This window comes from Triturus cristatus, chromosome 2_1 (assembly GCF_964204655.1).
Source record: "Triturus cristatus chromosome 2_1, aTriCri1.1, whole genome shotgun sequence".
NCBI classification, from domain to species: domain Eukaryota; kingdom Metazoa; phylum Chordata; class Amphibia; order Caudata; family Salamandridae; genus Triturus; species Triturus cristatus.
The window spans coordinates 109,818,791-109,890,879 of NC_140581.1; positions in this window are offsets into that span (position 1 = coordinate 109,818,791).

Here is a 72,089-nt window from a genome sequence, read left to right on the forward strand (position 1 = left end):
ATGTGTGCCTCCGCCACGTCCAAGTGCCTATCGTGTACCTGGATCTTGGCCCCAAGGCTCTCCAGATTTTTGTCTAGTGCATCAAACTGTCCATCCAGTGCCCTAAAGTTAGCTCTCATTTCCTGCAGTAGGTAAGAAGAGGGAGCAAAGGAGTCATTGACACGATCCGTACCCTGCATGCCATCCGCCATGTTGGCGTTTTCTTCAGGAAGCTTTTCCACCAGCTTTTCGAAGGGGAGGGTCTTTTGCTTAGGTTCTTTGCGGCCCATGCCGCAATGACATGTAGCTGAGGCAGTGGCCGTGGGACGTGTTTGGGAGGGGGCCCGCAAGAAGAGAACAGGTCAGGAACCTGAACCAGCCACGGAAGGGGAAGGATAGTCAGCGTGTAGTATCCTGAGGTTCAACGGAGCAGTGAGTGAGGCCCCCAGTCAGCTCGGCGACAGGCTTCCTCGGCTATTCAGCGAACCGGGGGATAGGCACTGACGACCAGCTGGACAAAAATGTCACAGTTCAAGGCTCCACAAGAGTGAGGGGTGCAGCCCAGGTGAGTGCAGTGAGGAGTCCAAGCCAGACGGGCCAGGGGGAGCAGACCAAGATGTCTAGGAAGTCGGGGAGGGTGTCCAAGTGAAAGGCAGGGATCGTAGATTCTGGAGAGCGTGCAGGGGGGAGAGGGCCCCAGAAGGAATCAGCGAGTTGCAGGCAGCAGGCAGCGCTGGGTAGTGCTTAAACAGGGACAGAGGTTGATGAGGGTGACAAGAAGGTCTACTTTGTGAAGCGCATTAACAGCCCTGAGAACTCGAGCAAGGACATTTTTAGGTTAGTCAGCTCCTTCACCAAACCTGCGGCAATTGAGAGGAAGATACAGCCATCCCCCTCATTGTGTATGAAGTTATCTGACTTTTTTAAAAATAAAATCCTGAAGGTCTATGACACCTTCATGACAGAGATGGAGACAGCTGAAACAGGTGCATTGCGAATCCGAAATATCGAGGATACTTTTCTGGAATTCCTTCCTATCTCCCAACAGGAATCCCTGGCGGATATCCTGAAATTTAAGTCGGGGTCCCCAGAGGATCCTTGCCCCCCCCCAAATTCTGGAAGACACTGGCTCACCTGATTAATCCCGCTCTGAATCATATATGGAACAACTCACGCTCCATGGGCATCTTCCCTGATGTATGGAAACATGCTTTGTTATTGCCCCTGATGAAAAAGCCTATTGTAGACCCAGGAGAGCTCAACAACTACCTCCTGATCTCATTATTGCCAGCACCAGCGAAGATGTTGGAAAAGATCGTACAACGCCAACTGGCTTATTTCATTAATGGGCATGACATTCTGCATGACACGCAGTCCGGCTTTCGGTCCGGTTTTAGTACCGAAACGGCGCTGTTGGAAGTAGCGGAGTCAGGAAGAATGACTGTAGACACAGGAGCATCTGCGATGCTAGTACTTTTGGACCTGTACGCAGCATTCAACAGCGTGGATCACCAAATCTTATTAGATAGACTTAAATCGATGAGATTGGGAGGGATGGTTCTCTCCTGGCTACAGTCCTATCTTAACGACCGCACACCTAAGCCACTGTGGTGTTGGGTACCGCAGGGTTCAGCCTTGAGCCCGCTACTGTTTAATATTTATTTAGCAACCCTGTTTTCGCTCATTGCCAACTGGGAAGTTGATGCAATATCATACGCGGATGACACCCAGTTGGTGGTCTCCTTCAAGGATCATTTTAGGGACTCTTTCATTAGATTTAAGGGATGCTTGAAGGACATCTCCTGTTGGATGAATAACAATAAACTGAAGCTCAATGCAGAAAAGACAGAGGTCTTGTTTTTTGGTAAGGCATCTCCTCCGTCAGCTGGACTTTGGTAGCCGGCGGAAATGGGCCTGCCACCTATCCCAGCAACGATGGCAAGAATGGGAAATGGATCTTTTGTTTGCAGCTCAAGTACGTCATAGAGCAGCCTCATGCTTTGGTAAGTTAAGAAGCCTGAGGAAATGTCTGGATCTATTGCCGTAGGACTGTCGTAAAGTCATAGTCCATGCCACAGTGACATCTCGGCTGGACTATGCAAACTGTCTATACCTGGGATTACCTGCCTATATGATTAAGAGATTGCAGATAGTACAAAATGTGGCTGAAAGATTAATTAGACGAGTACCGTATCGACACCACATCTCTCCACATATGAGACAGCTCCACTGGCTTCCGGTAGCAAAAAGGATAGAGTTCAAGGCTCTGACCATGGCCTTCTGGGCAGTGTGAGGCAGATGTCTTAGTTACCTGAAGCATCGGTTATGCCTCTATCAACAAAAACGGTAATTGAGGTCAAACTCTCAGCACCTGCTCTGCGAACCTCGCTATGCAAAGTCACGCATAGGAGGAAGATCCTTCATGGTGGTAACGGCCAGATTATGGAATTCCCTGCCTTCCAACATGCGCCAGACCCAATCTGAATGTTAATTCAGAAAGACTTTTAAGACTTGGCTTTTTAGCCAAAGCTAGAATCTTAGTAATCCCTCTCTACTGCTTGTCCAGTAAAGCTCCGGGACACCGCTGTTTGAGGCAGCTGTTGCGCTCTATAAATGCCAATATTATTATTATTATTATTATTATAACAGTTTGTGGCATTTTCATCCATCAAGCCTAGCTTCAGCCTCTCATTCAACGGGCCAGCATGATCTTGAGCAAGAACTCTAAGGCCGACCCTTACGGAAGATCCAGTAGTTAGCTGTGCTGTAGTGGCAGATACATCATCATTATGCAACGAAGCACAGTGGGTTGCAGGAGTAATTGAGATGCAGCAAGGCCTTTGGTTGTTAGAGAAAGCTGAAGTTCTTCTAATTTTATCTCATTAGCTACCAAATACACGATATCGGTAAAAAGTGTCAATAGTAGTGTGTGGGTGCAGTGAAGACAAATGAGAGGTCTCTACGCACCTGGGCAAAGCCTTCCTCTTGCCCATTTTGGCCAAACAGAAGACTCACAAAGCAAAAATGGTCAGAAAGATAAAATCCAATAATTAAAGTTCACAATGCCCTTTACAAATTGAAAAAGTGTTGAGCTTCCAACAATGAGGGTTGAGGGAAAAATGAACCAAGACTTTGGGCCCAGCCCAGTCTCCTCCGGGCTATGACTGGCCAAGATGCCCGGGTGCGACCCGTGCATGTCCCGCGCTGCAGGAATCCGACAGCCCCTTTCAGCTGGTCATGGAAGGAGGCCCCACCCCCTCAGGAAATGCCGTCAGCAACTGCACCTCCTGGAGGTTTGTAAAGTAGGGGAGGAAGTCCCCAGAGATCCTCAAAGGCAACAGCGGTCAATCCACCCTACACTTCTTCACTTTAGTGTCTTACGCCGATAGCCCTTTTCAGTTGGTCATGGGAGGAACTCTGCCCACTCAGGAGATGCAATCAGATACTGTGCCTCCTGTTGCATGGTTAAGTTGATTATGAAGTCCCTAGAGATCCTCGGTGGCAACAGGGGTCAGTCCACCCAACACATCTCCACTTTAGTATAGTAATAAACCTTGATGCATTTTGTGTAGAACCACATCACAATATTCATCCAGGTTTATAAGTACATGTTCCGACACATATTAAAATTGTAGGGTTGGATGACCCTAGAAGACAACCATATCCTTCTCCACAAAATGTTCACGCTATGATTAATAAGGCAGTGGCTACTGCCCTGAAGGGCCAAGAGCTTCCATGTAAGTCGCCAAGGTTACCAGATCCTGCTGAAGAGGATTCAGAACAGCAGAGACTCAATGCTCAGAGTCTAGATTTTGTGGAGATGCTCACCAATATTAGATACACTTTTGGTTTCCCGAGCCCACTGTAACAGCTGAGGAGGATTTCTTTGCACGATATATGCAAAAAAGATCCTGATTCATGGCATTAAAAGGTAATAAATAAGGAATGGAAGGACATTTAGAAACCTCTCTTTTCTCGTTTTCTGTTTAAAGGATATCCTTTGGACAATTTTCAGGAAGAACATCCTTCATCTGTTGAAGTTGATTCCCTCTCTGCAAAATTATCTTGTCATGAGTCCAATATTTCAGAGGACACATCACCTGCTGATATGGTTGAGAAAAAGGTATATGCAGCAATAAGGGGAGTCGATGCAATACCACATTTTGCCTTATGAGCTTCAGCCTATGCATCCTACACTGTTTAATCCCTATTGAGGGATTTCCAAGAATTAGTGGATAAAATCCATAGTGAGTAAATGCAGCCGAGAAAGTCACACTAAGCCCCCTTCCTTTTACTGGACTCAAGCTGTTTGCAGCCCTTCTGGAGGATTTAATCAAGAAATCGGCTGAAGACAGAAAGTTAATGGCCCCTCCAAGTCTTCCAGGCAGAGGTATTGGTTCCCCAGCAAACAAGGATTTGTTCCTCAAAGAGTTTTTTTTAATGCTTTTTGGAGGAAGGGGGCATGGCCAGAATGCCCCTTTCTCTGTAAAATCCTGGTCTCAGCCAGAGCATCACAGTCCTTCAACCATCAAAAAGCATGACTATGCCAGTCATGATGTTGGTCGGTTCCAAAGAAGGCAATATCAGATGCAGGGGTATTGGAAATTGTAAGACAGCGATACAAGGGAGTATCAAGAACATTAAAATAGCCCCCACTTTGAGCCAAAGCTCTTACGCACCAAGCAAGTCATCTAAACCTTCCCAAGAACAGCTTGCTTGTTCCTTCCATCCCTTCATCCTTCCATCCATCCACCGATATCTACTGTTTCACCTTCGTATTCTGTGATCCATTCAATCTTTCATCCATCATTCAGTCTGTCACTATTCTGTCCATCCATCAGTCCGCCCATCTATATCCAAACCTATCTATCCATCTTCAAACCTATCCTCATGCCTATCCATCCATCAATCCATCCATCCATCCATCCTTTCAATCATCCATCCTTTTGCTCATCCATCCACCCTTTCTCTCCAGCCACCCATCGTCACTTTCACTCATTCATCCATCCGTACACCCTTTTAATCAGCCATCCATCCTTTCACTCATCCATCCATCCTTCAACCCATCCATCTATCTACTCCTCTAACCATCCATTTACCCTTTCACTCATCCATCCTTACTTCAACTCACTCATCATCCATCCACCCTTTCCTCCAGCCATCTATCTACCCCTATCACTCATCCATCCATTCTTTCACTTATTCATTCGAACATCCATCCTTTCTCTCATCTATCAATCTCTTTGCCCCATCCATCCACACATCTATCCACTCCCTTTCACTCATCCATTGTTTCACTCACCATCTATCCTTTCACTCCTCCATCCATCCATTCACCCTTTCACTCAATCATCAGTCCACCCTTGCATCCAGCCATCCATCCTTGCTCTTTCACTCATCCATCCGTTTTTTCAATCATCCATCCATCCTCCCATCCATTCACTCATCTATCCATCCAGCCATAAATCCATTGGCTCACTCATCCACCGTTTCACTCTGTTCAGCCTTTCAGACCATGAAAACACCCATCCTTCCATGTTCCCTTTTACTCATCCATCCACCCTTTGACTCACTAACCATCAGTCCACGATTTCTGTCATCTTCTATCCATTCATCCTTTCACTCATCTATTGATCCATCCATCCAACCATCCTTCCATCCTTTCATTCCCCCACCCATCCACCCTTTCATTTATCCATCCATCCACCCTTTTACTCACTCACCCATCCATCCATCCTTCCTCCCTTTCACACATCCATCCATGCACTTATTCATCCATGTGTCCATCCAACCTTTCACTCATTCACCCATCACCCACAAATCTATCCTTTCACTCACTCTCCCACTCTTTCACATCAATTATGAGCATTTGTCTGCTAGTTTCAGACAGGAGAGGACCATCAAGAACCCCATCCCCACTGTAGCTGCTGAAGCAGGGGGTTGACGACGCCACTGGAGGTATACAGTGTTTCGGGAAAGTTTCGGAATACTTTTTTTGTAGAGACTGTGATCCCTCGTAATGCTCAGAAAATATCAGCAATTTTCCTTGGGATTCAAGAATTGCTGGAGAAAAGAGTCATATTGCCGTTCCCAAGAAAGGGTTGTTAGGCAATATTTGTTGTGGTGAAGGTGATGGTGAAGGAGCCCAGTGGCTGGGGTGTTCCTCTTCAGGACATACGCAATAAACGTGGTTGACATCAACAACACCATTTATTTTGCACTGGAATATTTGTTTTGCACTGTATAATTTGTTCAGGGAATCCCTGTAATATCCAATGCTCACCCATGCGCTCAACCATGTGCTTACCGCCAAAGCTAATCACAGAAAGTGTTGCGTGCTGCACGCACGCGGAGACCTGCCGGGAAGCCACGTGCTGAGTACCTGTGGAGGCCTCGTGCGGTTTCCAGCCCGCAGTAACGGAGACGGTCCTGTCCATGCCCGCTTCATTGGGACATCACTCTTGACAGCAACAGCGCCCGCAGGCATCATGGCGCACAGTATCCTGCACAGCGACCTAAAACGCGCAAGAAAAGCTCACCAGAAAGGAGATCTGTTCCTGTTTCACGTAATCTGTTTCCCACCCACAGCACAGGTACCTGCAATGAATCTGGGACCTTCAAAGAGATAAGAGGTGCATAACTTAATTTTTTTAACACAAAACCAAAGAGAAAAACTGGGGGCATATCAGCAACGAGGCGATATAAATTTATCGCCGCTTTTGCGTCCGTTTGCGGGCGAAAAGAGGAGATAATTTTATCACCAAATTGGCAAGGCCACGCTATCGCGTGAAACCTTTAGCGCCCGGATTCTTAACGCCCAGCTTTGCATCTCTAATGAGATGCAAAGTGGGCGTTCCTGACCTGACATGACTGGAGAAATGTCGCCAAGCGACATTTCTCCTATCAAGCCCCACGCTATGAAGCATAGCGGCAAGAAAAGTAGCGATAACCCCTGTTATCGCTACTTTCCTTACGCCTGTTTCAGGACTGACTTAGCCGTGATATCCTATGGAAGGTGGATATCATGGCTAAGTATGTGAGGCCCTATCCTCAAGCTAACGCCAAACTTCGGGTTTCCAGCGATAATCTCATGTTTGGCAGTTAGCACTAGGATTTTTATGAGATAAGCGTTGCTAATAGCAGTCTATCTCAGAGATAAAAATCCACGTTAGCCGGCGATAATTATCCTAGCGCTAAGTGTGCTTAGCGATGATTATCGCCGGTTGTTGCTGATATGCCCCTTGATTTGCATTTGTAAGAGCGCGCAGTCAAAAACTCTTACATTGTTTAAAACAATTGAACAAGGCAACCAAGTTCTGGTACTGGAGAACGATACAAAGGCTGAAAGATGCTTAGCGTGAAGAAGCATGAAGATTTTATTGTGCAACAATGTTTCAAGAATTTACAGGTTATACAACAGGAATCGCATTATTTACCTTGCACATTAAACAGTGGGTATTGAGGCAGCAATTGCTTGTATATGTCATATGTGTGACATCTTATTATTTTACATTGAAATAGAATCTTTTGTGCTATTAACCAACACTGATGCAGGGTCCCGCGTCATCCACTCATCTCCAGAACGCAGCTCAGTAGACATCTTCCTTTATCACAACAACCCTTCATGGTGCACAATTCTTCAAGTTGCCTCACAGGAATTTAGAGTTAGGCAACACTGGGTTTGAGTTGAAGGGTGGTAGGGAATAAGAGCTACTGTCAGAGTAAAACAGTAGTACTTAAGGTGTTCTCATATTTTGTCACTTCAGTTCAACAACTTGGCAGAATACCAATGCGCCAAACCCAAGGGCCCATCTCCTGTCTTTTGATCAGGCCTCTAGTTGTGCAATTACATAAAAACTGGTAAGTACGATCAGGAGGGGGGATTTGTTTCCATATCATCTCTTGCCCCCTTTTAGGAAAGAGACTGCAACAATACCTTAACACACACACACTTTGGCATAATGTGGGAAAACTTTTTTCCATTTGTCCTACTTTAGAGTTGGTTATCCTGTTGACATAAAAAAAATGGAGGAGGTACTATGTTTCGGATCGCCGCGGTGAATAAACACGCCAGACACCTGCTGCCTTGAATCACGTCTTTATTCTTGCAGGTACAGGCGTGAACTACCGCAGCTGCCCCAAGCTCCTCCCCTTCCTTTTCCTGCCATGCCTGAACCTGGGTTACAGACAGGACAGGCAGGGCGATACGACATCTCCCCTTTTGTATTTTGAATGTTCAAAGGTTTCTTTTTCAGAGTTCTTCGATGAGTCGAATGGGTTTTCGAACAGTTCTCTGTGGTCGGCTAATTCGTGGTTGGCTGGAGAGGCGCCCCTCTCTACTGTCACTTGCTTCCGACACTTGTCGGGGTTCTTCATAATCATTCTCCTCTTGACTTGACACGTCGGTGTCCCAGTCAGGTTCTCGAGCCCGAGTGTATGCTGCCGGGTCACACTTCTTGAAGTGTGATACATTTCTGGTTGTTCTCTTGGTTCCGGACTCAGCTGTAATCATGGTCCCTTTTCTTCTGGTTACCTGTAACGGCTGGGCGCAATAGCGACTGTCCGCTTTGGTTTTCCTTTCCTGCCTCACCAGCACGCTGTCTCCTTCTTGGATGTCAGACGTTCTTGCATGTCTACGGTGGTCAGCATATTCTTTCATCTTTGCTTTCTTGGTCCGATCAAGCTCTACCAGGGTCTCATGGTCCGAAGTCATGATCCTGGACTGGCATCAGAGTGGCAGGGCATTGGTTGGGAGTACTGTGCGGCGTGGTCCTGTACGCCCTTAACACTTCATTCAATGCTGGCTGAATGTCACGAAGAGCTAGTTCGGCTTGTTGCATTGTCTTTTTTCATGGTGGCCATAAATCGTTCGACCATCCCGTTGGCCTGAGGCCACAAGGTAGTGATCTTTCGGTGCTTGAAATTCAGGTGTCTTGCGAATTCTGCGAAGTCCTGTCTGTTAAAAGGTGGTCCATTATCTGTCTTTACCACCGTAGGGATTCCCCACACAGCAAATGCTTCGTCAATGACTTGTATGACGGTGGACGTTTTGGTGGGGGAGATTTGATGAGCAATGGGGAATCGGGAGTACTCATCCATGATAACAATGATGTAGTTCCCTGATTTCAGCGTGCCGAAGAAATCGACAGCCACTTGTTGCCATATGCTGTCTGGGAGGTCCAACATCTGTAGGGGGGATGGTACTTCTCGCCCTACCAATTGACAATGTGGGCAGTCTTGTAGTGTGGACTCTACCATCTGGTCGAGGGAAGGGAACCAAACGCGTTCTTGCAGCCCTTTCTTCATGGCTACTGCTCCTCTATGTCCTTCCTGTGTAAGGTTGACGGTGCCTTGTCTCAGCTGGTGGGGAATTACGATCCTCCTGTCTCTTAGTAGCAGGCCATTGGCGCTGATGGAGAGGTCGTCCTTGACATTTTTGAATGCCATGAGTTCTTGTGTGTTGATGGCGTCATTTGTCTTTGGCTCTTCCAGGTGACACCATGAATTAGTGCGGACAAGGTGCATGATGTTATATAACGTGGCATCTTTTGCAGAAGCTTCTATAATGGCCTCCAGTGAAACGGCAGGTGGGCATGCCTGGTCAATGACGAAGTGAAGATATTTTTCTGCTACAGAGGGTCACACTTGCATCAAGGTTTGGGGATGCTGTGATATGTAATCTGCCGAGTTCTCCCCCTTCCCGGGTTTGTGGATGATGGTATCTGTGTAGTCTTGCAGACGGATTCCCCACAGGTCGATTTGCAGATGCATCTTCACCCGGGGGTTTCCAAAGATGGTTGTCAGAGCCTGGTGATCGGTGATGAGTGTGAAGTGCTTGCACTAGACGAAGAGGTGAAAATGCTCACACGCCAACACGACTGCAAGGCTTTCTTTTTCCCGTTGAGAATATGCTTGTTCCGTGTCGGTGAGGCTGCGACTGGAGTATGCAACACTGTGGCGTTGGTCTTCTTCATCATCGTATTGTGCCAGAATCGCACCTACCGTGATTTCTGTCTTCCATTTGGGATTGAAATATGCCAAGTTGATGGCTGAGCTTACAGCAGTCTTGATTTTGTTGAACGCTTGTTCACATTTAGCTGACCAGAGTAAACTCTGCCATTGTTGTGTCAGTTCTCGTAGCGGGTAGCTGATGGTTGCATAGTCCTTGATGTAACGGGCGCAGTAGCTGGCCATGCCCAGGAACGAGCGGATGTTGCTGATATCTTGTGATTGTGGGGTGTCGTGGTTGGCTGGAGAGGCGCCCCTCTCTACTGTCACTTGCTTCCGACACTTGTCGGGGTTCTTCATAATCATTCTCCTCTTGACTTGACACGTCGGTGTCCCAGTCAGGTTCTCGAGCCCGAGTGTATGCTGCCGGGTCACACTTCTTGAAGTGTGATACATTTCTGGTTGTTCTCTTGGTTCCGGACTCAGCTGTAATCATGGTCCCTTTTCTTCTGGTTACCTGTAACGGCTGGGCGCAATAGCGACTGTCCGCTTTGGTTTTCCTTTCCTGCCTCACCAGCACGCTGTCTCCTTCTTGGATGTCAGACGTTCTTGCATGTCTACGGTGGTCAGCATATTCTTTCATCTTTGCTTTCTTGGTCCGATCAAGCTCTACCAGGGTCTCATGGTCCGAAGTCATGATCCTGGACTGGCATCAGAGTGGCAGGGCATTGGTTGGGAGTACTGTGCGGCGTGGTCCTGTACGCCCTTAACACTTCATTCAATGCTGGCTGAATGTCACGAAGAGCTAGTTCGGCTTGTTGCATTGTCTTTTTTCATGGTGGCCATAAATCGTTCGACCATCCCGTTGGCCTGAGGCCACAAGGTAGTGATCTTTCGGTGCTTGAAATTCAGGTGTCTTGCGAATTCTGCGAAGTCCTGTCTGTTAAAAGGTGGTCCATTATCTGTCTTTACCACCGTAGGGATTCCCCACGCAGCAAATGCTTCGTCAATGACTTGTATGACGGTGGACGTTTTGGCGGGGGAGATTTGATGAGCAATGGGGAATCGGGAGTACTCATCCATGATAACAATGATGTAGTTCCCTGATTTCAGCGTGCCGAAGAAATCGACAGCCACTTGTTGCCATATGCTGTCTGGGAGGTCCAACATCTGTAGGGGGGATGGTACTTCTCGCCCTACCAATTGACAATGTGGGCAGTCTTGTAGTGTGGACTCTACCATCTGGTCGAGGGAAGGGAACCAAACGCGTTCTTGCAGCCCTTTCTTCAAGGCTACTGCTCCTCTATGTCCTTCCTGTGCAAGGTTGACGGTGCCTTGTCTCAACTGGTGGGGAATTACGATCCTCCTGTCTCTTAGTAGCAGGCCATTGGCGCTGATGGAGAGGTCGTCCTTGACATTTTTGAATGCCATGAGTTCTTGTGTGTTGATGGCGTCATTTGTCTTTGGCTCTTCCAGGTGACACCATGAATTAGTGCGGACAAGGTGCATGATGTTATATAACGTGGCATCTTTTGCAGAAGCTTCTATAATGGCCTCCAGTGAAACGGCAGGTGGGCATGCCTGGTCAATGACGAAGTGAAGATATTTTTCTGCTACAGAGGGTCACACTTGCATCAAGGTTTGGGGATGCTGTGATATGTAATCTGCCGAGTTCTCCCCCTTCCCGGGTATGTGGATGATGGTATATGTGTAGTCTTGCAGACGGATTCCCCACAGGTCGATTTGCAGATGCATCTTCACCCGGGGGTTTCCAAAGATGGTTGTCAGAGCCTGGTGATCGGTGATGAGTGTGAAGTGCTTGCACTAGACGAAGAGGTGAAAATGCTCACACGCCAACACGACTGCAAGGCTTTCTTTTTCCCGTTGAGAATATGCTTGTTCCGTGTCGGTGAGGCTGCGACTGGAGTATGCAACACTGTGGCGTTGGTCTTCTTCATCATCGTATTGTGCCAGAATCGCACCTACCGTGATTTCTGTCTTCCGTTTGGGATTGAAATATGCCAAGTTGATGGCTGAGCTTACAGCAGTCTTGATTTTGTTGAACGCTTGTTCACATTTAGCTGACCAGAGTAAACTCTGCCATTGTTGTGTCAGTTCTCGTAGCGGGTAGCTGATGGTTGCATAGTCCTTGATGTAACGGGCGCAGTAGCTGGCCATGCCCAGGAACGAGCGGATGTTGCTGATATCTTGTGATTGTGGGGTGTCAGATAGTGCTGATACTTTCTCGGGGTCCGGTCTCATGCCCTCTTTTGAGAAAATGTGGTCGTAGAATTTGAGAGCCGACTTATGAAATTCACACTTGTCTTGGTTGAGTGTGAGATTGGCGTTAAGGAGAGCGTGGCACACCCAGTCCAGCGCCGTGTCATCATCTTTCCGTGTCTCTCCGAACACCAAGATATCGTCACTGTAGTTGAATGCGTTTGGGATGTGTTGGATTACTTGCCGGACGGCCTCCTGAAAGATCTCGGCCACTGACGAAATCCCGAAGTTGAGGCGCTTGTATCTGAAGAGCCCTTGATGTGTGGTAAATGTGGTAATGTATCTCAATTTGTCGTGTAACTCCAGTTGGTGGTACCCCTTGTTGAGATCTAGTTTTGAGAAGACAGTCGCTCCGTTCAAGCAGCTGTTCATGTCGCTGATGTGGGGTCCTGGATGCCGCTCCATTTCGATGGCTGTGTTCGGGGCTTGCATATCAACACACAGGCGTACCTTGTTGTCTTGTCCTCTCTTGGGCACAACTACTACTGGCGACACCCATGGGGTGGGTCCAGTTGACCGTTCTATAATGTCTGCCCTTAGTAAGTCTTGGAGTTCATCATCCGCTGCTTGCTGTAAATGGAATGGCACTTTCGTGTGATACTGTGCCACTGGTGTCACTTGCTCATTGATATGCAGCTTGACCTTGAAATGGGCTAATTTTCCTAAACCACTGAACAGCTTTGAGAACTTGCTGACGATGTCTGGCGAGTCATCCACTTTGTACAGTCCACTTCAAGCGTTCCGCTGTTGGTAAACTGAGGAGGCAGTCAGCTGCTTTGGGGTCTTTAATCATGTGGATTTGCGCATGAACTGTCCTGTCTTTGTATGTCACCGTTGTGCGAAACTGTCCCAGACACGGCAATGGTTCTCTGAACATCCATGTGTAGACTCGTACTGTGGCTGGCTCCAGTTTCGGTTTTGGGTTAATTCTCTGGTACTCGGTGGCACAAATGTAATTAAGTGATGCACCTGTGTCTAGAACGAACTTGGCAGGGTGACTTCCCATTTGAATGTGTTTAGCCGCGGGTACTTCTTCAGCCTATCTGGATCCGCCACCATGTACACATACTCCTCACTGTCTTATGACATCGGGGTAAGTGCGGACGACTCTCTGGATGTCGACTACTGAGATCAGTATGAGCTGTGTGACTGGGTACTGGACCTCGACGAGCTCGTTGATCGGTCTCTTCTCCCTTGTAGGGCCCTGACGTGGTGACATGACCCTGTGCTTTGCTTGGCCGGTCCTGTTTCCTTGTGACGGGTTTGGCAGGCGGCCTCAAAGTGGTTATCTTTCCCACATCGGTGGCATTGTTGGCCGTTGGCTGGACACGGACCCGTGTGAGGGTAGTCTTGGCCACACTGATAGCACTGTGGCGGTTGTCTTCGGGAGTGACTGCTCTTGTTTCCACTGCGAGGTAGCCTTGTGCGAGGTGGTCTTGTGATCTTCCAAATTTCTGATGGTCCGGACGATGTCTCGGTTCGGTGTGAGATTGTACGCGGAGAGCTTGGTCTCTTTTTTCTGTTTTACTGGCTTCCATCTTTTTCGCATGCTCTTCCGCTTGGTCATTTATTCGGGTGAGTTCTTCTATGTCGTCGAGAGAGTAGTGCTTTTTCAGTAGTCGACGGCGTACTGATTCCGATTGAGACCCTTCGATATTACAAAGGCGAAGTGCTTCTTCCGTGTTGAAGTTGTCAAATTCGCAATAGCGAGCCAGACGCTTGAGGCGGGAGATAAAATCACCCATGGGCTCATCTGGCTCCTGTGACGCGAGGTTGAACGTGTAGCGCTCGTAGTCTAGGTTCCTTATATGAAGGAACGTCCTGTTCAGTGCATCTCTCACATCCCCATAAGACGCAGCATTGACTGGGGTAGCTCTTTAATGATTTGTCCAACATCTTTGCCCACTAAATTCCGTAGGGTGATGAGTTGTTGTTCAGGGTCCCGGACTTGTGATCTCTTCAAGAAATCTTCAAAGTCCTCAAGCCAGCTCTTCCACTTGGGGCCCATACTGTTTCCAGACATCAATATTAAGGGCTCGGGAGGATGCAGGAAGGACACTCCCATGAGCCTCAGTTCAGGCTGTGGGGCGACGTGTGCAGGGTCGGGTGCTACCTGTTGTGAAGAGTCAGGTGGTGTCGCCATGGCTTCACTCTATGCTTCGGTGGGCCGCAGTAGCGTCTATGGGCCTCAGCTGCGCATTCGGCGGCTCTGGAGAGCTTTTTTTTATAGTGCCTGACTTAGAAATGGCCACCGTCCTGGGGGCCAGGCTTGGTCAACGGGATGTGCCTGACTTCAAGATGGCCGCCGTAATGACTCCTGCCTGCCTGCTCACCCCAGGCTTCAGTCCGATCCCTGACTTCTCTGAGCTCTTGGGGGGGTGTCTCTCGGTCGAAGGCCATGTCAGCGCTCTGGCCGCCACTCGCGCTCTCACCGGCAGTGTGAACACTCCACTGTTCACTCGCAGTAGCGTGTGCTTCGTTCTCACTGCACGAGGTAGAGGGGGGTAACTCTGATCCCACCCTGGTCGCCAGTTTCAGATCGCCGTGGTGAATAAACACACCAGACACCTGCTGCCTTGTATCACGTCTTTATTCTTGCGTGTACAGGTGCAAACTGCTGCTGCTGCCCCCAAGCTCCTCCCCTTCCTTTTCCTGCCATGCCTGACCTTGGATTACAGACAGGACAGACATGGCGATACGACACTATGTTTTGCATTCTGTCCCTCCAGGCACCTACTGTGTAGAATTTATATATGTCTATTGGTTCACCGGCATTCAGCCAGACACCCAAAGAGATCACCAGTGCCCAATTAGTTACCCGAAGAACCCTCTGCTGCCTAGTCCCACTAGTATCTGATATTAAAACCCTCAACCGACTAGTCTCTTCAGTATCCGAAATGATACTCAAGATTTAATTTGTAAACCTGTACTCAAGTTAAGGTATCCTCTAGTAGCTGTAGTGTCATGCTGGACACGTTCTAGTGTCTCAGCAGACACTGAGTTTGTCAGCCACTCCCTTGTGGGAGTGGACACACACGCACCCCACAGCCATCCATCACAGGCGTCACAAGTGACGTGACCCTGCTAATAAAAGGACACGGTGCACATACTCGTGGCCAGTTAACTATCATCCTGTGTCAGTGTCACTTATTATAGTAATGCCCACCACATCACTACAATGACGATGGGAGGGTCTGCTCCGTGCATAGGTGTGCAGCAGCTCTTAAACTTGGCATGGGGAAAAGTGTAGCCTGTGTCTAAGGCCCCCCTGTTTGCAAGTCAGGCTGCCGGGTAAGCAAGTACCAACATGGAAAGGTGACAGCAGACACAGCTGCTCCGGGAGGTAGAGAGCAGGACAGCGCCGGCAAGGGATTGAGCCCCAAGACCCTCAAAATAAGGATTGCCGGAGCATGTCCCTGTAATAATGTGCTGAAGAGTCAGCAAACTGTCTGTCCCAGTGAGTGGGTGAAGAGGAACTTCTACCCGCCATGGCTTGACACGCCTGAGCCCCAAGCTGGTACCTGCAGCCCTGCACACCGAGCCCCCCAAGGGAGAGAGGCAAAGGGGTGTGCAGAGGGAGGCAAGGGCACCCTAGGAGGCATCCCTGGTTCGAATATTAATGCTGCATGGAGGTTGGTCTGCTTCATCGTTACTGTTGCAGTGCCTCGAGGAGCGACTCACCAATGTGCAGTAGCAGTTCACCACAGCACCGCCTTATGAGATGCTTGTAGGCGACGGCCCGACCGGGAGAACCTACTGGTAAAGACAGGCTGCCCTGATGCAACTGGTGAGTGGTACACTCTGCCTCTGCCTGTACAGAAGAAAATGCAACACCACCAGTGGGAGAAGCCCACACCAGTAGTAGCAGCCCAGTGACTGCCTACATGTCGCCCCAAGTAGAGGATAGATTTTGGCCCCACCGGGAAGGAATAGAGAACAGAGCCTGCTCATCTCCCATGCCTCGTCGCTACTACTGCCTGACACTTGCTGCAAGGCTGAGCGAGAGGTGTGAGGAAGTCCATGTGGCGCTGCCCACTGCCAGTGAAACTGGTGAGGCTCTTTGGAATGAGGGTCAGAGAACTGCCGCCTGTGCTTATAATACAGAACTGCAGCGCCACTGTGAATGTCTCCCCACCCCCATCCTCACTCACCTGGTCCGCACTGGAAAGATGTGCATGACCAAGAACCTGAGGCTGCACCAAAACTGAATGTTTCCCCGCACTGATAGCGCCCCCGTAGGTGAGAGGACTGTGCCTGCCCTCTGGCAGCCCGTGTCAATGAGACAGGAGAAAATCTGCGCCCGCCATGGCCCAGCAATTCCTGTCTGCCCAGCGGCAAGAGTGTCAAATGGGCCTGCAGCGAGAGGAAAGCTACTGAGGCCTTACTGAATGCTCCCACAGTGCCACCTGGAGGCCACAGTGCCAAACTGCACCCTGAACTGCCAAACAAGGAAAAAGGGCAGAAGGAGGCTGAGAGACAGGCAGCCACGACTGGTGCTGAGGTCACCACACCCCCACGAATGGCAGTAGGCCACCATTAAGAACAATAGCATGCTAGCCTAAGCATATATACAACAAACCAAGGAGCACCACAGGCCCATGTTGGCTACACTTCAGTGGCTTAACGAAAAGAGGGAGAGACTGAACTGCTGAAAGAGTGCCATGAAGCCCAGCAATGCACTAGCTCAGCCAAAAACCAATAAGCCTCATGGAAAACATGCGCTGTGCACGCCCCCAGTCACTGTCTTAGGCCACCTCAAGAGGGAAAACTGCAACCCACGTCCCGAGGTGGGTTGCGCAGTGCTCTGAAGGGGAAAGACTGTGAACCGCAGCAGAGGGACACAAACCTGAAGCTACCCCGTCGAGTAAGCTGCCAGGAGAACAGTTAAGGCAATGGAGTGAAATTAAAGGCAGCGCCCAAGAAGAAGTTCATGAAAAGAGAGGAAGGTGCCAAGAGAGAACGCCAATGAAGAAGGACCAAGATCATGAAGTCAGAAGTGCGCTGCAGCCTGCTCCCTGAAACCTGACAGCACGTGCAGGAGCCAGGAAGAGAGAGAAACCTCTCCTTGAAAGGAAGAGCAATACTGAATGGAAGAGGCTGCGTTAGCCGGCCAGCCGCTGCACCAAATGGTGACTGTAGGTCCAGCATTGAGTGTATCACACAAAGTGACCGACCCTACCAAGCATGCCTGAACAGAGGCAGGAGCAAGCTCCACAACGGCGCAGGCACTACGCCCTCAAGCGAAGAAGATGGAAGAAGGTGACCCTCCATCCAGGTAGCGGAGCACCGAGAAGATCCATGAGGAGGGGACGGGGTCCATGAGAGGTCCACAAGGAGGAGAAGCATGTCCTACCGGAAGCAAGTGACCGCTCTCCGAAAAGAAGAATCAAGCAATAAGGGAGCCAGCCAAGAGCACCCTCCTAGGACTACATCATGTACAGAGAGCCTGGTTGCCTGGTTGCCTGCTAGGCACCCAGCATTCATCCAGAAAGGAGAGGGGAGTAAAGGCCTAGCATGGCCTGAATGCAGAAGGGAGAGCCTCTACTTCTCCATTGCACCAGCACTGCCCTGCAGTGGGCCAAAGCCAATCAAGGGAGTGCTCCAACACTGCGTCGTACATGGGCTCATTACAGGCAGAAGGAGAACTGAACTTCCCCAAGTGGCAAGCAGCCACCACCGCAACACGGAGCAGAGAATGCGGCACGGCGCCACATCATGAAAGAAGAGAAAAGTGTCCTCCCCCACACTGCCTCAAGATGGAGTTGCCAGTGGCCCACTACAGGCAAGAGGAGAGTTGCACACAACAAGTGGCAAGCCGGCACCACCTCTGCTCCCTACTGGCCGAGGAAGCCATTCCCAGAAGAGGGAACGCCTGGAGTGGGAGCTTCAAGAAGCTCCCTGAAGAGGGAGCACACGAGACAAGTGGCTGAACGCCACCCAGCACCTATGAGGAAGAAGAGAGACTGGAAGTCTCACCCGCATGGTCCAGATACCGTTGAAATTGATAGGTCCTTAGCATGTTTTAAAGATGGTGCATGACACTGCACCCTGAGGAAGAACTGAAAAGTGACAATTCCATCACCATAAATAACTGGACGAACACAGGTGTGCTAAAAAGACAGAGGGGAGAAGAATGAGGACTTACGCCACCACAAGACAAGAGTACACCCAGAGACACCAGACAGCCACCAAGGCGGACCGACGATCCTGGAGACAGCTCAATGGGAGAACCAGATATAAGCCGCAGCTAGCGCGAACCGCGTCTTTCTCCAACACTTCCCAGTGCGGCAGACTAGTCCTGAGCGTCGGCAGTCTAAGTCGGACGGCATCCCTGCTCCTGACCGCAGATGCCACAGGTGAAGAAAAGCCTCAGCAGGATGAAGATACATGGCTGCAAAGTTCCTCCAGACATCCTCTCTCCCAGCAAGTTGCCACCACCTATCGTCCAGGTTCAATGGCAACCACAACATCACTGCCATGTGCATCACTCCATTCAACCAAGGAACGACATCGTCGCCGGGGTGGAGCCTTGCACCAGCAGAAGAACCAAGTCACCCCCATTGGAATGGGACCAGGTGTCGCAGGGCTATGTGACAGTCCATGTGCCCCGTGTCCTGTTGGCCAGCCTCCAGACCATCATGTCACACACCCGGGCGCTGCCTGAACAATGTTGTACGATCCTGTCAGTGTTGCTTCAGCGACCCCCAGGCGGCCCATAAGCATCCCTGCACAATTCACACAGTATTGTGGCAGCCACGCAGAAGAGCCTCAAGGACATTTCGTACACCCAGGGATCCTCGCATGAGAGATGGTCGAGAAGCGGCTCCACCGACAAGGTATCAGGAGGCACTGCTGACTCAGAGGATAACATCCCGAACTTCATCATTGCCATTCCAGCCCTGGCAGATTGGTCATCGTAGTGCCCAGACACCTCAAGCAAAGACTCTGCAGCAGGACTCCACCGACGCTCCTGATACACCATCGTTTAGTTGACAGACACCAACAGCATCACCGCCAGGGCACACAAGTTCATCCAGAAGTGTGTAAAAGGACATTGATCTGACGGACAGGCTGCCAAGGAGTCCGGACTCAGTCAATGCATCGTTCGTGCCTAGTAGACTCTGGTTAAATTAAGGTTGTGTGCTGAGAAGCTCGGGTGCTCCCAGCTGCACCTGTCCACTATTGTCCCGCTGTCTGCCTCTCTTTACCAACAGACTGTTTGTTGTCCTATGTGAATAGTTTGGTTCGAGAGGTTGGACTTTGTTTTATTTTGATTAAAGTTTGGGAGGAATGTAGTGTTGAGCTGGACACGTTCTATTGTCTCAGCAGACACTGAGTTAGTCAACCACTCCCTTGTGGGAGTGGACACACATGCACCCCACACCCATCCATTACAGGCGTCACAAGTGATGTGACCCTGCTAATAAAAGGGCCCAGGTGCACGTGCTCGTGGCCAGTTAACTAACTATCATCCTGTGTCTCTGTCACTTATTATACTAACATGTGGGCCTAGGCCCACATCACTACAGTAGTTACAGCCAACAGAATGAGTAAATGATTGGAGCTTCAAAGTACCCTAAGCTTGTTGGAAGTGTATCCCACTCCAAAATCGTTTCTTTCATTCCCCACCAATTACAGTCGGAAAATATCCTTCTAATCAGATTCAATTTATAGGGAAGTTATTCCAATCCAAAATGGCCACCGTCCTTCTCAACCAATTACAATAAGAGAAGGTCCTTTCTCCAATCTGATACACTGTTCCTAATTTAAACGCTCATGTGCAGTACTCCTTGTAGGAGAAATGGGCAGAGACACTGGGAGAGATGAACAGAGACATGGGAGTATGCACTGCAAATTTGCAGAGAGCACTAGTGAATTGTGACAGCAATGGCCCTCTTGAGGATGGAGATTTACACAGGTGGGCTGGTGTGCGAGTGCTGTAACGATTTAGTGCTTGACATCAGCGTTCTCAAGTTCAGGCCCTGACGGTGCTGGCTTGATGTGCTTGGTAGAATCAGGGCTTGGCTCGTGATGGGCAGGTTGTTGCACATTAAATATTGAGCTAGAAGGCACAACTAACTTTAAGTGCCACCAGTAACACAAATCACCTCGTGGCTCAAATTCACTTAAGCAATACGGTTATCTGACTCTGTGCAGGGAATGCAACCTCTCACCGACACTTGACACCAGTGCTTAATTTGAGCCGGAGCTTTCTGGTTCTAAGCACTGGCAATTCATTCATTTCCGGTGCTCGGCATGGGCACCTAATTGTCAACACCATACTTAGAACAGTCCACCACATGGTGGCACTGCTCATCTCATTTAGAGTTGAGCCAAACACGGTAGTTTAGAAATACAATATATATTAAAACTGCTAATACCTACCTCCCCAGCCATTCCTTTAACTTTGAGGACCTGGAATAATCTGAACTGTCCCATTTACATGTGAGAGAGATGGTTAGTAGCTGTTTTAGCAGTGATGATGGGGGTGATGGGTGGTGCAAGCTGTAGTGGCCTCCTGGTCAGAGCCCTGGTACTTAATATTTTACAAAGTAAGCACTGCTCGACACTGCCTCCTCAATTTTCAGCACTGCGTGGCCATAGGATCAGCTCTCTGCTCTGTTTTCTTCACTAGCATACCACACCACACCACACCACACCGGCATTGGCACACATCTCCACGCTGTTTTCTTTACCAGCACACCGTGCTGCCCATCCTCCAGTCCACAGCACTCACCCAGGCTGTTGAGGTATTACGCTGTCTTCTGTAATCCCAGATCGTTGCCAATGTAACAACGTCTCTTGACTAAATTTGATAGAAACAGGGTTTATTTAAGTAGGAGATAACAACCCCTCATACACCAACCAGCCCTCCATCTCCGTCCACCATCCCGCATCCTCTGAACTTTTCCATTCCACAGCCTCCCGATCTATATAACCGTGGGCCATATTTATTAATATTTCAGGTAATGCAGTGCAACAAGACACCAAGCTGCACTGCATGTAAGGGAGAGGGCTGGAATGCACCGTATTTAACATCATATGCCGCATCTCTGCTTTCTACCTTCACTGGCGCACAAATTGCTGCCTCGCACCATTGCAGGCACCCTTGACGATGATGCAAGGGTATTTGCGTTGTAGGCCAGGGCACATTCCTGCACAAAATCAATCCTCAGAGGCATTTTCCTCTTTCTAAGTGTGCTGCAGAACACTTAGAAAGAGGAAACAACTAGCAATATTTCTCCTCTTTGCGCCTCTGGTGGGGAGGCATACAGTTCTGCCGCATTCCCAGGTCTAACAATGTTGGTAAATCTTTTAATGTGTTAGAATCCCTGGGTGGACGCATAGGAACACCTACGCCTCACCCATGGCACGCCTCCCTGCCGTATGAGAGCGACTTGCGCAGTCTCATGTTACTTTAGATTTATCAAGCCACTCAGGCATATGCAAGGTGGCCTTGCATAGCTCGATAATTCTCACTTAGGTTTTGTGTCGCCATTGTGGCTACTTGTGTAGAGCAAGGGTGACAAAAAAACCTTGATAAACATAAGGCCATGTATGTTGTTAGTAGTAGCATCTACTACCACCAGGGTCAGGCTTGGACTGACAATTGGTCTGGGCATCAAAAAAAAAAAGAGGCCCCCCATTAGTGAATTACATAGCTAAAAAAGTGCAAACTGGGCAGTGTCAAACTCGTAAAAACACACTGGGTCCGATTCACAAAGGGCTTCCGCACTTGTGGTGGAGGCCCCGCAATTGTGGCGGGGACCCTCACTCACAGCAGGACCTCCGCATTGAGAAGCTGCAATAAGGAGGTCCCGCCACTAGTGCAGGGCCCCTGCTGCGACTGCAGGCCTCTGCTATGAGTGCGGATGCCCTTTGTGAATAAGGCCCACAAGTGTTTTCCAAATAGACTGCATGCATTTGAGCTTGCTGCAGCCAATGTTTGTTTAAGTGTTATGGAAATCAACAGTAAAAACTGCCTCAACAGACCATAAAACATGGCCATAAACAGACAAAAAAAACGGCTCACATGCTGACCTGTTGGAACAGCCCTTCGGGCACTGCCCCATGCTTCTTCTGGGCTCAAAGGGCTACTACCCTAGACTTTTGGCAAATCGATCCCCATATCCTGTCAGATTCATGACAGCAGCGCATCATAAAAAAATGTTCACCTCATTCAGGCCTCAGTTGACAGATTCCAGTCAGTGTTTACTAAAATACAGGCGCACAACTTCAGAGGCAGGTAGTGCAACTCAGCAAGGAATCTGATACATCTGAGAACAGAAAGGTTATCTAGAAGTCTGACAGGCGGATGGAATAACAAAGTGTCTGTCGCCACGGAGAGTCTCTACTATACGTCAATGCCAGGAGCAACAAGCAGGGAGCGAGCGTGGCTAAATGCACTCGGCAGGCAGGTCTGCTCATGCAGCCTGCTGTGGGCAAATGCTGTTGACAGCATTCAGAAAGGAAAGACAGAAATCGAAGAAGAAGAAAACTTACAATCGAACCTTCTCTGGTATTGCCAGGAGAATCTGGAATTCCCTTCCTTCAGAAATCTGAATTAACCCTTCACTTGCTTCCTTTAAAAAAACAATGGAATGTGCTATTGATGAACAAAAGACTTCTGTAGCTCGCAGAATCTCTACTGTCTATATAAAACTCTAAATAAATCAATAAAATAAATGTTGGTATGCCATGGAGATTTAAAGGGTGGCATGTTGACATTTGCTCTCATGTGATTGGTGAATTAAAAGGTAGTTCTTTCTTTGTTTATTATTCTGCCGGTATTACATTTTGGCCTTGTTTCCTGGATGTAAAAAGGTTGCAAAGGCCCACAATGCAGGCAAAGACAGTAACCTCCTTTTGGTCAGTGAAATACAGCTATAATTGTAGTCCAAAGATTTCTGAGCCTGGTGCAGCTACACCGGCTGCAGAAATTATATCCTTCCACGGTCATTGCGCAGTTATAGAACCTTTTTTCCTCAGTGACCCACTTTTGGGACCACAACCAATGCATGATGAAAGGGGTAACAGTGTTGTACCAAGCGTACCATGGACCATAATGCCAAAAAGTGCCTGAAAGGCCTAAATGATAGCAATGTAGCACAGGGAGGCAATAAAAGAAAAATCATATACTTCAAGCTAATTTATTCATGGTAATCCAACTTGTGGTTCAGTACTTCTTCAGAAGAGTAAATTACAGCCAACAAATTTTGCTCTTCAAAAGAAAGCCTCTCCAGGGCTAATGTCAATAGCTACTGGTACACTGATAATCAAGAGTCCAATATCAGAGTGTGTGGTGCACGTGCCTGCATGCCTACTCATAAACCTAGACGTGTATTGCGATGATCCTTATCCTAATTTTCATCCAATTCCGATACATGAGCAGAACCAGCGCGTCCTCCATATTTATATTGTAGGGCAGCATGACCCTATAAGACAACCATATCCTTCTCCACAAAATGTTCACAATATGATTGATAAGGCAGTGACTACTGCCCTGAAGGGCCAAGAGCCTCCATATTGAAGAGAAGTCAGAACAGCAGAGACTGAATATCCAGACTCTGGATTTTATGGAGTTACTCACCAATATAAGACAAAATATGGGTTCCCAAAGCCATCTGTAATAGCTGAGGGGGACCTCTTTGCACAAAACCTGCAAAAAGGAGCCCGATCACTGCTGTAAAAGATATCCTTTGGACAATTTTCCGGAAAAATATCCTTTGTCTGTGTTGAAAGATTGATTATTAGTAGGTATGCACTTACCACTAGAAATAAGGGCACCAATGCAACTTAAGGTCTAGACAAGGTCTCAATACATTAGCCCCTGGCTCAACCCTTGGTAGATTAGATGACTGCAAGGAGGCAAGCTTAACTCAGGAGACAGGTATGTAAAGCATTTAAAAACAGCAATACATTAAATAACTAAGACACAACCCACAATCACGATCCCACACCAATTTATAAAAATAGCAAATGGCAAATATTTGTATCTTTAAAATGACACCAAAACAACAAAAATCCAATTTTGGGAACATGAAATATGAATTTTTAAAGATCAAACACTTCATAGCTCATAGAGACATGTAGAACTAACTTGGGACATCTGGTCATGCTTGACTGGGACAAAGTCAAAGTTTGGGGCCTACCATGATGAAGCCCTGGTCAGATACACTAAGCGGGAAGCACCAGTCAAAATTTTACCATCAAACTTAGAAGCTTTTCTGGAGGATTTTCTCTCAAAGTTGTGCAGTGGCCTCCAGCAGGCCATTTACGAAGCGACGCCGTTGGTTTGATTTTCTGTTAGGCCGCAGTTAAATTCTGGAAGTCTGACAGTCGGCAGCTTTTAGCGAGAAGAACCTGAAATCTAGGCCGGTCCACCTATGGAGCTTTTTCCAAAAGTTGTCTCAAACGTCAAGAACTTCTTCCTGAAGTTCCTCTTGAGGGTACATAGTGTCCAAAACACAAATCCAAGGGTCTAGAGGCTCTAAGATGGTCCTTGGAAGTTTGGAACCACAATTTCTACAATGCACCTGGACAAATCCTTAAAAGTCCACTGGACGCACTCCAGGCTGGGGGCTTATTGATGGATATGGTGCAGGGGATCGCTGTTAAGCTGCTGCTTTCAGGAAGTCCACTCATTAATCTTTTTTGAAGCAAGGCAGGGCTGTGGTTCTAGGTGTGCAGCAGGCTCAGTCCTTCAGAGAGCAAGCCTTAGGGGTGCAGACCAGTGGCGTAGCAAGGGTGGGCAGTTTACCCCGAGTGACATGAGTATTGGGGATGGCAGCCACCCCCACGCTCTTCCCTGTGGCCATGGAAAATGCAGGATCGCAAGACCCCCCTGCTCTTACATGTGGCCGCCACTTGGGGGCAAACGTATGTCTAGCTATGCCACTGGGGCAGACTAGAATTTCAGCAGGGCAGTCCTTCTTCTTGGAGTGTCAGGCAGGAAATCCAAGTTGCTATGCGGCTCTCACATATTTGTTCAGTGATTTGGGGCAACACGCAGGGGGGCACCCCTGTCCAATTAGGTGCACGGTGCCACCCAAAAGCATGACAGCTTTCTCCAAAGTGTGGCATATTCTTGTCCCACAAAGGACTGCACTTTAAAATTCAAGATGAAGGATTCTTCTCAAGGAGAGTAAGATCTGGCAAAACCAACCTACTGGTGTGGTTCATTTCCATTAACACTCCCCCTGACCCTCTGCAAATTTGACTCCTGCGCCTCCCATCTGGCTGGGGTACAGGAAGAGAGGGTGTAGGCCTAGCATTCCTTACTGTCATGTTCTCTTAGAAGCCCAGTTCAATTTACCCAGCCCCCGACTCGGCCTGTTCTTCTGTAGCTGCAGAGATCCCCCCACATCAGATATCCTCTGTTCTATGCAGGCCACTTATCAACTCATCAAAGCATCTTGGCTAAGCCTGTTAAGGTTAACCAATCAGGAGAGCCCATGAGAAGGATTTTGGCTCACAGAAAATCTATAACGTCGTTACTGTACTAGTTATCATGAGTTCAACAGTGTTGGATTTATCATTGTCAATCTTTTAAGTCCTTAAAAGACTATTTAAGCCCTTTCCTAGCAATATTTATACTTAGATAAAATGTTCCAATATTAGCCTATGGAGCAAAATATCTACAATGGGAAAAACGGGATAGGCAGTCTTTCTCCCACCAGGGCATATAGAACATCTTTTATAATGTCCCTGCTTATTGATACATGGCACCACACCCATGGGGCACCTAGGCGAGACCTTAGTGGTTACTTATATGCACTTTGAAGCGAACATGTAAGGCGGCTGCCCCGCTGCCAAGGAAGCACCACCCCTGAGATGGAAGGGGGGCCTTGTGGATCGGTATCCACCGGTCCGCTTTATGGAACACTGGTGAAGGATTTAACGTGCATCTGTGAGCTGGGGCCCATCCACGGGCCGAAATAATCTTTGCAGCGCTACCATTTACGGAACATTTATTGCTGGAACCACAATGCCCAGAATGCTTCACATGACGGAGTGAAGGAGTCCATCCAGGACGATACATCCGGTATTTAAATGAGGCAGTTCCACGCAGACTTCAATGCCATAAGCCTCTGAGGAAGGAGGACAATATACTCCGAAACGCGTCAGGCAAACATATGGCTCAAGCTGCAATCATCGACTCGCAGACCAGCGCGTATACCTAATAAATGCTTTCAGCACATCACCGGTGTTTGAGTGCTCCTTACCCTACGGGCACTTTGAAGCGAACATATATATATATATATATATATATATATATATATATATATATATATATATATTATATATATATATATATATAAAGGCATGAGTGTGAACCAAGGGCTACCTCTTTGCCAAATTTCGTGTAATTCCGTTCAGCAGTTCGGGCTGCAGCTGCGATTAACGGTTCCAATGGAAAGTGACATGGGGAAAACACGTTTTGGGACCCCCCTTTTTTCTTGGCCCCCGCTTGATGAATCACCCCGAGACTTTCAGGATAGGAGCGGACCGGAGCGCCCCACCAGTTTTAAAATTTCGCGAAGATTCGTCAACCGGCGCCAAAGTTATTCCAAATAGAATGTTGCGTATTTCCTATGGATAATAGGTCCTAACTATAATTACCTACTGACTACCGCCAGTAGGTAATATATAATATATATATATAAACACGCCTACTCCTTCTGCGCCGTCATTTATCTCTCTCGGTGCGTAGGGCTAGTCTGTACTCTGCTTACTTTGATCCACATTACATTGTGACTATACTATCCGAATTTGTAACACCCCAGTGTCGGATTGCACAACAGGGCAATCAGGCAGTGTGCAATCAGCTGGTCTGGTAGCAGTTTTTACTGTTGTTTTCCCTGACATTGCCACAAACATTGTCTGCAGAAAGCAAAAATGTATGCACTCTCCCCTGCATTACAGAATATCTATCAGGCTTATGTTTACAAGTTCAAAACTGCTCCAGTTTGCAAATTTGTGCGACCTTTTCAGCTATTTGATTCCCTAATGAGGGCTACATTTATTTTGGTGCTCTGGTCTAATTTTGGTCCTAGGCCGACTCTGTCAACCCCTGCCTCCTACCACAAACATAAAGGTAAATACTTTCATGTATACAGCTATAAAAGCTGCAACAGGCTCACAATTATGCACCTCTTCCAGCCAGAGGACCAAAAAATACACATAGAAACAAACACATCCATCTTTAACTCCAGCAAACACTAATACCTGTGAGAGTGCCAGTAATCCATGTGGTAAAATACACCCGCCTGTTTGTCACCAGAATCAAGAACAAACAGCAGAAAAGACCCAGAGCTCTTGGGTCGAACTGGTTTTTCCCCTTTCTGAGAACAAAATGTGTGATTGACAGATTCTGGTGAGGGACATTGACTGGACTCGGAGATTCTGGCCCCCAACATGCCTCTAAAGTAAAACCTAGCAATCTCGTAACAAGGGCCTAGGGCCTCTAAAGTGCATTTCCGATTAGATTCTAAAAGGGGACTGCTCTATGGGCAAAAGGAAATGGTAAAGTAGTATCTATGCATAAGGACATATTAATAGAAAGGAGCAGAAGCACACAGCTTTTTAGGAGAGTAAGTGACACCATGGCCTGGAAGGAAAAAAAAAGTCTTACAAATGCATCAAATATGCACTATAAAGAAACGCTGAGGTGGTTTAAGAGTAGGACTCATACATACATTTGAGCTAACATCCCAGGAACTACCTAAAGAGGGGTGATGGAACTGCAACACAAATGCGTACAACACTCACACATATGTTTACAATCATTCACAAACCTTCTCTGCACAGCTAATGTACCCTGACTAATCAGGCCAGACTTCTCAAAACAGGTCAAACAACTGCAACATCTTTCAATGCTCATGGATTTGGGGGGAATAAAGGAACCAATTCTTGCAAAACATTTATATAGAAGTTAGAAAAAATGTTAGAAAAAAAAGTTAAGGAAAAAATATATATATATCTGAAATGTCCAATGTTGAAGCATGTGCTCTTCAGTCAACACGTAGAAGTTATTCCCATTCTGCTGGGTGGCTTCTGAGGACAAGACAGTCACAGTAATCAGTGCATTCAGTCGCATGGGTAGAGGGCCAATGATGGCAGTTAGTAAAACAACATAGACTGGAGAGCTGGAACTAGGAAAATAAATGATGTAAGCATGGTTTGTTTTATTTTATGCTAAAAAAATGCACAGGAAATGTTAAAGCTACTTCTTGGGGTTGCTAATGCACAATTCTATAATATTAAAACCAGAATCTCAGAAAACAAGATGTTGATCCCCAGAGTAAGATACTGAGAGAGGGGGAACTCAAGGAATTGTTATACACAGTACTGTAGTAGAGGTGAGCAAGCCGACAAATTAACAGGGAGAGCAGAGCTAAGGATCTGTCTTGCCTCTAAGATCCCATCTTAACAGTAAGAGTCGAGATGCGAGCTGAGCCAAGTCAACATATGGCAATTGTGCAACAAATATTATGTAAAAAATATGATACAGTGACTTTAATTTCTTTTTTTAAGTGCATTTCTTTGACATGCGTTTCACTTTAGGAAATCATATTATATCAGTGCATCGAGGAGTGTTTATTAAAAGTGATAATTTTTAAACATGAACTTAGAAACATTCCTGCCCCCACCCTTTATTCATAAGGAAAATACAGTTAATGAAATAAGATGCAAGTCAGTTGTCATGGGAGACACGATAAAATACAATAATTGCCTAGGATCACACAATTTGGTCTAGTGGACAAGCTGGGATTGATCACATGTTTTCTGGTATCATCTTGTGCTCTCAGCCACTAGATTGGTGTCTCTATCTTGCTCCTTTTAACATCAAAGTTTAGTGATTTGTCTTTCCTTTTTAGTTGATGAGGTTTGAGCGTGGGTAGCAGGCAGAAGCCATAAGAAAGCTCAGCTAATTTTGGGCTTGAGGGCTCAAGATAACCTCGGGCTGAACGGGACCTTAGTATCTGGCTCGAGTCTTCAGTGGCTTCCCCACTTCTATACTTTACTCCTGATATTCTGTGCCTAAAATAGGCTTAGATGCTGTTGCCTGGGAGAAACCTGTTTTGTATGTGAGGATATCGTAATTGATGCCCATCCTGTACAATCTGCCTGTGAGGAGAACTTACAGTGCTGCCAAATGCTCCAGCACATTGTGTGCATCTGTTTACACACACGCTTCGACTGCTGTTGCAGATACTGTGCATGTTCTGTGCATGAGAGGGAAGCTTGCATTGTTTTTCACCGGATCCGTATGTATTCTGAGCATGAAGGAAGCGTGTACTCCTGCTTGGTGCATACCTGTTTGTTGTGTGGAAATCTTGCTATGCATGTCAGTTAAGCTTGCACTCAGTGGTATTCCTTACATTTGTAGCAAATCTAACCTGCTGTTTGTTCATTGTATCTGAGGAAGATGTTGAATGGTGCTGCCCAGTGCCACACTTGTTCCATGACTTTGAAGCAAGTGTGCACTGGCCCTGGGTACCACACATGTTCAATGTCTTTGAAGCAAGCTTGCACTGGAACTAAGTGCTACACTTGTTCCATATCTGTGAAGGGAGCTTGCACTGGCTCTGCAGTACCAAACTTGTTCTATGTTTTTGAAGGAGCTTGCACTGGCCGTGCACTGCCATACTTTTCCCATGTCTTTGAAGGAAGCTTGCACTGGTTCTGCAGTATCACATTTGTTCCATGTCTTTGAAGGAAGCTTTGAAGGAAGCCCCTGCAGAAGTGTACCTGTTTCTTGTCTTTGAAGGAAGCTTGCATGGGCTGGCTCTTCAGTACCACACTTGTTCCATGTCCTTAAAGGACGCTTGCACTGACCCTGCAGTATCACATTGCACTCACTGGCCCTGCATTAGCATACTTGTTCATGTCTTTGTAGGGAACTTGCACTGGCTGGCACTTTAGTACCACACTTGCTCCATGTCTTTAAAAGATGCTTGTACTCGTCTTGCGTAGCACACATGTTCTATGTCTTTCAAGGATGATTGTGATGCTCTTGACCAATGTTGTACATCTTATGTGTGTGAGCCAAGGACGCGCTGTACTCCTGCTCCCTATGTTCCATCGATTCATGTGTACATAAGGTCTGACAATAAGACTGTTTCAGGTGCTTCACCGCCTTTCTGTTTTCTCAAAAATAATATGTAATCGTGCTTAGCGAAAATGGGGTTTAGGCAAGCCAACTTAATTTGTTCCTCAGAAAGAGTGTCATTCACATATCAATTCATCCTTTCAGAACACATACATACCATTGGGCAGTAGACCAGCCGGCTCTTCAGCCATTGGCTTTGTTGCCAATCTTTAGCTCTGCCTAGCAGACAACTGCTGGCCTTTAGGATGTCAGGTAGTAGAAGTAACAGTATTTTGCCTGCCTACTCTTTGTTACTCTTCATCCAGAGATGTCTGACCACAGGAGATAATTCCTTTAGTTTATTCCCCAGCAGTTCACCTGCAGATGCAGACTAGTGCTAATTGAGTGATGAGTACCAGCAGCTCTTCTACAATAGCTACTGCACCGAAACTTTCTTATGCAGAGCACCAGGCATCACAATTAAACTTCAAAAGCGTGCCACCATCTTGAAACAGTATTCTGCATACTCTATCATTGTTTAATGTTTCAAGATGGCAGACCAGTGCAAAGCTTTACTTTTCAATTTTTTATTGAAGCACAAGCCCTCCACATTTAGTTGGCATATGTTTTTCTGAATTATTTCATTATTTATTTTAGCATTTGGTTGCACTACACAGAAAACAAAGGAGTTTGAGGAGTGTCAGGGGCAGATGATTAAAGACTGAGATGTCCCCCTAGTGAGGCAGCCCAGTTACTGTGTTTGCACTAGGGCCCAGGGAACTTAGCTACACCACTGCTACATCTTATTAAATTTAGAGCTCAAGTTTCATAACTAAACATCAGCTAATACGAATGTATGTTCTATTGAAAAAAAAGAAAATATATGTATCTGACCTGATGAAAGTAAGCCGAGGATTAAAAAGTAAAATAGGACAATAATTTGAGTCCAGTGGCTCCTAACATGTCTTGGCCCCAGTGTCACTGCACCTCACCTGCCCACTATTGATTTCTACATACATGGCATTGCAGATGCCAAACCAATCGAATGAAGAGTTCAAAACCGTTTGAGAATTGAGTGAAGTGAAGCAATCTAGATCACGCCCATCTTCACTGCAGCAGTTCAAAGTGTGTCTGTCTCTCTCTCGCTCTCTCTCTCTCTCTCTCTCTTGGTGGGAAAGAGCGATTAGCATGAATACATCTGTTGATGCCATCATACCACCAAAGCCCCTGGCATCTGTGCCCATCCTTTGTTCTGAAGAGTCTCATAAAGATTCTTAATGTATCAGCATAGAGGAACACATCAAATGTCCCACCAAACAAAGGTGCACATTGAGATGATAGGCCCGGACTTTGCTGCACTGATAGATGCAGGTCACCTTCAAGGTTCAGTAGAAATGACCTTGTCCCATCACTGCACAAATAGGAAACCAAAGTCCTTATCCCGCTAGGCCCGTTGGCAGCGTTTGACATGGTGGACCAGGATCTCTGCACCCTTTTGGTACTGAGGGATTCCCCTGGATCTCTGGACCTCCGTTTTTTAGTAGGACCAGGAAAGTGTCACAAGCTACCTGGAATAAATAGGTTGGAATGTCATGGGTTGATGTACAATGGGTTTTATCTTTTTCGACTCTTTGGAATGAAAAGTCAGACTTGGCAGTGCCAGATTATTGGTCAGCTCTTTCAAGTGCCGCCCCCTTACACTTCTGCTGCAGCTTTTCAGCTACTATATGTGACTCATGACTGAAGTGATTATAATTTATAATTCCATATGTATATGTGTTTACACATGGCTAGAGAGCAGCTGCGATCAGTGGATCAATTGTGAGCCTTGCATTTTGGTTTAGGGAAAACTAACTCTATCTCTCTATTAGCATCCAAGCTGAGATAATGGCTGGGGAGAATTTACCCGACATGCAATTACATTGCTGCGGCCTTAGACATCATTCGTAGAACTCGATCCAGCATGGAAAGTGTTTCAGGTTTGTCTTGGACCTCACCTTTTAACACTAGATCTGAACCTTCTTTAGCAACCCCATCATTCGACTTGTAAGGCATAAATCACTCACATCCCAGTGCTCCACTACCAATGAGCTAGGTTTGCACAATGGAAATACTATATCTATTAAAACATACATGGCGGCATTTTTACAATAGAATTGACGGAGCGCGGCATTAGCCTTCTTGGCTTATCGCAGCGCCCTGCCACTTCTTAAATGCAGGGCTGCGCCATATTTACAAGAATATGGTGCAGCCCTGCATTTCCTCCTGTGCTGGCACTAAATTTAACTGCCTAGCGCCAAGGCAGGTACCATAGTGAGTTGCAGGGGAAGATTTTTTATGTGCAGGAAGGTGTCTCTTCATGCACACAACCAATCTGTAAATGCTTAATGCAGCACACATAGAAGTTGCAAAATGTAATTTTTTTAAATGATTGTTTATGTGCAGGAAGGGACACCTTCCTGCACATAAACAATCATTGGCATTTTGCTGTTTCCATGTGTGCTGCGTTGTGCAGCACACATGGAAACAGCAAAAAACAAGGAGAAATTAATCATTGCTCCTCGTTGCAGCAGGGTAAGACCAGGTCTTCCCTGGTCTTAATTTTGATGCTGCCCCATGTTTAAGCCAAACTTGTAAATAGGGGGCAGCGTCAAAATCAATGGGTGTTACGGTGAAACGCCCACTGTAACACCCATTGTCCCCCCCTTTCACGCTAAGTATGGCTTGAAAGGGTGCCTTATTTATAAAGCATTGTTAAGCCACATTAAGTGGCTTAATGCTGCTTTGTAAATAAGGTGAAGCCCCTATCACCACCACAATGTCAAGAAAAATGACGTTGCGGTGGAGATAGGGGCTTGTAAATATGCCTCTTGATGCGGAGAAGTGTCTCCAGTTTCACCGAAGGAAGCATGAGTTTCCTTACCAGGGCTCTGGTTCTCTCCTGGTTGGCTTACTGAAACACTGTCTATGTAGGGGTGCGAGTGAGGGAAAGCCAAACCCTTCTTAGAATACAAAATACAGACACTCAAGACTCAAGCAAGTCAGAGGGTATTGACCCTGCCGAAAGAGCTCCTCTGATTCCCCATTAAGCTAAAAGGTTTTTTCACAGTCTTCACAGCCTTTAAATGTGAACTTATAGAGTATAGGTGGCCCATAGTTCCCCATTACACCTCCAAATGCACAATCAGGACTGGCAATTCCAAGCCGGGCCTCCAAGCTAAGTTCGATTAGACGCAGCCGGGGTGTAAAACCATCAAATTCATGGGCTGTGACTTAACTATACCCTGGGGCTTCCTACCCTGAATTTCTTCAAAGAATATGTTGATTACTTTGCCCTACTCTTTGCTTCTGGGATACCCCACCTGCCCCCTAGGCTCCTCTGCCCTTATTCATACAGCATCGCAACTTGCATCAACCAAGATTTTAAGCTTCTAACCATAACGCGGAGCAGGTCAACCTCAGACGCGCCTGTGAACGATATCTTTCTAAGCCATGTGCAGAAAGCAGTACTTTATAAAACATGAGAAGCAATAAATACATGAGGACTTTTATAAAATGGGATGATATTATCATATTTTAAAGGATTTTTAAAATAAATATCATGCTATCTATGTACCGATACTTTGCCCTCTATAAGTAAAATAGAGGCCGCCTGCAGCTTACGTGGTCGGTTCAAAAAAGGCTGGTTGGATGGGTTCCCAAAACACCAGCCCCTTTTATTGCAATTTGTGTTTTACATATGTTTATTGAGTTTTGCTCCAGCCCCTCCTCATGTAGAAGTTCTCTTAGATTTCACTGCTTAGGGTGGTGGATGGTTATAACTATGTAATTTAAATTGTTTCTTTACACCTGCTACTGGCAGTCAGGATACCCTGAGCATGACCAAAGTCATGCGTAAGATGTGAAGTCCCAGGGAACAGATTTACTAAGGAATTGCGTTGTCCTTGTGGGACGCAAGCCATTGCAATGGAGTGTAAATCCTTTAATGAGATTTACAAAGCCACGCAAGGGACTATTTGCAACGCCTCGTGTGACTTTGTAAATAACTGAACACAATGCATCAGCTTCCACTGTGTTGCGTTACATTTCGTTGTGGTGGGCATTACATGGGTGGAGCACTGGCATATCGGTGCATCTATCAAAGGAATGTGGGGCAATCAGGGCATTTCTCCGGTGGGCCGCCAGGGTGGGGGCTGGTTTTGTGCCACTGGGGGGACTGTTTTTGTTACCGGGGGCTGGCAATATCGTCCCCTGTAACAAAATCGGCAGAAGCCAGCCCTAGCAAACAGCTTGGTCACACTCTGGGCCCCTGCCTCCCCCCCCCCCCCCCCCCCCCCCCCCGTTGAACAGTTTGCTGGGGCGGGTTTCGGTTCCCCGCCCGGCCCTGGGTGCAATCCCAGTTTTACTAAAGGCATGGAAGCTGGGATTGTCCCATAATAGTGTGCTTCCCACGGAGAGCCCTAACAAGGAGAAACATCTTTATTTAACCTTGTTGCTTCCTCTTTGTATTCCATGTAGAACAGATGAGATTGCCTCTTTGGATTGTCTTTGTGCAGGAACTGTGAGGTTTATTTGTAAACCTGGGCGTAGGAGTGTAAATGAGGCCACGAACTCACCACTCAGGCCGCAATCAGAGTTTCTAAAGGAATAAACCAAGGCGCTGTGCTGGATTAAAAACCCCATCTTTGAATTTTTACATGGTCCTTCCTCCAGTCACTTGCAGCTCAGGTTTGGCGCGCTCTGCCGACCTCCGCCTTCTTGCAGAGATCCAAGGCGGGCGGATGACGGATGCCCTCGAGCTGCGAGCTGTGTGTGGCGACTTGTGTCCCGCACATGTCCCTTTCTTCCAGCCCTCCTCTGCTAACGAGTCGAGGCAGCATCCACGCAATCCCTGCCGCCCTGGGAAACATTGTTTATTGAAGCTGCTGGCATTTAATTAATGTCTGAAGAACAACAGGTCATTTAATTACCCTTTAATTAATCCCTGAAATATATGCCTTTCACATTCAGTCAAGCACAAAAATAAAACCCTTTCTAGTCTCAAAGAAAGTTTTCGTACACATCGGCGTACCCTCGACGGGCCCTGGAGGTGGTAACCGTGGCAACGGGAGTTAAATCTCCCTCTGCGTTCACAGATGCAAATGCCTCGCTGGCTGGGATTGTTTTTAAAAAAAAAAAAATTATGGTGTGTTGTCCGCATGAACATAGAGCTCTTGGATTGTCTGGCAAAGTCCTTCTCTTTTTTTTTTGTAATTGGTAATTCAGTTGTGACAATATGTTTGTCTCTAAAGGACATCTGGAATCATTGAAATCTTGTATGAGAAGATGTTTAATCGAATAGGTGAATTCATTCCAGCATCATAGAGGTTATTGACTTTTTCAAGTAATGGAGCAAAATTATTTTGCACTATTTACTTTTAACCAATCTGCAGTATTATACAAAATGTTCCAAAGTAAACATCAGACATAAAAAAAAATGCGCATGGCATCTATAAAAAAGTACATTTCAACTATCAACAGCTTTGAAGTTACTAATTTTAAAATCGGGATTTGAAAAACATTTAGTTCAAAGTATTGATAAAACAATTAGATTTCACGGAAAGGAGAGGAGAGGAGGGGGTAGAGAGGAGAGGTGAGGGAGAGGAGAGAAGAGGTGAGGTGAGGAGTGGAGTGGTGAGGAGATGAGAGGGAAGGAGAGGAGAGGTGAGGAGAGGAGGAGAGAAGAGGGAAGGAGAGGATGAAAGGAGAGGATGAAAGGAGAGGAGTGGAGTGGAGGGGAGTGGAGTGGAGTGGAGGAGGGGAGGATAGTGGAGGGGACGTGACGTGAGGGGAGGAGACGAGATGGATTATGGATGGAGAAAAACATGGATGGATAATGCATTCAGAAAAGAGTGGATGGGTGAAGAAAGAAGAAAAGAAAAGATAGATGGAATGATGGGCAGATGGATGAATACGTGGAAGAAGGAAATAGGGAGAGTAGGATGGATGGGGAAGGAATGATAAGATGAATGGATGGATGGATGGGTGGATGGATGGATGACCAAGTGTATGGCTGGAAAAAGGACATAAAGAAGGCTGAAAATAGTGTAGGAAATACATTACCTTCATTTCTCATGACTTCCACTCTGCAGATTTACCTTAAACCTGACCTCGCCAATTTGAGTGATGGAACAAAAATCGGCATGGTAGTAAGATATTAAGGGGCGGATTTACAAGCCGTTGTGTCACTTATTGTGACGCAGCGGCAGCTTGAACAATGCTCCAGGTTGTGGCCCATTTACAAGGTGACGCATCTAGGGAGGTGCGTCACAATGTAAAGCCCTTCGCCACATTATACCTGCGTCTGGTATAATGTACGCAGGGTGGGCGGTCCCAGGCAGCAAAGCCTCGTAGAAGTGACACAGTGAAATCTACAAGATTTCATTGCGCTACTTCCAGGACGTCACTCCATCAAAACCTTACGCCTGCTTGGAGCAGGCGTAAGGAGTGACGCAGCACAATAAGTATAGGCCTCGCCATGCATTGATGGAGTTGCACCGTGCTTGTGACACAACTACAGCAATAGGTGACTTTTGCGCCAACAGATGCATCAGAATTTCTGGCACATCTGTCAAAAATGCTCCATGGTGCGCAGTATTGTAAATACGACACATCCATGGTGGCGTAAGGGTTTCGCACGCAGGCGCAGGAAAACTGATGCATCTCTGCTCTAACTGTTTCTTGTAATTCTGCCCCTAAACTTTTTGTAACAACATGCCCTGAAATTACACATTATTGACCTAAGAATAAGATGCAAACTAATTGCTTTTAATACACATCTAAAGCGGTGATTATTAATGTGGCCGATCACAGTGCAATAAGTTGGCATTGCATTTAAAGCAACCTCTGCCTTTGTGCAGTGAAGGATTCACTAGCGCTTTACAGTGTCACGGGACAATGTGCATCGCGGTACAGCAGACAATGTTGGGATGAAGCCTGACAGGATGCAGCAAACCTGCATCTCAGCATAGATATTCGCAGTGCGCCAGCATTGCCACTAGGCCTGGCTGACATTTTAATCACGCCAAAGAAATTTGCATAATTTTGGTAAATTCGCATAACAAAATTACGCAAAATTGCTGAGCTAATGCAATTACTCCCCACCGTGTCATTTCTGGGAGACATTTTAGTGCGATATGCTATATGTACTGCTCAGGTAATTTTTTATGCAAAAGGTATTTCTGTTAGATTTTATACCTGATCGGACCGTTGAAGTAATTTTTTAGTGGAGAAATACAAATTTGGACATGAAGGGCAGTGTTTTGAAAGGCGAGTTGCCGTTCCTTTAACATTGGCACTTAACAAGCATTTCAGGTAAATATGTTCAACTAAGGGATCATTCGGGTAATATTTCAGCTCAAAACTACAAATCTGAACGCAAGTACCAATGTTTTGAAAGGAAGTATCCGTAAATCAACTTCAAAACTATATTTTACTCTGAATTTTTACCCGAACAGTTCAAGTAATTTTTTTACTGCGAAATGCATGTTATGCGATTATATGTCATTTTTGGTAATTTTGCATAGTTACCATCAGAAATTACGTGAGTTACGGCCACTCTTAATTGCCACCCCTGAGCTTTTAAGAAACAGGAGTGCATTGTGAATGGTACTTCGGAGAGAGCAAGAAGCAGTGCATGGGGCCGCTGTGTGCTCCTCTGCAGCGTGCACATCCAGAGTGTAAACTGTCTGAAATTGACTTTGCCAATGTTTATTGACTACTCTCTGCAGGTGGCTACCAGTCCACTCCTTGCAACTCTGACAATGATTGCAAAGTGTTTATTTATAGTCCTGCAAGTCTCGAGGACGAACACATGCTCGACCCCTTCTCATGGCGAACCGTAATGGATTGAAGGGTTTGGCAGATGTGCATTAAAGTGCACTGTTATGTATTTGCATTCTGTCTTTATTTACAAAGTCAGCTGTGCTGGCTTTGTGGGTGCAAAGTACCTTTGTGCATCAGACCCCAGTTGCCTCAAACTCTATGCCTAACACCTGGGTACACCCGAAAGCTCAGTTTAATTATTTTTCATTTAAAAAGCATTTTTATTTAGTAAAAAGTGACTACAATTAATTATATTGTATTGAGACGCTAGTTCATGGAACCTGTTTGGGAAAGTAACTCCATGTGGTGCCATACTGTGTTCACTGGGCCTTTATGTGACTCGCACACTAGTCATGCCTCCCTTTTACCCTGACCCCCAGAGGGATTGCTCTGTCATACTGAGGCTGCCTGGACAGCTGTGGCCTGACGTACACCCTTGACAAGGACTGGTGCAAGAGCCCAGTCAAAATGACTCTTACTGACACTGGCTGCCTTGTAGAATTAATAGCCTGAACCCTGAAATTCCACCAAACATCCAGAAAACTTCGCTCCTCCTCCCTTGCATCTGCTGCAGCCACATTGAAGGCCACTCCTTCTCTCACCTCGCCGCCAAGTCCAGGAACGCCCTCCTTTCCCACCTCCGAACATCACCTTTGCTGACTGACTTCAGAAAGAGACTCAAGACCTGGCTCTTTGACTAGCCCAGCAGCTCAGCGCCTGTGTATCCTCACTGGTGATAAGCTGTGCTATACAAGTATTGATTGATTAATTGAATATTCTATCCAGGCTTTTCTGGCAAGTAGTTCGCAAGCTACTGGTAATGCGCACCGCAACACCCATTGCCCACCCTTTCATGCTAAGTATAGCGTGAAAGGGTGCCTTATTTACAAGGCAGCGTTAAGCCGCGTGAAGTGGCTTATCGCTGCCGTGTAAATAAGGCGCAGCCAGTATCGCCACCACAACATAAAAAAAGTGACGTTCTGGTGGCGATAGGGGCTTGTAAATATGCTCCTATGTGTATGATTTAGGGGCATATTTACATGCTACTATTGGTATCAGAACGTCACTTTTTTTGACGTTTTGGTGGTGATACGGACCGCCCTATCACGCTATACTTAGCATGAAAGGGGTGGGCAATGGGTGTTGCCCAGGGCATTCCGCTGCAACACCCATTGATTTTGATGCTGACCCACATTTTCAAGAGTGGCGTAAATATGGGGCAGTGCCAAAATGAAGACCAGTTAAAACGTGGTCTTAAAAGGGTGTAAAGAGGAAAAATGTGTTATTTCTCCTTGTTTTTGCTGTTTTCTTGTGTGCTACATTGTGTAACACACATAAAAACAGCAACACGCCAAGCGTGATTGTTTATTTACAGGAAGGTGTCCCTTCCTGCATTTAAACAATCATTTTAAAATGACGACCTGCAACTTCTATGTGTGCTGCCCAAAGCATAGAAGTTACAAATTGCCATTAAAGATTGTTTATGTGTGGGAAGAGGCAGCTTTCTGCATTTAAATGATCATTCCGCACAACGCTGGCACCCTTGCACTATGGAGCATTGGTGCCTGCATTGGTGCTAGGCAGCTGAAATTAGCCCCAGCGCAGTGGAAAACGAAGGGCTGCACAGTATTGTTGTAAATACAGTGCAGCCCTGCGTTTCAGAAATGGCAGAGCGCTGCATTACGCGAAGAAGGCTAATGCTGCGCTCCGTCACTTCTTTGTAAATATACCCCACAGTATCCTTTAAAGTTGTGTCTTTAGCTGTTTTCTAAATTGGAGTTGCTCTCTGACAGTCCTGATGGATATGGTGGTGTTATCAATTCAAGTGGCCTTCTACCAATTAACTCACACCCCTGTACTCTCGCACAGATATGTGTCTGGTACTTCTTGAGCTGAAGCACTTTGAGCTTCTAAACTTCTTTAAGACCGTTATAAATGTAATACGTGTGTGTGCACGTCGGTGTGTGGGTGGTATGTGTGTGTCTGTGTGTGTGTGCTTGTGTGTCTGTGAAGCTAAGGGTGAAATTTGAGATTCCAGTTGTCTTGTCATGGTTTTATTTTACCGTTCCGTCTTAAATCGTGAGTGCTTTGACTAGATGCTTTGACTAGAAACAAACGTGGTTGTAACCATGTAATTTAATTGCTGTTATTTAAGGTGATTACATACCATGGATTAAGGTCTAACCTTTCTGGAGAATGTCCACAAAGTAAAGTAAGCAAACTGTCTGTATTTAATTCTGCCATGTAGGACCAAGTAGTAGTCTAGCCTAGCACTCTGTTGAGCAAAGCCACAGGCTGTGACCTAACCCAGGTCTCCACTGCACAACACTTCATCGCACACAGAAAACCCACTGTCCGACTTACACATCCACAAAAAGTGACAGAAGCCACCACAACTACAATCAGTGACCTACAACCTTGCCTTGTTGCACACTGCTATAGAGTGACCTTAGCAACCACTGTGTTACATACTCATTGGCAGAAACTAAAACACTGCTTTGTTGCACACAAACAGACACAGTGGCCTAAACTAATGTCTCAATCCAGCCATGAGCACTGACCTATCTCACCACCCTGTGACACATCTCTCCACAGTGGGCTAATACACTTTTTTTGCACTCAGTCACAACCTGCAAATAAATTGCTCATAGCCCTGAGCAGCGACTACATCAATCACCTTGTTAAATTTTCATAGGTAGTTATCCAACACAGTGCTTTGTTGCTCACAGCTTGACACGTGACCTAACCTAGTCTCCCACTGCAGTTATGAGCACTGACCTATCCCACCACCCTGTGAGACATCTATTCAGAATGCACTAAAACACTTTTGTTTTTGCACACAGCCACAGGCAGCGATCCAACCACCATCAAATTGCTCATAGCCTTAGAACAGTGACCACATCAATCACCCCGTTAAACACTTATATGTAGCTGTCTAACACAGTGCTTTGTTGGAAACTACCAAAAACCATGGCCTAACCTAATGTACCAATGCAGTCAAGAACTCTGGCCTACCTCACAGCCCTGTGGTTCAATTTTTATAGGGTACACTAATACACTTTTCTTTTGTGCAGTCAGTGCCCTAAGCACCATGAGAAAATGTCCCTTTTTGAGCGGTCGCCTCAATTATTTTGCTGAATTATGTTTCTGGTTTTCAGACTCTACACACTGGCACACTGCTGTCCAGTTCCCAGTGTATACACTCTGCTCCCTAAAGCATGTCGTCATTGGCTAATTCCTGATTGGTGTATTTAACTCTTCCATAAGGTATTGGTGTAGAGATTGCACACACGGCATTGAAAGGTAAATGTCACCTGTGGACTGTTGCATATATTGTGGACCACAACTAGTGTAAAAAGTAAAACATGGTTTTTTGATAGGTATAAACCCCCCTTTTTTATTAGGTCGAGCCTGAGCTAGCGCTGCTCTGGGGATGATCTGTGGTAGTTCAGTATGGGAGTGAAGCCCCGCCCACTCACCCGCCGATATTTTTCATTGGCTTGTGTCTTTGTCCTTTGTAAATGCGCTCTTCTGATTGCTTAATAGGCTTGATTGTCCCTCCTTAGTATGGCCGTGTTGTAATTTGTATCCTCCAATGGCTACTGGCCCCTTTACTTCGGTTCTTACAACGTAAGCACTTTATTCTTATTGAGTTTGTCCTGCTTGAGTCACGAGGATGTGCTTTGTTTACTTTCAGCGCACAGTGCGCGCTTTCACTTTCTAAGGTGCCGGGACAATCGGGACCGCATTTATTATTTTAGATGGGAGCGGGCACAAGTGGCTCTGTTTTTTTTCTGCTCGCATGCTGTGGGCATTTCACGACGGTGCTCTAGCTTCGAAATGCACAAAGGAGTAATTTTCTTTATTAGGCACATTTTACTGTTACCTGCTGCCAGTCATCTGATCACTGGCTGCTGACAAAATCTACCCCTTGGAGAAAAAAGTCTTCAAGCAGGTAAAAGTAAAAAATAATTCGCTTTTAGTTCCATGCTCGCTGCTCCAAATTTCCCCCGTTTTCAACTCCATGTAGAACAAAGGCCAGAGAGCTGTAGGCTAGCCAGCGCTGCTTATTTGGACACTGTTGTAATGTTTACACTTGAATGTATGTCTATTATTTAACCCTTGGCGACGATCTTCGTGGCTGATCGTATTGTCATCCAGCGGCGGCGTTGATGTCAAGAGGCGTAATTGGTGCGGTGACTCTCCCAAAGACAACGGATCTACGCGTGAACCGATTGGTGCGGTTTCCTGTGCATCCTGTTGTGGTTTCTCTCGTCTGAATTCCTGAATTTTGGGCATTTTAGTATCGAGCGGCTTTGGAGGCCTCTCGCGCTCGTCTTTGCCTGCGTTGCTGGGATACACCTTTGGAAAACATCATCACGTTCGAGCTCAACAAAGCTCGTGACGTGCTACGGAGTTTCTGTGTGTTCAAACTCACACGAGCAGCTCGTCAAACTTCATGTCCTTAGCGCCACCTACTGGAACATTTTAGCAGACATCAGAAACATGCTGGATGCGAAGCAGTTTACAAGCTGTCTTCACTAGCAAGCAACAATCCTCTATATTTTTCACTGGTAATTGGATATTATTTATCTTCAACGTTTTATTGGTGTGTGTGTGTGTTTAAAATTTGTATCTTCAGTACCACATTTCAAACAGTTTATTTTAGTGAATTGACTGTTGCGCTCGTAGACTGTTTAGAAATTACAACATTTTCACTTGGTGTTACTAGAAAATATTATACACCGTGTTACACTATCACCATGGCGCAACAGATTAATGTAGCACTTCCTCCACCTTTCTTAAGTGAGCCCGGAACACCTCAAATTCCTTGGGATGACTGGATAGTCATGTTTGAGAACTATCTCGATGCTCTTGACGGACAGGAGTTTTCTGCTAAGCGCAAGAAAGCATTATTGTTGGGTGCTCTTGGGAAAGAGGCGCAACGCATTTTTAAGTACTTACCTCAAACGTTGCAAGCTTCTGGCCAAGAATCGCACAATGAGTACAAAGACGCTATATGCAGATTGGAAGTAAAGTTCATGAAGGAAGAGAATCTAGTTATGAATAGGTATAAATTTTACACACACAAGCAGCGTATAGATGAATCTATTGATGATTTTGTAACACGCTTGAGAGAACTATCAGTCAAATGCAATTTTGGTACTATGGCGGATGAATTAATACGTGATCAATTGATAGTCCAATGCAATAACAAGAAAATACAAGAAAGACTGTGGGCTGCTAAAAACCCTTCGTTAAAAGTTGCTGTGGATTTAGCAAAAGTTGTTGAACAATCCGAGTCGTGCATGAAAGAGTTACAGAGATCGAGTGATCAAGCACAAATATCAGAAGTATCTGAGAAGTACACACAAGAGTGTGAAAACTGTGAGGAGGAATCTATTGCTGCACTCAAGTCCAAAGGGAAATCCTTTGTCAAGAAAAATACCTTTGTAAGAAATCCCACGAGAGTTTGTTCAAGATGTGGGAGTAACACACATTCTTCTGATGCTAAATTTTGTTTCGCCAATAACAAAGAATGTTTAAAGTGTGGCAAGATGGGACATTTTTCAAAAATGTGTAGATACAGAGGTAAACCTAGAGTAGCAGTTGTGGATGACAACATGATCGAAATTAGGAGAGAGAAAGATAAAATGCTAATAGTAAATGATTCAGATGAACATATTAATGTTGTCAATGAGATGAGGGAAAAACGTCCAAGAGCTGATTTTGATATTAATGGGCATGTGGTAACATTAATGGTGGATACCGGTTCAAGGTATACCATAATTCCTGAACCTACATTCAGGAAAGAGTGGTCGGATCTTTCCCTTTTGACTTGCAATATAAGCCCCACAGGTTATCAAGGTGAAACTATAGACTTGTTGGGGTATTTTGATGCCGATATTTCCTTTTCAGGCAAGTCTATTAGAGGCAAAGTCTATGTTGCCGTTGATGGGCCTCCAATCCTTGGGTGGATACACCAGTACCATCTACATATAATTGTGAACCCCAGGGCAGTTCCTCAAGTAATGGTTGTCGAGGAGCTTTCTTTAGACAATATTTTGAGAGACAGTAGCAATGTTTTTAATGATGAATTAGGCGAATTAAAGGGTTATGTCCACAAAATATTACTCAAAGATAAGTCCCTTCCCATCCAACACAAACTTAGGAGAGTTCCACTCACTGTTAGAGATGAAGTTAAATCTCTTATCAATGAGATGCTTCAGAGTGGGGTCATTGAGCCAGTTGAAGCATCCACGTGGGTTTCTCCGGTGGTGATTTCACGCAAGCCTGATGGGAAAATTAGGTTCTGTGTGGACCTCAGGTCTCTTAATAAGAGTGTCATAGCAGACACCTTTCCTCTGCCCAACATTGGGGAATTAGTTTCTACATTAAGTGGTGCTAAATATTTTACAAAATTAGATCTCAAAAGTGCATACCATCAGATCCGCTTACACGATGACTCTAAGAGCCTTACCGCATTCATTACCACCGAGGGGACATTCCAGTTTACTAGGCTTCCTTTTGGCCTAACCTCTGCGGCCAGTGTCTTTCAGCGTATGGTGACAGAATTATTCAAGGGTATCAATAATGTTGTATTTTTTCAAGATGATATCTTAATATTTGGGCAAACTGTTAATGATCACAATTGTGTTCTTAAGGAGGTTTTGAGGAGGATTGGAGATGCTGGTTTAACCCTTCGTAAAGACAAATGCTCATTCCTAGTACAACAAATTGAATACTTAGGTTATGAGATTTCTGCGCTGGGTATTAAGCCAAAAAAGGATCTGTTGCAAGCCATACGTTTAGCTCCTTGTCCTGTAGATAAGGATCAACTGAGATCTTTTATGGGTCTTATCGAATTCTATTCGAAATTTGTCAAGAATTTTTCTGACAAAACGTTAACCTTAAGATTGCTGTTAAAGAAGGGTGTGAAATTTGTTTGGGATCTGACTCATACCGAGTGTTTCAATGCCATAAAAAAAGAACTGTGTGAGTCAAAGATTTTAGCATCATTCAACATCAAGTGTCCCTCAGTGCTTATGGTAGATGCGAGTGCAACTGGTTTAGGGGCTGTTCTTCTCCAGAAGTCGGGTGATGGTTATAAAACCATTGCTTTTGCATCACGCACCCTCTCTACTTCTGAGAAGAATTATTCTGTAATTGAGAAAGAAGCTTTGGCTGCTGCTTGGGGCATACAATATTTTAGGACGTATCTCTGGGGTACCAGGTTTCAACTCTGGACTGACCATAAACCATTGATCAGGGTATTGTCACCTGGGGGAGCGGGGAAAGGTTCTCCTAGGTTAGCTAGACTTGCATCCAGACTACAGGAATACCAGTATGATATAAATTATATCCAAGGATGGCGAAACATACAGGCGGATTGTTTGTCTAGATTAGCTATCCTGGGTGAGGATTCCAGTGATGATTCTGCTGATCTTCTAGATGATGGTGCTATTGCATTTGTCCGTGATATTGTGGCATTGAGTGATGGTACGTTTAGTAAAGAGGAGTGGTGTTCTGCCATGTCAGGTGATAATGTTTTGTTGAGTGTCATGGAATTGGTCAAATTAGGAGCAAGACGTGAGAGTTGTGTCCAACCCTCTGTTCGTCCTTTCATTAAGGTTTTGGATGAACTTTCAGTTTGTGGTGAACATATCCTTATGAGAGGTGACAAGTTCATTCCACCATGTATCTTAAGACCCAAATTAATTAAATTAGCCCATGAGGGTCATTTGGGACAGACCTTTACCCAACGTAGAATCAGAGCAGATTTTTGGTGGCCGGGTTTGGATGCACAAGTTTCAGCTTGGGTTCAGTTTGCAAAGACAGTGAGAAAAGACTTAAACTGGTTTCTACTCAGACCATGGGTAGTATTTTTGCTCCTGAGCAGGCTTGGCATAGCATATGCCTGGATTTTATTGTCCTATGGATGAATTGCCAGTAAATCAAAGGTTTGCCATTGTGGTTGTGGATGTGTTTTCTAAATGGTTAACAGTCAAATTTGTCAAGGACATAACTACTGAATGCTCTATTAAGTTCTTGAAGGATTTATTTTTGGAAGAAGGTTGTCCTTCAGTCATGATAACGGACAATGGTACACAGCTTACTTCACAGAAAATGCGTTCCTTTTTATCTGGTTGTGGCATAACACACCATCGTACTTCGTTGTATAATCCTCAAGGGAATGGTGTTTGTGAGAGGGCTAATAGAGTGGTAAAGGGGATTATACAAATGTCTCTTTCTTCAGGGGGTTTTACTGATGTGATGGTCCAAGACATGGTTTGGGCTTACCGTACTACTTCGCATGAGCATACAGGGAAGTCTCCATTCGAGTTAATGCGAGGGAGGCGCCCTGGCACTAAATTGACTCCTTCTTGGATTAAGAACAGAGTTTCTGATGTTAACAATGGTGGTGCTGACCTGTGTGGTAAGCGAGATTTGCCAAGCTCTATATCTTGTGGTGATTTAATTAAAGTTAAACCGGGCAGGATTACTAAGGGCCTTGCAAAATTCAAGGGCCCATACAGAGTTAAGGAAGTCTTTCAAGACTATGTTGTGTTGGATGATGGGCAGAAGTGGAATCTTAGGAGAATCGCTTTATATCAAAAGTCCTCTTCTCCTAACTTTCCTATGCATCCTGTTTTGGAATCTGAGGCCAACACGGGGTATATGCTTTCTGCTTCAGTTCAGGGAAATGCTGTTCCTTCTTCAATTTCTCGTTCTAACGAAGGGGGTGGTGATGCCTTGCAAAGTGGTTCTTGCGAGCAGGTTTCACAAGCTTCTACTAGTGTGGCGTCTCAAGAGTCTCTGCCCGGTGTTGGAGTCCGCCTGGGTAGAATTCGTAGACCCCCTACTTATTTGAATGACTATTTGTGTTAATTTTTAGATGTTCTTATCACATACCTCTTGTGTGATTTTTATTTATTTGTAAGGGGTAAGATGTGTTGTAATGTTTACACTTGAATGTATGTCTATTATTTAACCCTTCCTTTGTGTCCTTTCCTGGTAGCCTTCTAGAAGCATAGAATGTTCTATGCTTGTGGCTGGAACCTGGCGGGGTTTGAACTCGGCAGTTACGAGTTCGGTCAGCCGGGAGTTGGATGCTACCCACCTTGTCTCTTGAATAAATCTACGCCTACTTTACCTGCAGTGCCTGGTGTCATTTCTACTGAAGTCAACTTACTTCAGACACCAATTGCCGTGAGTCATTGATGAAACAGTCTAGGAGGTGGGGACAGGTCGACAAGGTTGGTTGCAGACGAGCCCTTATCCAGTTTATTTTAACAAACTTTATGGAACACAGTGCCCTTATCCAGTTTATTTTTACAAACTTTATTGAACACATGAGAGTAACAAGAAGACGGAAAATCTAATTCATTCAAACGTAGTGAAAATCGGAACTTATCATTTAAAAGAATAATAGAAGAATGTCGGCTCGGAGTCTGGAAATGAGATGATCTGACTTTAGAAGGGTGCAAGGGATTATTATAATGTTCAATGGTGCTGGGCTGCTTACAATAGTTAAATAATAAGGAGGGAGAGGATGTGGCGAAACGACCAGGTTCTATGTTTCCAGTCCCGGCCTCGGATCAACATCTTGTGATTCTGGGCAAATTACCTAATCCCGCTGTGCCTACAAAAATGAATGTGTTGCTATGAACACCCTCTTCCCAGCTTTCAACATTAGGCAGAGCTGTGAAACAATACTGTTTGCATTTTTGGAACTGGTAGTCTGTTTTTGAGGTCGAGCCTGAGCTAGTGCGCAAGCTTATACACAACATGGCCACACGTGTTCCCGCTCGTGCACCATAGTTAACGTGCTGTCCTGTCACCCATCACTCTCTGATGATCTCTCCCCTACACCACCCACATTTTAAAAGCAGTATTTCTCATCCTGCCACCCTCACAGACAACCTTCGACATTACTCGTCGCTCCCAAATCTTAAAAAAAGTATCTGGTATATTGGCACCCACCCCACCTCTATTTGCATTTGCCCTTCTCTCCTCTGCCCAAATTAAACAAATCATCCTGCCACCTATTCTCAACATTCTCTGTTCAGTTCCTCCACACCGAAATGTTAAAATCAACTGATACCTGGCTTTCTGCCACACCCCCAATCATCCTCTCCTGTTATCTTACTTCCTCTCCTAAATTGCAAATAAAACCTAGGGGGATATTCACAAGAACGTATGATAATTATCGCAAAATTAGCTTAACGCAACTTTCCACATCGGAGTCTATCGCGACAAAATAACACCGTGTTGACGTTGTATTCTCAACCCGGCGGCACCATGCGATAGTCTCACGATAACGCGTCAAATGACCGCGTTAAAACTAATGCGATGCTGAAAAAACGTGAAACACGAACGTGAAAAAAGTTGCGATGTGCCAATCATGATACAAAAATCAGCAATAACCAGCGACAGGCCTGCAATTCCCATGTGTCATGAGGTAAAAAGCAACACAAAAGCAGAACAAAAAAAGAGAAAAATAAATAAACTGCGTAGCACCATGGATGCACCCGGACCGATTGCAGAGGGCAACGCGAACCCCACAAGCCCCACAGACGACCAGCAAGGAACCTCGGGGTCGGGGAAGAGGAAGACAGGGTTCAGTCCGCAGGAAAACTGGATCATCATCACGGAGGTGATAGAACACTACCAACAACTGTTCGTCACCTCCACTGTGTCATTGGCAACACAAATGGAAATATGGCAGTCCATCGTGAACAACGTGAATGCAGTCGGAGTGTTGAGGAGGTCAATGGAGGAGGTCAAGAGGCACTGACAGGATGTGAAAAGCCAAACCAAGCAGAAACCCGCTGCCAACAGGAAGGCAGTTATCAGTGTGGAGAAGGTGCAAGGAGTTGGGAGTCCGGACACAGCTCGATATGACCTGACCCAACAGCAACAGGGTGAGTAACGACCAGGGACTGGGGGGACGATGGGAGATGGGCACAATGGCACACATGCACAATGATGTGTAGCACACTGCACACCCTCAATGACTCTGGATCATGTCCCTGATCCCCGTGGCACACTGCAGCACACATACAAACACCAAGTAGGCCCCCATCCACCATGTGCCCAAAGGGGTCCCACCTCACACATCACCAATCTCACAACCAACACATGCACACGTGCGAAACCCAGCAAAGATGCGTATTTGTGAGCCACACTGACAATGCAAGTGACACTACATGACGATTAGCATTGCTGCAGTACAAACATCATGACATTGTGCACACCATGACACTGAGGTGGCTGAGTGTGGACCACATCCGGAAAGGAGCAGGTCACACTCTGACACATCCACGTGCACAAACAACCCCTGACGTCAACAATACATCTGCAGACAAACAATGCACACAAGTCCAAAAACCGTCTAAGAGCACAAATGACCTAAGTCGCCAACATCTCAGCACCGTAAAAGCACAAAAGTCACAGGCACACCACCTCAAAGGGATAAGGGGCAGTACAATCACAGATGCAGGGGCGACTCTCCCACAATGCAGCACACACACATAGCAGCACACACACATAGCAATAACAGCACATCCACATTGACTACAATGTGGTACAAAGTGCAACACTTACACTGCAGAACAGCAGACACAACTGGGTCTGCTTGTACGTAGAAACTGTCCAATCGCATCTGGCAAAGCAGGAAACTGTGAGATGAAAATGTATGTGTACAACCTCACATCCGTGATGTAGTTCAAATGTCCACTGTCCTGCATCAGATAGTCAGCTCCTCCCAAACATTCACAATGTACATTGTCATGCAGTCTGTATGTAAACTTGAACAATGCGTCAACATACATGTCAACACAATGTTAAAATGCATCTCACCTTCACATTGCAGAGGGACAATCAACACCTCCAGCAAAGCAGACCAGACAACTCATCAGTGATGATGAAGACCTCCAATCACAAGAGAACTCCACTGGATATGTGGAGAGGGGAACTAGAGGCATGGGGTTCTAGGAGCAGCAGCCTCCAATATTAAGTGTTCATCACAAAAGAGCTGCTCCTAGTGTGATAACCCAAACGAGTTACAAGAACGTCGTGAGTGTGGGCATCTCACAAAAAGATACGGACTGGTCTCACACACCACCTGGTGTCATGCTTCATCATTGACCAGTCCTCGCCCTCCAAAACCTTCGTTTGATGGAGGGCGGTACATAGATCACACTTCACCGTCTAAGAGCTGCTTCCAATAGTGAAGCCCTAATAGTTTGGACAAGTTGCCTCATGGGAGAAGAGGCGGAGAAGAAAACCACAGTTGTGTTTCCTTGTAGCTGGTGATCCGCGCGTCCTGCAACCTATACGTCTGCTCCCGGTCCTCCCGAATGTGGTGAAGTGTGACCTATGCCACAATCCCGCAGTGGTGACACATTACCAAATGTGGTAAGAACGGAGCCCAGTATTCTTTTATTTTAGGTCCTGATGAATGCCGCGGACCCTTCACTAGACGGTTGGGAACAATAAACATCCCAATCACCGTCGTACTTATATTTTAATATCATATAGTTTTCATCTCACATTAAAGAATTGCTACTGATTACTATAATGATTTTTAACTTCACTCACATAGTCACGGGCCCCCACTCCATCACTTAGAAGTGCATCCTTGTCGTCAAGTGTATGCCCGCCCTCCATCAAACGAAGGTTTTGGAGGGCGAGGACTGGTCAATGATAAAGCATGACACCAGGTGGTGCATGATGAAGACCTCCACACATTCGACACCGACGCCCTACAACAGCTCATGGACATCTTAGGCAACCAACCTCCAGGAGCAGGGCAGCCCAGCTGCATCAAGGAGACCCTACCCCCTGCACCGACCACACAGCAGGAAGCACCCACCACCACGGCTGGCTCCCAGCACCTCACCGAAGCACACATCGCATTCCAAGGCCAGGTGTTAGACTGCCAGAAGGAGGTGGACGAACAGGTGCGGGTGGGGTTCGACCTCATGGCAGCCAAACTAGATCTCCTACGTGGGTGTCTAAGTCCCATTAGGGACCACTTACACTCCCCAACGGAGACCCACACTGTGACAGAGACACACGTATTTGCACATTTCCAGTACTGAACCACGCCCAGAGCCCCAGGAAAATCATTCACACCCCCACACTGGACTTGTGTACGCCGGCCCAGTCCACTCCTCTTACGTATTGAGTGGGGGATGACAAAGCTACATGTTCAAGGTCTTACCTACTGCCTGCGGTGACATGGTTGCGTCCGCTGTACACAGCACAATGTAATGTGGTAGGGCCCGTGGCCCTCATGCATACATTATGACCACACTGACACACTGAGATAGTTTGTGGAACTGGCTACGTGCATGTGCACCCAGCACCTCTTATTGCCAGGGTCACATGTACAGTGACGCTTGTGCTGGATGGGTGTGGGGTGAGTGTAAGCCAGCCCTCATGGAGTGGTTGGTGCTGGCAACAACTTGAACATTGATCACTATTAAAGCGGAAACAGAAAACACCAGCATAACACAAACAACTGCAAAGCATCATGGTGGTAGCCGGAGCAAGTACAAAAGTCACTCAATATGCAATCAGAAGAGTCCGTGAGTTTCAGTGCACTGAGGTTGGGGCACCAGAGCTGAGTGTGCTCATGTGAATGAATTGTCTAGGATTGTGTTTCATCGGGATATTCCTGCTGCAGCTGCAGTGGGGTGTGTTACACCTGCATCATCTTCCTCATCATCGTCCCAGGTCTTCCCCACTGCCTGAGGTGACATTGCTGCGTGAGCTGTCCACAGCACAAAACTCAATCAGAAAGGGTCCATGAGTTGTGGTGCACTGAGTTAGTGGCACCTGAAGAGCTGAGCAGGGTATCAAGCTGATGATGGCATCCACGACAGATGTGAGCAACTCTGATAGTCTGGCTGTAAGAGGCTTTCGACTCTGGCATTTGTTGGTTGGAGGAGGTCCTGGCAGTGGTGGCGTGTGCATCCTGCGGTGATGCGACGTCCGGGCAGGTCAGGACTCAATTTGATGTGTGAACCCTGGTGGACCGCAGTTGAGGCTGGAGGCAGCGGTCAGCGCAGGGCCACATACACATGGCATTGATGACCCCCAGGCCATCGACCCAGAGGCCAGCCAATATTCAATCAGGCATGGTCCATGACTTGAGCTGCACAGAGTTAGTGGCCCCGGATGGACTGCGGCCGGCACAGGCACACCGCCATGGGATGGTGACTTGCGGTGCACTGAGGTAGGGCCACGAGAGCTAAGCCGGTCCTCGTCGATGTCCAAGGTGAATGTCGCGGAGTGTTTTGGGGGACAGTGGAAGGTGTTCTTCCAGGGCATGATGCAGAGGGCAGAACCAAGCAGAAACAGGCAATATGAAGGAGATGAATGCTACAGATTCATTATTAACACCAAGCCAGTATCAGCTACATGATGATGAAGACAACCCCCAGGCCATATACTCAGATGCCACCAAAGTTCAACCAGAGAGTGTCCATGAATTTCGGGGAACAGAGTTAGTGGCACCAGAGCTGGAAGGGGATGCAGCCTGCGATGAGGCCTGTACAATGATATGAACTCTGCCATAAATAAATCACGGCTCTGTTTCAAATGTGGGACCTACTCGACCGCAGTGTAGGCCAAATGCAGCAGTCAGCAGGGGCCCAAAGTCACGTGTCGTTGGCTTGCGGTGCACAGAGTTAGTGACACCAGAGTAGTTGTTGGTAGTGTTCGATCACCTCCGTAACAATGATCCTTTTTTTCTCCGGACTGAACCGCGTCTTCCTCTTACTCCTCTCCTTGCGTACAACGATACGAACTCTGCCATAAAGAAATGAAGACTCAGTTCCAAATGTGTGACCTACTCGACCGCAGTGTAGGCCGAAGGCAGTATTCAGCAAGGGACCACAGACAGGTGTCATTGGAATGCTATGCACAGAGTTGGTGGCACCACATGGAAAGGAGTACAGTGATATAAATGCTGCCATCAACATATAAACTCGGCCATTGGAAAATCAAGACTCAGTTCCAAATGTGTGACCTACTAGACTGCAGTGTAGGCCGGAGGCAGCGGTGGAGTACGTCAATGAGAAAGGTGTGCTGCGGGCCTGTCTCGCGGAGGCCAGCGATAGTGTGAGGAGGTTGCCAGGGTCGCGGGCCTCGGGTTTGGAGCTTGCACCAGCACGTGGTAGGCCCTCTTTGACACACGCCGGTGTCGGCAGGTGAGCATTGAGGCCTGGTTGTGCAGGGGCGGCCAAGACGGGTTGGGGACCAGCGGCCTGGGGTGCAGCAGGCGCACAGGATAGCTGGCAACACCGCTCACGGCGTCGGCCTCATGGCGGGGTGAGAGGCGCCGCCCTGGCAGACACGTTGGCCATTCCAGAAGATTACCACACCCAGAGCAACATGCTTTTTATTCACAACCCGACGCAGGCCTGGCATTCGCCGGACCAGCCCACTCCGCTCACGCTTGCAGGGGGGACGTAACAAGCTACATTTCCGCGATCTACCCCACTGGCTGAGGTAACATGGTTGCGTCCACTGTCCACGGCACTCCAAACACCAGCAGTGTATGTTGACATGGGCATGTCTGTGATCTGCATACTGCAGTCTGCCCAGCACATCCACCCCACACTTGGCATTGTGTACATTCTCATTCATGGGTCACTTGCCTCCTTCGCACATGCCTGGTTTCTACCTCTCCCCACATTCTGCTATTGTGTGGCTGAGGTGCCATGCCATTGATGGCTTGTGTACATGGCCAGCCCGGGTTACACTGTAAGTTCTGCTGTCGTGTCTGTTAGCTGGGCATGTTGTTTGGCATATTGTATGTGAGTTTGTAATGTGTGCATTCCCAGAGTTGTGACTTGCATGATTGTGGAGTTGAGGTGTGTGGTGTATCCATTTGGTACTTGCCAACGGGCAATGCATTCCCATAGGTGCCAGCCTCAAAGAGCTGGTTGATGATGGACTGTTGGAAGGTGAAGGAATCATGCACACTGCCTGGGTAGTTGGCGACGACATTGGTGAAGAGTTCCAGGTGGTCCACTATTGCCTGCACATTGATCGAATGCATGTGCTTCCTGTTGCGGTAATTGTGTGCAGTGGTGGCAGGGGGCACGAGGAGCGCATGTGTGCAGTCGATTGCCCTCAACCACATGCGGGAGGCCAGCTATGGCGTAGAAGCCTTGCTTGGTCTCCAGCTGTTTCTGCACAGTGTGGGGGGAGTGAAGGTGCTGGGGTACCAAGCTGATGATGGCATCTTAGACAGGTGTGATGAACTTTGATAGGGCTGGCTGTGAGAATCCTCAGACTCTGGTGGTTGTTGGTTGGAAGGTCACAGAGGCCAACAGGTGCAGCACAGCCAGCAGCTTTGTCTTCGGAGGGATGTTGGTTGTCCGCTGTTTTGGTACCGTCAGCCTGTGGGCAATGATCATCATGATGCGGAGGATGGTTGTCCTTTTGAGCCTGTAGTGGGCAATGACATCCTCTGGCGTTAAGTCTGTGAGGCAGGTGCGTTTTCTGAAGGTCCGCTGTCTTTGTCTGCGTTGCCTCTGTGGTAGTCCGGGGGGGGAGGGGTGGGGGGATCCGGGGAGGGTGGCGGAGCTGGGTGTCCTGGCGGTGGGTGTTGTGGCCCTCTTGGGTGTCCGAGCTGCATGATCAGTAGCTCCATGGCATCTGTTGTTCTTTAGGTGTGGCTCTGGGCTGGGCTCCCTTTCATGGTGCAAGTTGTCGTCTGACTTAACACCAGGTAGGAGCAGGTGTTAAATCCCTGCTTCTAACACGCCTTATTGCATGTTTTGTGATCTTATTGCCGATCTGGCTGGTCATTGAGAATGTTGTGAAGTGGTGTTGTCGAGGCTTTTTGCATGGGAACGCCTACTCTACATCTCATTAGCGTTAGTTGCCGGTGTCATCTATGGCTTTGTTTTTTGCGGCTGCTTTCGCGGGAAAACTGGTGATATCGGATGTTAGCACCAGCTTGTGAATAGGGCGATAAATTTATTGCCACTTTGGCTGCAATAAAGTGCTGGTAACTTGGCCATAAGTCCTTGAGAATATGCCCCCTAGTGTCCTCAACCTGCCCATACTACCTCTCTTCAATCCACTCCTTCCACTGCTCAAATATGTAAAAATAAAACCAGGTCTCCTGCAACCGATCCCCAGCACACGCCCTCTTTGAATTCCTCTCCCATGCCCGGCCAGAAGATGTGTTCTCTACTATCCATGGAGCAGAGCCAGCCCAACACTGACAGGCCATCTCAGAGCCCAGGCAGTGCAGCCTGAAATTCGTTTACAACATCACAGTGAGCAACAACCTTTGATTCCCACTGCTGCTACATCACTTCAGTGTATAACCAGATTTAGAATTCTGTTTTGAAACTAACGGGTGTCCAGGAAACACAATATGTAACATAAATAATTCATCCTTGTTCTACATTTCAGCCTCTTCCCATCTTAGCACTCCTCACTTAAATTGTCTTACAAATATACTTGGTGATTTGCCTCCCACTTCCTCTCCTGTCCTGCCAACCTCCCCCACCCCTCAACATTAGCTTGCTTTCCCCCACCCCCACAAATATTTACAAAAATTACCTGATGTCAGGCAAGCACTATTACCCCCACCACCACCCATATAGAAAAAAATCAAATGCCTGCTATCCTGCCAATTAAGCATTCTGTCCCTATTTAAAATCTACTCTCACATTGAGAGCAGGGAGTTGGCCCATGCAGACAGTGGTTGTATGAGAGTCACCAGCTTCCATTTCCCCATCATCACTAATCTGTGGACAACCATGCTGACGTGGAAGACGGGTTGGTGGTAGTAGACTGCCACTGCGTTCAATCACCTGTAGCAGGCCTGCACATACCCTGAAAGATGAGAGGGAAGGGAGGTGAGACAGAATACTGTCACGTGCCATTCTGACACTTTACTTGAATCTCTGGTGACCTGGGTGAGGTAGGGAACAATAGGGGAGGGAGTGCTTCTGTTGGTGATATAACAGTAGCAATGGCTGGCAAGATGGCTTGTTAGAGCATGTTATTTTATTGACAGCTGATTCCGCTGTCTCTTGGTTATATGATTGAGTAGGTAGGAATGGGAAAGGTCTGCAAGTGGTAGTAATGAACTATCTATCACTGGCAAGCCTCTACTTTCCATTGAATAATGAACACCACTGAGTGCCACTTGAACAAAAGTGCATTCCCGTGTGACAGCTCGCCATAGGAGAGTCTGTTTGCATGTCATATACTACAAAAATATAAACAGCCCATTCATAATTCTAGCTTTTTAAATACACTGCTCATTATTAACCCCTTCTCTGCTAGGCCTTTTCCCCCCCTGCGCTAAGCTTTTTTTGGGCTATTTGGGGGAGTTCGCGCTTAGGCCCCTGTAACCTTTTGACCACATAAGGTATCCAAGCCAAATTTGTGCCCTTTGCTTCCAACATCATGGGGATTCTAAAGGTACCCAGGGTTTGTGGATTCCCCTGGAGGGGACCCAGAAATTAGACAAAATACAGCAACATTTTGTTTTCTTTGGGAAAAATGGGAAAAAACAGCTGCGAATGAAAGCGTCTGTTTTTCCCCCCATAAAATGGTATAAAAAAAGGGTTTGTGGGGCTAAAATCACAATTTTCCCAGATTTTAGGGAATTACAAACTTTTGTCAGAAAACCAAAATTGATTACACAGTTTTGGCATTATTCTGGGACATAGCCTATTTTTGCTATTTTTTTGTGCTTTTAACCTCCTTCCAGTTAATGGTATAAATGGGTATGAAAGCAATAATGGATCCTGGAAAGCTATACATTTTTGAAAAGTAGACAAGATTCTCAATTCAGCAAGGGGTCATTTGTGTAGATCCTTCAAGGTTTCTTTATAGAAACTAACAGTTAAATATAGGAAAAATGTAACATTAGTCGAAAAAAACAGCCTTTTGTGTCAACGTTTTCACCTGTAACTTCTTCTAAGTATGACAGCTCTTTGAAAGCAATATACCGTTACATCCGCTGGACCTTTCTGGTTGAGGGGATATATGGGACTTGTAGGTTCACCAAGAACCAGACGAAACCAGAGCCACAAACTGAACAGCGACTTGCAATTGTTTTTTATTATGTACCGGGTATATAGCAATTATTCTGGGAAAATGTATACATGGAAAAATTTGGTATGAAAGACACCTATGTATTTCTGAAATGGGAACAAAATATGGAGTTTAGAAACAGTAGATATATGCACATTTCCGAAATTGGGAATACTCATACTAGCATGAGAATTATCGGTCATTTTTCAAAATGACTTATTTTTTACACATTGTTTTTCATTTGGAAGCCAGAAATGCATCGAAAGTCAATAGGTAATAACAGTTGCTTTACTCATCTGAATTACCCGAAGTCTCCCGATAAAAATGGTACCTCACTTGTGTGGGTAGGCAAAGTACCCACGACAGGAAACAGCGCAAAACGCAACTTGAACACACCACAATTTCACAATGAAAAATTACCCTATTTTTGCAAAGTGCCTAGCTGTAGTTTTTGAACCCTAGGTCTTCCAGCACCTAGGGAAAACTAGCAACCCTATACATGTTTGAAAACTAGACGCCCTGGGGAATACAGGATGGGGTGACTTGACTGGCTCTCACCAGGTTCTGTTACCCAGAATCCCTTGCAAACAGAGTCTGGGTCACTAGCCATGGACCAGGAAGACGATAGGCGGATGCTCACCGATGTTGGGTGATTTTAGGTGAAGGAGGTGAAGCTTGACTCTTTAGCCACGAGGACCAGGAGGCGTCGAGGACAACCAGGAGCTGGATTCGAGCTGTCCCACAAAGGATGTCGAGTGCTGCAGTGTCGGTGCCCGGATTGGACACAACAAGCCTTGGCAACAGCAACCCATGCAGAAAGGAGAAAGATGCTTCGGTGCAGACTAGCAAGGTCTGAGGGACTCACCACTTGGTAGGGAGTCAGGGCACGTCTGGAGCAATCAGGGAAGCCTGAGGAAAGTCAAAGTTAACCTCTCAGGGACCCACCAGTTGACGGACCAGGGATCGCGAAGGGACTTCAAGAGTAAACACAAAATGGGGGCCCACGGGTCACTCGGGGTGACTAGGCCGATAATCTTCAGTGGATTCTCTGCTCGAGGTGGGGGCTACAAGTAACCCCAAGCATGACTTCAAGAGACGTCGAGAAGTCAATGCCTCTGAGATGTCTAAAATCCTCTTCCTGGGCTGCAAATACTTCGGATTCCGGCAGGAGCTTCGGAGATGCAGACTGGCAAAATGCTTTGTTGGTGCCTGCCAAGCAGGGGAGTCACTCCTTGACCCCAAGGGAGATTTCTTTGGTCCTCTAGTCTTTAGTAGAGTGCGAAGTTCCAGGATTCAGCTTCAGAGTTTCGTCCAGGGATATCTAAAGGTCTGGTTACAGAGGTTCCTTACTTATACCTAAGGAAGGGGTTGGACTAGCTCTGGGGACCCACCTATGGGAGGGTTTGAAAAGAGGGGTGGCTACACCCATTTCCTTTGTCTAGTTTCACGCCAGAGCAGGGGCTGGAAAGTCCCTGAACTGGTTTGAGCTGGACTATGCACAGGGACACCAAATGTGCCCCCAGTGCAGGACTTCAAAGCAGTCAGCGAGTGCTCCCACCCAGCCCCAATACACATCAGCTTGTCTGAGAGGTGGTTACACCTCCCTGTGATAGGAAACCTATGGTCCAGGCCTCCTGCTGCCGGAGTTTTGGTCAGAAGCAGGAGGCCAGACCCGTGTCTGTGCCTGCAGCATCCATTTTGTGATGCCAGGGCTCTTTTAAGTTGGTACCGGGTATATCGGTGCTGTCATGTCTCTCCCTCTAGAAGGGTGGGATCATATTCTCACATCAGGAATTGATGTGGGGGTATGATTCCTAGGTGTTTGACACCAAACACGACATGTTTCCGTGCAGCCAGTCCAAAGTTAGCATTACCGGTTTTAGTTATAATGCACTTAAGAGTATATGGTCAGGCTGCACCACTGACAAACCCGGAGAAGAGATTCCGAAGGCTGCAGAGGGGCTCAGCTCATGCTTGGGCACCCTCTCACATATAACCAAGCACCCTGCATTCAGGATTGATAAGGCCTGCCATAGGGGTGACTGATAGGTTTCTATGTGTAGTGATAGGTGAGATATAGTGAACTTATATCTCAGTAAGGGGTGCATGCACCACCTTACTCAGGCTGCAGTAGCAGACCTGTGGTGTCATTTTGGAGGGTTTTCCAGGGGTGGCATAATACATGCTTCAGCCCCTGGTAGGCCTCTGGGTTACCTATGCCCTGGGTACATAGTATACCATATATTAGGGACTCACAAGGGTACCCAGGATCCAATCTGGAGTGTGCCTAAAGTAAATTAAATCAATTTGTAAGAGAAAGCAGATAGGCTGGGGACCTGAATAGCAGTTTCCCAGCCAAACTAAGTAAAAAACCATCAAAACACCAGTAAAAAAGTGGGGGAAACCATGTAGTCAGATTCCACCTTCCTACATAAGCCCCGCAAACGAAAGGAGATAAGGCTAACCTTGGCCAGTTGAACCTTTATTGACTAAGTGGCCATATATGGAAGTACCTGCACTAGCATGGTTACCCCCTCTCTTATGGTCCACTAAGCTATCCCTCACCCTAAGGGTATGAGAGGGCCTCCACCATATGGAACTATACCTGTGGTGTGTTTTGGTAAAATAAAAGGCTGGTGAGGTTTCTGAGTAGGGAAGTGAGGCCCTAATAAAGTTGGTCTCAGCTTCCTCAGATCACTGGTCACCATGTATGCCTCTCTTTCCATGACTGAGTTGCACTTTGCTCTAAGGGTCAACCTTTGGCTGCCTACAGCTGGGGGTTGGGTCCCTTTTGGTGGAACACTGGAGGGACAGGGCAGGTTTGGAACCTTTTGGTCCCAGGTTTGCCCTTGCCCAACAGAGTCCTTCTGGGGGAGGTCCCTATACAAAGGTATGGGAGATCCCTCAGTGTGTTGAAGAATTTTCACCTGGCTAGGGCTACTAGACTGGGTGCCCCTAATCTGCTGATGGGGAGGTTCCTCTGGACAGAGGGCTCTGTGGGGTCCACTGACCTCCCTGACCTCTGCAGCCCTGGGCTGACTGAGGCAGGGTAGAGAGCGGCAGGTTACCTGCTCCAGACTTGGAAGGCACAAACATTTTTAATAGGCGTCACGGCGGGTGTTCTTCGGGACAGAGGAGTGTATGTAGCCCTGCGCAAGAGTCATTAATCACTGCGCGTGTATTATGCTTCTATTTCCAAAAAACGGGGTCGATTTATGTTTGACCTCACACGAGACATGAGTCAAAGAGGTTTGGCAAAAGTCCAAGTAGTTAATTCTTTCAGTCAGTCGGGTGATTTACACGATCTCCTGAAAATGACATCTCTCCAGCTCTCAGTGCGACGCCTTACATAGGGTCGAAACGTCGACGCATACTAAGAGTCTACGCAACATCTCAGTTCAAAAGCCTATTCACATATGAACAGGAGGCGTATGCGATCAATCATATGGACTTTACCAAAAATCGCACTTTCCCAACTATTCCTTTATTTGTTATACTAAGTGTACTAAGTGTATTGTCTGTATTTATTTATTTATTTATTTATTTATTTATTTTGACATTTGTAAAGCGCGAAACGAAGGCCCGTGGGCATCTCGGCGCTAAGTATCTGCAATGTTTAGCCAACAAGGGGACTGGGAGATCAATGATTAAAAAGCCAGGTTTTGAGGTTTTTTCGGAAAGACCAGAGGGACGTGCTGGTCTTGATGGGATGAGGCAGTGTGTTCCATAATTTTGGAGCAGCCACAAGAAATCTTCTGTCACCCCAGTTGACAGATTTAGTTCGGGGGATCACCAGGTCCAGGGAGCTGGAAGAGCGCAGTGCTCTGGATGGACAGTAGGGGGTAAGGTTCTGAGTGAAGAACGCTGGGACAGCGTTGTGTAAAGCCTTGTATACCAGGCACAAGGTTTTGAACATAATCCTCTTCCTCACCGGAAGCCAATGAAGTTGTTTCATGGTGGGTAAAACCGCCCTAGGAGCCTGGCGGCCGCGTTCTGTATGGACTGCATTTTTGTTAACACTCTCTCCTGGGCCCCTAGAAACAAAGCGTTACAATAGTCTAGGGTGGAGAGCACCAGGGAGCTTACCAGCGTTTTCGCCATGTTTTCAGGTAAAAAGGGCAAAAAAAATTTGATGAGCCTAAGTTTATGAAAGGCTGAAGAGGATATCTGATTGGCGTGTGGTAGGAAGTTCAGACGGTTGTCAAACATGACTCCCAGGTTCCTCACTTTATCAACCGGGACTGGGGGCTGGCCCATGGATGACGGCCACCAACGGGGGGACCACTCCGGAGAGAGATTGCCGAAGATTACAACCTCCGATTTGTCGGAGTTTAGCTTCAGACAATTGTGTGACATCCAGTTCCCGATAGCCGACATGCCCTGGTTGAACATGTTGGCTTTCTGAAGGCCGTCGTTTTTGACGGCTAGGACCAGTTGAGTGTCATCAGCGTATGAAGTGAGGCTCATCCCGTGTGCCCTGATGACATTGGCAAGGTCCGACACATAAATGTTAAATAGTGTCGGACTAAGGGATGAGCCTTGGGGAACTCCACACGGTAGTGACAGGGGGGAGGATTCAAAAGGTCCCACAGTGACGACCTGGGTCCTGTTGGCCAGGAAGGAGGCAAGAAGATTTTTGGCGTTACCTTGGATGCCTATGCTCTCGACACGGTCGACCAAGGTGGTATGGTCGACCGTGTCAAAGGCCGCCGACAGGTCTAGTAATATCAGGACGGCGGCACCTCCCGCATCCCGGATAGATCTGATGTCGTCCGCCGCTTTGACCAAGGCCGTCTCGGTTCCGTGGAAGCGACGGAAGCCAAACTGTGATTCAACTAGGCATTTGTTATCCTCGATGAAGGAGGAGAGTTGGGCATTCATAATTTTTTCCACAATTTTTGCTAATAGTGGGAGACTGGCGATGGGGCGGTAGCTTTTGGGTTCTTCTTTATTAAGGGTAGGTTTTTTGAGCAACGGTTTTATTAGGGTTTTCTTTAGTATCTCGGGATAGATGCCGGTGCTAAACATGGAGTTGCAGATATTGGTTATAGAGGGTAAGACTGCATCCATGATAAGTCTCAGGACCTTCAAGGGACAAGGGTCGAGGGCCGATACCGATTTTATGGTGGATATCGTTTTTAGCACCTGCGGACACGTGACCTCGCTGAACTGCGAGAGAATGGGTCCTTCAGGTTGAATTGATGGGCTATGAAAGAGAGTGACGTTATTGGCGAAAACCCTGTAAATGTCATCAACTTTGCTGAAGAAGAACTTAGATAAAGCGTCGCAAAGGGTTTGGGACGGGGGAGGTTTGAGATCCACAGAGAAACCCGCCAATTGTTTGGTGGTCTCATATAGACATTTATTGGAGTTTTGTGCTGTTTCAATTTTATTGCAATAATACTTTTTTTTTGCGTCCAAGATAAGATGTTTGTATTTTGCTACCGACTCTTTATATAAGAGTTTGGCTTCGGGTGTGTAGTCCTTCCGCCAGTGTCTCTCTCTATTTCGGCACTTTTGTTTTTGGGTACGCAGTTCCTCTGAGTACCACTGGGCCGAGGGGGTAGATCTATTGCGTGACCGTTGTTTAAGTGGGACCAAATCTTTTGCTGCTGAGCTCACCCAGTTGTAAAATTTGGACGTGGCGTTATTGGGGTCCGGAGATAACGTAGGGAGGGTATCATTAAGCAAGGTTTCCAGCCTGCGTACATCTAAGTCATCCCATGCCAGGTAGGGGAGACAGGGATTAGGGTGGGGCTTGTCGACCAGGGGGTCGCCCACTGGAAGTGAAGCCAGGATGAGATGGTGATCCGACCAAATTAGAGGGAGTATTTCTGTAAGTTTGAGGCCCGAGGCATTAGAAAAAATGCCGTCTAGTGTGTGCCCTCCTTCATGCGTAGGGGAATGAACCAAAGGGGATAGACCAAAAGTGGACATGTCAGCTAAAAGCGTGGCTGTGTCAGGATTGTCGGGCACATCAAAATGGAAATTAAAATCACCTAGAATGGTGAAGGAGTTCTCCAGTGCGGATGTTTCCAGGAAGGATCTGTGAGCCCCCAGGAAGTCACACCTGGGTCCCGGTGGTCGATAAAGGAGGATCCCTTTGAAGGTATAGGAAGGGGTCAGTTTTATTGCGAATTCTAAGGCTTCGCAGGAAGTCTGGGGAATTAGCGTGTGCCTTACAATATAGGTGTCACGGGCAATGATAGCAATGCCGCCACCTTTTTTTTTGGTTTGCCTGTACAGTCTATAAGTGGCAAACCCAGCAGGAACGGCTATGACAAGATCCGGATCAGATGCTTGGCCCATCCAAGTTTCCGTCATGAACAGGATATCTATTTTATGGTCCTGTATCAGCTCATGGACGTTTGTGAGCGCAATGGTGTAAGATTTCGTCGGATGGTGCTTACCAATCTGAAAAGATTTGCGAATGGACGGTAAAATGGCGTGACAGCCAGGGCAGTCTGCTGCATGCTCTGTGAGCAGGGCATTAGGGTGGGATATGCAACATAAATGACTGGTCGGGGGGCGAAAAGACTGTAGCTGAGCGGCTGAGTAACAGATACGAGGGGTAGGATGGGACAGACCAGGGGGGGTGGCCCTGGGCCCGGGCCAGGCGCGGACGGGCGCAGACGGGCTTGCCTTTGGCTGCGCTTACTTCTACATGTCACCCCTCTTTCACAATTCTTTCAATTGTACCATTGAAGCCCAATTTATTTGTTACTTCTTAAAATATTGATTGAAACTTTCGCTTGGGTGTTGTTCTTTTCTCTTCCTGAATCATGGATACATGTTACATGTAATGTATTTATATTGTGAACATCCCAAAGCAATTGTATTTCCCCGACAGAACCATTGTAGCCATATAATGTCAAGCAGGGGAGTCACTCCTTGACCCTAAGGGAGATTTCTTCAGTCCACTAGTCTTTAGTAGAGCATCGAAGTTCCAGGATTCAACTTCAGAGTTTCGGCCAGGGATATCTAAAGTTCTGGTTACAGAGGTTCCTTACTTACACCTAAGGAAGGGGTTGGACTAGCCCACCTATAGGAGGGTTTGGAAAGAGGGGCGGCTACACCCATTTCCTTTGTCTAGTTTCACGCCAGAGCTGGGGCTGGAAGCCCCTGAACCGGTTTGAGCTGGACTATGCACAGGGACACCAAATGTGCCCCCAGTGCAGGACTTCGAAGCACTCAGAGAGTGCTCCCACCCAGCCCTAATACACACCAGCCTGTCTGGGAAGTGGTTACACCTCCCTGTGACAGAAAACCTATTGTCCAGGCCTCCCCTGGCGGAGTTTCGGTCAGCAGCAGGAGGCGAGACCCATGTCTGTGGCTGCAGCATCCATTTTGTGATGCCAGGGCTCTGTTAAATTGGTACCGGGTATACTGGTGCTGTCATGTCTCTCCCTCTAGAAGGGTGGGATCATATTCTCACATCAGGAATTGATGTGGGGGTATGATTCCAAGGAGTTTGACACCAAACACGAAATGTTTCCGTGCAGCCAGTACAAAGTTAGCATTAACTGTTTTAGTTATAATGTACTTAAGAATATATGGTCAGGCTGCACCACTGACAACCGCAAAGAAGATATTCCGAAGGCTGCAGAGGGGCTCAGCTCATGCTTGGGCACCCTCTCACATATAACCAAGCACCCTGCCTTCAGGATTGATAAGGCCTGCCGTAGGGGTGACTGATAGGTTTCTATGTGCAGTGATAGGTGAGATATAGTGAACCTCTCAGTAAGGGGTGCATGCACCACCTTACTCAGGTTGCAGTAGCAGACCTGTGGTGTCATTTTGGAGGGCTTTTCAGGGGTGGCATAATACATGCTTCAGCCCCTGGTAGGCCTCTGTGGTACCTATGCCCTGGGTAAACAGTATACCACATTCTAGGGACTCACAAGGGTACCCCAGAACCCAATCTGGAGTGTACCTAAAGTACATGGAATCAATTTATAAGAGAAAGCAAATAGGCTGGGGACCTGAATAGCAGGTTCCCAGCCAAACTAAGTCAAAAAACATAAAAACACCAGGAACAAAGTGGGGGCAACCATGTAGTCAGATCCCACCTTCCTACACCGAGGCTTTGGGGGAGATAAGGAAATCCCTCTGCTGTCTGCAACATCTTGTGATTGTGGACAAATCACTTAATCTCCCCGTGCCTTACAAAAATAAATGTGACCTCAAACTGGTGCTATGTAAAGTGCTCTGATATTCAATACCTATGGGTCAAGTTTGCGCTATATAAAACTCAGTAAAAAAAATCAACCCACAGCCTGAGGAACCCTGACCCAGCCTTCCTAAGAACACTGCTGGACTTGCAAAAAGATTACCAGGTGGGCTAAACCTACTTCACTTGGCATCTGTGACCTGTGAGAAGGGCCTGAAGAGGTTGGTGCCCCCTCCACTTGAAATCCAAGGACAGACATATCGCCAAGAATCGTAAGTTTGAGTCCAGGAACATACAAAAGCTGAAGAGGATTTTTCTGTGAAGTGTCCCAGTTGACCAGTGCCAACAGGACCTGGACTGAACTTTGCTGTTGCCCTCTGCCTGACACCCTACAAATCTCTAAGTGCTCCCTCTGAGGTCAGGAGGCCTTGGAAGTGTACTCCTATGGTTGCTTGGCCACCAAAACAAGTTTGGGTCATTTTTTTAAATGTGTAGGATTGAATTTCCAGTTTGTCCCACATGGAGAAGCATTATTCTTCAAACAAACAACAAAGTCCGTTTTCAGATTGGGATTTAGATACTTTTTTTAACTTCTCTACTTCCATTCTCTAGCAGAGAGTAACAATATACAGCTATCCTCTTATTTAGTTTTATTGTTTAGGTATTGCAATCCCATCGGAGCGAGATGTAATCCCAGAAGCTAGTTCCTTATGCCACCAAACCACTGACTCCACCTGAATCCAGACTGTGGACTCAAACAGTCCCTGTACTCAGGTGATATGTGTAGCGGATGAAAAGAAGAAGAAAATATGTTGTCCACTAGTCTGGTCCTTCTGCATGCAGGCACTTCTCAATGGTTCCTTCTCTGTTCAGTATGGGATGGGTCTGTGTGCTTCTCACGAAATAAGAAAGAGATGATAAGTAGCGATATTTGGATACAAGATGTAAAAATATCCCTATTATCTCCTCTGTACACTGTTTATGAAAGACTTCCCTCTTTCCCACTTTTGACTTTGACCTTTGGGTGAGTATTATGTTAAGTTATGCTATGCTATGTTATGTTGTGTAAGGAGAATTTGTAAAGCGCACTAATCACCGAGGGATATACAGGTGCTGGAGTAGATGCCTATGCCGATTGGGCTCCTAGTTGAACAGCCAGGTCTATAGTTTCTTGCAGAAGTCAAGCAGGGATGGTGAGGTTCTGATTGATGTGGAAGGTCAATCCAAGATTTGGCAGTGATGTAGGAGGAAGAGCGTCCTCTTGATTTGCTTCTGCAGATGCAGAGTATTTGTGTAAGTTAAAGTGTGGCTAACCGCAGTTGCCTGGTGGAGAGGTGAAAGTTAAGGTGGTGGTTGAAGTAGGCAGGGCGGGCATTGTGGAGGGGTTTGTAAGTGTGGGTGAGCAGTTTAAATTGGCAGCGTTTTGGTATAATTAGCTAGTGTAGCTCTCTGAGGTGGGGCGTGATGTATGCGCAGAGGGGATGTTGAGGGTGAGTCTGGTAGTGGCATTCTGGGTGATCTGGAGTCTTTGTATGAGTTGATTTGTGGTACCAGCATAGAGTGGATTGCCGTAGTCTAGTCTGATGGTGACAGTGTGTCTAGCGTCAGTAGGGAGCCATTTGAATAACCACTAAACAAACTTGACAGCTAAGGACCAGTGCACCACGCTTTATGAATATTACATTTTTGCCCAGCTCCATTGGATGGGTATCAAACATCCTAACTTCAGAAATTAAATATCAAATAGAGACGCAGCAAATGTATCCAGACTCTTGACAGTCAAACAGGAGAGCGCCATCAGCTCATCCTGTTTCTTCATCTTGTGCATGATCTGCAAGATATTCAAATGGCTCCCTAAATTATATAGAAAAACAGAAAGGCAAAAAATGTATCCAAATGTATCCAATCCACTTCCAAAGATTTTTTAAGAACAGTCAGTCCAATAATCAACATTTAGAGATCTTTCCAGCTGATTTCATTCAAATAGATTCTTTATTCATGATTCCTTCATATAAAAGCAGCCAACACATTTTTCTCACAATTGAGCCTCTTCACGGCTCAATGTATGCATAAATTCTATGGTGAACAGTATTAACAAAAACTTGACTAACGAGGTAGAAGTGTCCTCATGTTGCCACACATATACATCGATGAGCATGAGTAGTATGAGCGCTATGGTTTTCCCTTTGTCAATAATTGTGAGTTCATCACATGCACATAATACGCACGTAATGAACCCTATGAAAACACAAGCATGACCATTATTAAATATTTCTGATGATATGTAGTGACATATGTCACTTTCTTATAGAATCCTACTATTTCCTATTAAAACCACAGAGGGAGTACCAATACCATGCCAGTAACATCCAGTGAATTATCATGTCTTCCCTTATTTCTTCCTGTTAGCAATCAACACTGGAATTAGTATGAAAACTCCAATATGTCCCACTCTAGACTTAAGGTCCACACTCGGGGCAAAAAAACAGAACACATAGATAAACACATTGAGTCTTTTGTCCCTTTTCAGAAAAGACATTAAGGGCCCGATTATGATGTAACGCGGAGTTGCCTGCAATTACGATTCGACCGCACATGGTGTGGTCGCAAACTCCCTTTTCCATATAGGAGCTTGTGTGGAGTTGGAAACCTGCCGCAGCACTAGCTACCATAGAGAAATGGGAGTTACTGTAAATCTCTGCACCATGTGGCAAGCACCTTACGGTGACTGCCATACGGCGCATAGATTTGATGCTCCCCCGGCACACAACCGGAGGCCGTGGAAGGAGGGGGCCCTTCTAGGGGCCCCCAAAGTCGCTTTTTGAAAGGCTTTCCATGGCGGAAAGCCTGACATGGAAAGCCTAACGAAAACTGACATCATAATCCCGATGGCGGAAATGCCACCCGTAAGCCAGGTCCGACTGGTCAACGAGCTCCTTGAGCCTGTTGGAAGCTAGTCGGGTTGACCGGCCGGTCTGGACTCCAACCGCCGTCATTGTAATACTGCGGTCAGACTTCAAACTAAGGATATCGGTCGGTAAGCCTCCAACGAACGGTCGGAGACTTAATGACCAACATCCTAATCAGGCCCTGATTTTTTTTTCTTTTCAGGCACTTAAGAAACTGCGGAACTGATAATTCTCAAGCACAGACATTAATTACGGTAATAAATTCTACACATCAAATTTGTGCACACACCTTACCAAATTGTGGCAACTGTTCCTCTGTTGGTAAAGTGTCTTTAGTTTTCTTTTACAAGTCCTTTGTAGCAGTGAAAACAGCTGGAAGATATGGGCTCCATCAGAGTCAGGACCCAAAGCTGAAGACAAGGACTCTAAACCAATGTCCATCATCCAGGTCAGGCTGACAGCTAGATACAAGCACCAAAGACGAAGAAATAAGCAGGAAGCATAAACATGGTAAGTAACTCAGGTAAGTATTGAAATAGAAACAAGATGCTGGCCTCCAGACACAGCTTTTATATCAGCTGTGCCCTAACTCCAAAACCACAAGGTTGGAGGTCTTCCAGGGTGGGTCTTGGTCACCCGATGCACAGAATGTGGTCAAACCAGACTAGAACGTGTCCTGCGTGGGTAATCCCCTTTCCAGGTCATTATTATGTCCGCGGACTCATGGAAAAGCCATGGCAGCCGTGACACCAAAACAATCTGCTTGGTATATCTGACCCTTGCTCCATTGCGGTCAGCCTCAAATCACACCTGTGTCCTGATCTACTCTGACTATTGACAACCATTGGCACTTTGCGCTTTTTGAGGCTATTTTCACTCGCATCATTAAAAAAACATATCTCCAGTTCCCCTTCTTAGATTTTTGTCTTTTTGGTAGCATCTTATTTTTTAATTTTACTCTAGTTAAATTAATTGGGGTGGGATATTTATTGTGTTGTGTTTTCAATTTTGTAACTGTTTTGGTATTTTTAAACACATTACATATTTTCTCTAAGTTAATCCTGTCTGCTCTATGCCACAGCTACCAGGGGTTGAGCTCAAGTTTAAATTACTGAATCATTGCTTGGAGCGAGCAAGACAGTGGCTTTATCACTTATGATGGACACCAATCCACCCTGCTAACAAACTACTTTCTCACAAAACACAATACACCCCAGCTAATAAACCACTTTCTCACAATACACAATTCCATAATATACTTTTTTCGCACACTGTTACATTCACTAACCTAACAACCTTTGCATTGCTCATTTCCATGAGCAGTCACATAATCAATCACCTAACTGTACAGTCATAAACACTGTCCCAACCTACGGGCTTGTTGTGCACAGGAACGCACCCACAGCCGCATTGCATGATCATAAGCCCTGGCATCCTCACAGCCATATGCAGTTCCATCATGTAAGAGGACTGACCTAACCAACCACCCTGCTGCACACAGCAATGCATTCTGACTCAGACAACCACCCCCCTGAACACAAGCATGAACTGTGACCCAGACCATCGCCCTGCTGCATGCAGTCATGAACTCTGACCCAGTCCACCACCCTGCTGCACACAGTCATGAACTCAGACCCAGTCCACCACTCTGCTGCACTCAGCCATGAACTGTGACCCAGACCACCACCCTGCTGCACACAGCAATGGACTCTGACAACCATCCCCCTGAAAACAACCATGAACTGTGACGCAGACCACCACCCTGCTGCACACAGCCATGTCCTCTGACCCAGACCACCACCCTGCTGCATACAGTCATGAACTCTGACCCCGTCCACCACCCTGCTGCACACAGCCATGAACTCTGACCCAGACCACCACCGTGTTGCACACAGCCATGTACTCTGACTCAGACAACCATCCCCCTGAACACAACCATGAACTGTGACCCAGACCACCACCCTGCTGCATGCAGTCATGAACTCTGACCCAGTCTACCACCCTGCTGCACACAGTCATGAACTCTGACCCAGTCCACCACCCTTCTGCACACAGCCATGAATTCTGACCCAGATCACCACCCTGCTGCACACAGCAATGGACTCTGACTCAGACAACCATCCCCCTGAACACAAGCATGAACTGTGACCCAGACCATCACCCTGCTGCATGCAGTCATGAACTCTGACCCAGTCCACCACCCTGCTGCACACAGTCATGAACTCTGACCCAGTCCACCACTCTGCTGCACACAGCCATGAACTCTGACCCAGACCACCACCCTGCTGCACACAGCAATGGACTCTGACAACCATCCCCCTGAAAACAACCATGAACTGTGACCCAGACCACCACCCTGCTGCACACAGCCATGTCCTCTGACCAAGACCACCACCCTGCTGCATACAGTCATGAACTCTGACCCAGTCCACCACCCTGCTGCACACAGCCATGAACTCTGACCCAGACCACCACCCTGTTGCACACAGCCATGTACTCTGACTCAGACAACCATCCCCCTGAACACAACCATGAACTGTGACCCAGACCACCACCCTGCTGCATGCAGTCATGAACTCTGACCCAGTCCACCTCCCTGCTGCACACAGTCATGAACTCTGACCCAGTCCACCACCCTTCTGCACACAGCCATGAATTCTGACCCAGACCACCACCCTGCTGCACACAGCAATGGACTCTGACTCAGACAACCATCCCCCTGAACACAACCATGAACTGTGACCCAGACCACCACCCTGCTGCATGCAGTCATGAACTCTGACCCAGTCCACCACCCTGCTGCACACAGTCATGAACTCTGACCCAGACCACCACCCTGCTGCATACAGCAATGGACTCTGACTCAGACATCCATCCCCCTGAACTCAACCATGAACTGTGACCCAGACCACCACCCTGCTGCATACAGTAATGAACTCTGACCCAGACCACCACCCTGCTACACACCGCCATGTACTCTGACCCAGACCACCACCCTGCTGCATACAGTCATGAACTCTGACCCAGTCCACCACCCTGCTGCATACAGTCATGAACTCTGACCCAGTCCACCACCCTGCTTCACACAGCCATGAACTCTGGCCCAGACCACCACCCTGCTGCACACAGCCATGACATCTGACTGAGACTACCACCCTGCTGCACACAGCCATGACATCTGACCCATACCACCACCTTGCTGCACACAGACATGACACCTGACTCACACCACCACCCTATTGCACATATGTTGTTTATCCAGCACAGAGGCATAGGGCTCCGTTGTAGGACTAGCTATGCATTAGACAGGCCGACTTCTTCCCGAGGTCTCACATTTATTGTCCAGGACCTTTCCAAATCCCTAGGGAAAAAACTACCAGAATTAGAGAAACCATGGGTTATTTCAAAGTCTGCATGCAAAGTTAAAGGGAGTTATGGTAGAACGCTATAAATCATGGCGTACGTGTAATGCCGGATTTCATGCTCTGCATGGCACGATGATTAAGAGCAGGTCCTTCTAATGACCGTGAAATTAGTGCATGTGGCCTTTAAATTAACTGGCAGGGGCTCCCTCCCTCCCCCTGGGGATTAACTGCAGGAACAGGCACCAGATTGCAAGGAGAGCTGTCCCTCATCAGCAGAGTGTAAGGGGCATGCTGGGCAGTCTTGGCATTCAGAGGGTGTCTCTGGAATGGCTTTATAATGAAGGCTAGGAGACAGCCAGCCTGCAGCCAGAACCTCGTGTGCCTGTAAAGCGAACACA